The sequence below is a fragment of the Micromesistius poutassou genome (genome assembly GCF_964030765.1).
Source record: "Micromesistius poutassou genome assembly, chromosome: 10".
NCBI lineage: Eukaryota > Metazoa > Chordata > Actinopteri > Gadiformes > Gadidae > Micromesistius > Micromesistius poutassou.
The window spans coordinates 18894962-18951520 of record NC_140280.1 but is presented as its reverse complement, the minus strand read 5'-3'; the positions used below and the strand labels follow the sequence as shown (position 1 = coordinate 18951520).

At 44.0% G+C, this 56559-nt stretch overlaps 3 protein-coding genes across 3 annotated transcripts; 2 read left to right on the top strand and 1 right to left on the bottom strand.

Annotated features, from left to right (window-relative positions):
* Positions 1-2874: 2874 nt before the first annotated feature.
* On the bottom strand, positions 2875-20049 carry hephl1b (hephaestin-like 1b). Its single transcript, XM_084474652.1, has 19 exons — positions 19766-20049; positions 17755-17999; positions 16270-16482; positions 15647-15844; positions 15093-15347; positions 14419-14587; positions 13485-13615; positions 12987-13103; positions 12171-12376; positions 11841-11994; positions 11323-11535; positions 8455-8662; positions 8082-8212; positions 7596-7730; positions 6871-6977; positions 6214-6451; positions 5419-5558; positions 4507-4660; positions 2875-4187 (listed from the first exon to the last, which is right to left on the bottom strand). Exons 1-19 carry the CDS (start codon positions 19933-19935, stop codon positions 4057-4059), a joined length of 3315 nt encoding a protein of 1104 aa, XP_084330778.1. The 5' UTR covers positions 19936-20049; the 3' UTR covers positions 2875-4056.
* A 6514-nt stretch (positions 20050-26563) lies between these two features.
* Positions 26564-40029, top strand: slc43a2b (solute carrier family 43 member 2b). The gene is made up of 14 exons (XM_084474721.1): positions 26564-26778; positions 27577-27954; positions 31226-31517; positions 31724-31779; positions 31913-31989; positions 34157-34249; positions 34586-34719; positions 35099-35295; positions 35677-35820; positions 36391-36523; positions 36655-36787; positions 36980-37053; positions 37441-37564; positions 37975-40029. The coding sequence occupies exons 2-14, from the start codon at positions 27792-27794 to the stop codon at positions 38134-38136; spliced, it is 1782 nt and encodes a 593-aa protein (XP_084330847.1). The 5' UTR covers positions 26564-26778; positions 27577-27791; the 3' UTR covers positions 38137-40029.
* A 1146-nt stretch (positions 40030-41175) lies between these two features.
* On the top strand, positions 41176-52173 carry pitpnab (phosphatidylinositol transfer protein, alpha b). The gene is made up of 12 exons (XM_084474703.1): positions 41176-41504; positions 43665-43695; positions 45303-45448; positions 45918-46009; positions 46903-46910; positions 47729-47803; positions 48320-48403; positions 48554-48631; positions 48909-49019; positions 49283-49405; positions 50125-50207; positions 50991-52173. The coding sequence occupies exons 1-11, from the start codon at positions 41488-41490 to the stop codon at positions 50170-50172; spliced, it is 813 nt and encodes a 270-aa protein (XP_084330829.1). The 5' UTR covers positions 41176-41487; the 3' UTR covers positions 50173-50207; positions 50991-52173.
* Positions 52174-56559: the final 4386 nt, after the last annotated feature.

The following is a 56559-nucleotide window of genomic DNA, read 5'->3' as shown; positions in this document are numbered from 1 at the left end:
TCCTGTCTTCACAGAAAACCATTCAGTTGGAATTACACATATCAGAGAATTCCAGAGCAATAACACAATAACAGCAACACAAGTGTAAATGATGAGATGGAAAATACTTATATGCATTTTATCACTTGCTTTATCCATTAATTGTTCATCATTATCCTCTTAATGTCTTACTGTTACTGACCAATTAGGCCAGATACACCAGAACCACAATCAACGCATTATTCAGTACAACTCAAAAGCACAGCAATATTCTTACATTACACATCGTATTTATTTCCCGCATTCAACAACGACAGTCCTTGGCTGAGCCATAGATTTGGATGTGCAGAAGCCAGATAGCAGAATTGTGCCTGACTCTGATTCTCTATCGGTCAACTGATATCATCGTTGCCGTTGGTTATGTGACCAGTTAAGGACTCAAAGTTCAGCAGGCTGTTACAGGCTGTGTCAATGCTTTGAAGAATATATGCTTTTATGGCACATTCCCTCATACAAATCACACTTCAACCTTATATCTCTCTCTCTCTCTCTCTCTCTCTCTCTCTCTCTCTCTCTCTCTCGCTCTCCATCATTAGAATGCCACACAAGAGCATAGAGTGTAAGAACTTGCAATAGAGCTATCCAACCTATAGGCTTGGATAAATGACATAGCCTCCTTTGTAAAGTGTGATTTTAAACCGTGAGGTCATCTTTTTTAATTTCTTCATTTGTCTTTGAAGGAAGAAAAACAACACATGCAGTGAAATAGTGATGAACATACACTGAATCCCAGGCTGTGTCCAACAAGCGGTCTTTCTTTGTGTGCAGGTACCTTCGAGGTCACGGGACGAAATGTGACCGCAGCGCCTCAGAACGCCACCAGAGAGAGAGAGAGAGAGAGAGAGAGAGAGAGAGAGAGAGAGAGAGAGAGAGAGAGAGAGGAACATAACAACAATTACTCAGCAAGCAATATAATTATATGTTATGCACTTCTCCCTTTGCGGCCGACTCATGTCCACAAATCCAGCTCCAGCAGTCTGCTTGTGACAAGACACCCTACTATAAGAAGGTGGTCTACAGGGAGTTCACAGACGAGACCTTCAACCCGCCACAGAAACATTTGTAGCAATGAATCATGGGTTGAGAGAAACAGAGGAAGATGGAGGGTAAAGAGAGAGACGGATAGAAGATTGTTTTATTGTTTTTATTGTTACGATTTTGTCCCTACAATGTACCCAGACATTTGAGAGAGCGAGCAAGAGAGCGCAGGTCCTCTGATCAAAGCAGAGGGGGATCCTGATCATGTTTAAGAACGAGGGCCAGCCGGCCCTACTCCATGCACAAGGCATCCAGAAGTCCTTTTGCAGGTGGGCGTGTCCACCTAGATGTGTGCTGGACAGATCAGTCTACCAGCCTACCCAGTGGACTGTAGCAAACGTTGCTCATCTATCTGTCATACATCTAGGTCACGCCCACCTGTGATGTCATAAGCGGCACATTTTCAAAACGGCTTGTAATGGCTAATCACACTCACAATCACACTCACACTCACACCTAACCGTCATATTTCAGAGGCCAAGAAAATAAATAAAAGGAGAGCTGTGGTTCTTCAGGATAAAGGACTTCCAGATTTCTAAGACTTGTTTTTATATTCATAATATATCTTGCATATAAAATAATAAAACTCGACTTTCCGCAGAAAACCCGACTTAACGCGGAGGGACAAAGTGGGAAAGGGAAGTCTGGGGCCCCCTGCTTGAGCTGCTGCCCCCGCGACCCGACCCCGGATAAGCGGATGAGGATGAGGATGAGGAGGACAAAGTGTTGTAGTTGTATGAGGGACTGAAACCATTCAAAGACGCTACTAATGATTTGGAGTCAGACAATACTGCCTTATATCCCGGCCAGTCAGTGAGACTATAATAATTGCGAAGCAGCCAAGGCTAACCCTTTGCTCAGTGCATCAATTTCTATGAAATGCCTGGACCACCTCTACAACCAACAAAATACAATATACACTTCATAATGGATCCTTAGTATTTAATAATGTAGTGTCATTTATATTTACGTACCAGACAAGGATTGGACATATTTTAATTGAATAAAGTTGAATGCAAGCACACACACAGAAACTCATACCAATCCAATCATCGTAATGCAACCAGTGTCGGGGATCCTCTGGCCAGCCTGGCCCTCTGTCAGGAGGGGAGAGAGGGAGAAATGGACAGAGGATCCCCCTACACCTCTTGGTTTGACCGCTGCCCAAGGCAGCAAACCAAGCCTAGTCTGACTGCAGGACAATGGGCATCCACCTACACTGCTGCCATTGTCTCTCCTGACTGCAGTGAACCTCACCACCACCTACCAGTAAGTAGCCTTGCGTTCTTATCCCTCATTTGCCAGTTGAGGGTGACATTTTCATTTCATTAGGCATTACAGTGTCCACGGCAAAGTAGACAAAATCTATGCGGCACCCTGTAATACGATAGTATGGTAGGCTGGTCAGCCAACAACGGGTAAGATCCCAGCTGAAACATTGGGACAACCTGAGGCAGGCACAGGTCACGATTACTCAGCCTAGGTCAGTAGAGATGACATAATGGTTGCCAAGTGAAAAATATGGTCTTTTATGATGTGCTTATATCTTATATACATTTATGTACTTCTTAAACTAGCTTTATTAAACCTATTTCCAACCTCACTTAATACTACAGCAGAACATTTTCTGCAGGAAATGCATTTTCTAGTTCTACATGATAATTGTTTATTGTCTGCAATGTCTTTGACCTCACAGGGACCAGCTCTACAATACAGGAGACAAGAGCTGGACGTAAACTACAACCTCGCTCTGCCGAACTCGAGGGTTCCGAAATCAACATTCAACTGAAGGAACACTTTTAGATATTTTACTTTTTATTTATAGGACATATGAGGACACATTATCCACCAATCACTTATTGTATTCCCATTTGCAACCACACAACACTGCCTTTAACTTTCAAATACATTCATTACAAAGCAAAATATTTACTTGAAAACAATATAATTTTTTTCTACAAATATAAAAAAAGTATTGTGCCGTGTATAAAAAACAGTGCTTCCGTATTTAATCGCTATTATTCAAATAAGCAATGCATTCTGAAAAGGCAGTATAGAACCATACAATATAATAACATGTGCAAACAGATTACTAAGCATTCACTTCGATTAAGCTGAACATATTTCTGAAGAATTGTTGCTAACCATATGTAACAATGTCCAATGCTACACACCACCTATGGCTGCCACACTCCACCACGATTACTTTAACTGGCTCCTCCAGACAAGGACATCGGGTGGTGGCGTTTGTTGTTGGTTTATTGTAAGGCTTTTAGATAATGATACATGGCCTGGTGCTCCATGTTGCCATGCAGTCTGGTGATGGCTGGTTTAACCTGTGCCCACTGATTGCTCAACGTGCAAAAGGTGTTCAGCTTCACCCAGCCCCAGAGTCCAATCACTCGGGCCAGGTAAGGCTGCTTAAACCAGCCATCATCCAATCACTCCTACAGCATAATTCTAACACTGCTCCCATGTGTGCTGGCTGATGCCGTCCCTCTTCCCTCTTGCCGCATTTCTTCTCTTCCTGTCCCTTTCCATTTTCCTGTGGCCGTCCCTCTTGTTTTTCGCTGTAGTGGGTCTTGCCCACTGCTATAGGTGGAACTTCCACAACTTTCACAATTGTCCCGTTTTAGCTTCAAATTTATTTTTCAAATTTGGTTGTGTAGACACTTTTATTGAAATCTATTAATTTTAATTCCTCTTCAATTCGATCTCAGTGTTTTTGTCCTTTGTGTTACATCTAGGCCTACAACGTATTTGTACAACTTGACCTAGATTTACTTTCAGAATCCACTAGGTGGCGACAAACAATCCAATGCTACGAAACTTATACAATACTAAACGTTATCTTATCACATAATCAGGTATGAACTCGATGCCATAAATGTTTTTATTTCACATTCTAAAATCGTATTGCACATTTTTGATTCACTAGCTCGTTGTCGGAACAAGGGCCGACCACACAGTGTTAAAGCGTTAAGGGTTTTGTGTCCAGGTTGGAATCCATCGCATTAGAAGAAGACAGAGCGAAACTACAACACCAGAGCCTTTGGTTGGCACCGCCGCAGAGCCCGGAGGCCTTAAGGCATCTGTAGGCCTTAAGACATCTGCATGGGAGACATGTTGGAAACAGACATCTTGGAATCGTGTACCACTACTTTCGTAACGTATTGTGTTATTTTCTAAAATATTGTGAACATTTTAACATAGGAAACTTTTAAAATGTTGAATCCATTCAATGGGCCATCACTGCAAGTCTGGCAAAACTTCAAGTAATTCACACTTCACAACTCGGTCAATCAATAACCTTATTCTTTGTTCAGATTTCTATGTCTTGTTAATATTTGCAGACATAAAACTCACACCACGCACATAAACACGCACGCACACACACACACACACACACACACACACACACACACACACCTCGTATGGTGTAGGTGGTCTCCATGCCCATGCGGATGTGCTCGGCCAGATGACAGTGGAGCAGCCACGTGCCGGGGTTGTCCACCACCATCTCCACAGTCTGGAAGGTCCCAGGGAAGAGGTCGAACACATCGGCGCGGTGCGTGCCGTCCATCTGCAGCCACACACACACACACACACACACACACACACACACACACACACACACACACACACACACACAGTAAGAAAAAGAGGAAGGTAGTAGGAATGAAACCACCTCAGTTAATATTGCTTTAGATCCACTAATAACCCAGTGACCCACTACTGCTGCTATACTACTTATTCCTTTTAACAGTACAGTTATCGCTACTTACTAACTACCACAACAATAACTACCGCAGTAAGAACAAGTGCAACGCCAGTGTTTACAGAGGCACAATAATCTTTTCTTTCAAACAAATGAAAACAAATGCTAAATATAAAAACAACAAGCCTACAATATGTAAATAAAGTAACGGAAAATCCATGTTCAATGTGTAAGGGTGATGGTTGGCAAGTAATCTGGGATCCAGCAGTCATTCTGTGATAGCAGAACTGTGATGAGACGTCGCAAAGGGGCTGAAAGGGGCTTTCATCACAGGGAAATTCTGCAGAGGAACTGAAAGTGGATAAGGCTCTCAGATGGACAGGTCACACAGTGTTGATTTGAAATCTCTGGAGATACTTTGGAAAAGTTTACTTCTGCTGGCCGAACGCGAGTCTGCGCGTGTCAGCCAACGACACACTTACAGATCCCCGCCTCTAGCAACGTGATTGTACGAAACAAATATGAAGCGAGACAAAGTGAAAAACAAGGTTCACCCAGATGTGAGCCTGCTTGCTGATTTGTGGGACTTAAGTCAGGGGGGGGGTGAAGAAGAGGAGGCGTACCCGGTAGGTGAAGGTCTCGGCGTGAAAGTGGACCGTGTGGATGTCCACATCCTTCCCCATGCCCAGGAGGTACCAGTCCACCGTCTCACCCTTTGTCATCACCAGCCCACGCAGGTTCCCATACGTTAGGCCGTTTATAGCTGCCACACACAATTCAATTCAATTCAATTCAATTCAATTCAATTTTATTAGTATAGCCGTTAATCACCATTACAGTATGAAAGGGCTGAACAGGCCAAGTATTTATGACACCCCCCTGACCCAAGCCCCCAAGAGCAGGGGCTCACACACACACACACACACACACACACACACACACACACACACACACATTCCCAGACGTACCAACACGCACAGCATGCACACACACACACACACACACACACACACACACACACACACACACACACACACACACACACACATACAGATGCACAAAATGCATGCCCAGAGACACACAAAAACGCACACACACACACACACACACATACACACACATACACAATGACACAGACACACACATGAGCATGCATACAGTGAGGAAGGGTGAATGTGCTCATGTCTGTCAGTAATTCATAATTGCATGTTTAGATAGTTTGGGAGAAAAGCTTACCGAGGCCTGTTATTACTGTTATTATATTACCCATCTTTACATGAGTATTCAATGCATCGCTGCGGGATCACTTAGTAACCGTTGTTTGTATTTCCAACATGAATGGGCAAAATGCCAGGTATACGACAGGGCCAAATGGTTTAATCCCTTGGTGTGTTAAACACGTGTGTTGTCGTACTTACTATACTTTTGATTGCTATCGTTAAAGTCTTCCCCTTCCTTAATGTCAGAGTCCGCGGCCAGGTTGAGGTACGTTACGATGTTGTCGTCCAAATACCACGACAGGTTCTCGTCAAACACCATGAAGAGCAGAGCAAACTCCTTCTCCACGTCCCTCCTCTCCCTCTGAGGCGCCGTACCCCTGCGCAGAGTCCCCTGCCTGCAGACCACCAGGGGTCCCAGAAGACCACTGTGCATATCCTACACATGGGGTGGAGAGTAATCTTTGTGCTGCATAGTGTAGCACAAAACCAGCTGAATCGGCTGAAAAGGTTATGGTTAGTTTCCCAGAGAGTGAATAATCGACTTGTTACCACGTTCACATCAACACTACCGGTGACCCGTGTATTCAGGTCAAAAAAAAAAAAACAGAACATACTCTTGTTTTTATATTTGGTGAGCCAGCTGTTTCTGGGAGGACCTGTCATGCTAATCTTGCCTCAGGGGCCGGTGCAAAATGAATGAAACCCCCTTGAACCCGGTAAAGGGAGTTTATAAAACAAATTAAATCAGATGTGGATTTGGTTATCAAAATGTTTTGGCTGAGATTTCCCCAAGGCTGTTCACGGAAATGAAAGGTGACTACTGTGTAAACTGTTGAACTGAGATGCAGTGGTTACCTTCACGAAATCCACAGGGGAAAAGTAGGCGTAGGTGACGCAGTTAGGATCTGAAAGCCCTGGACCTGAGCTCTCTGGGAAATCCCACTCGAAGGTGGTGATGAAGCCTACAGGAAAAGCCAGTCAACATTATTATATCATATATATATATCAAGGGAACATCAAGAAATATCAATGTATATATATATACAGGATTATCTACCTGGAATAAAAAAGAAAATATTCCCTCAGTATTATTCTTTTATCATTTTTATCTAGAATATATATAATATGATTTAATATCAATACAAAAACAAGAGAAACAAAGGTTAAAGGTGCTTCTATCCTGAAAAACAGGATAAAAACAGCTCCCTCGTTTACAGGCCAGTCTTGGCCCCTCAAATATGCGGAGTCTATGTATATATATAATGTATATATATATACAGTGACAGACTGGGAGCAAAAAACGGCCCGGGCATTTGCGCATTATAACCGACCGCGGGTGAAACTGTTGGTCGCGGTCGCGAGGTTGGTTGCGCGCGGACACTATTGTTGACGGGTCGCGACGGTGGGGCCGCACGATCCCGACAAGTATGCCGCTCCGTGATTGGCCGGCCCGAACGGCCCACGAGAGGCCAAGTGGCCCACGAGAAGCTGCGGCCCTTCTGGCATCTGCCCAAATGCCAGACCGTCCAGTCCGTCACTGTATATATATATATATATATATACGGTTCTTAAAGCCTCACCAGGTTGGACAGGGTTGACGCTCGGGTAGCGGGAGGACCTCTGGATGCCTTGGGCGTGGATGGAGTAGGGCCGGCTGGCCTTGTTCTTAAACATGATCAGGACCTGCTCGCCCACCTCTGCTTTGATCAGAGGACCTGTGCAACAAACAGCTGTTAGTCAGACGTTGTCCCTCCCTGTCCCTGTCTCTGCCTCTTTCTCTGATTCTCAGAGAGTCCCACTCTCGCTCTCTGTCTCTCTCTCACGCTCTCTATTTGCCTCTTCTTGCTCTCTCCTCTTTCTATCTCTGCATCCCACTCTTTCCCTCCCACTGTCTCTCCCTCTTTCCTTCGATTTAAAACCGCAGGGAGCTTCGTAGGGACAAAATCGTATATTCCTTCAAACAATGTAAAAAAAGGTCTTAAACAACAGTCCACCTGTCTCTCTCTCTCTCTATATATATATATATATATATATATCCCTGTCTCCCTGTCTCTGTCTCTCTCTACCCATGATTCCAAGGTGCTGCGGTTGTTCCCGCGGCGTGCTGAAGGTCTCGTCTGTGTACTCCCTGTAGACCACCTTCTTGAAGCGTGGGCCGATTCGATCTGGAGCTTTTCCCACATGCATATGGCTGGGGCTAGACGCAAACACACACACACACACACACACACACACACACACATTTGTAGACATTAGCAGGCCCCAAAGGGAGAGGAGCAAAACATACAATTATATTCTCGGCTAAACCAGGATGCCTGCTGCGTAATTGTTGTTATGTTCCATGCATGTACACACACACACACACACACACACACACACACACACATAAACACACACATTTACACACAAATATACACACACACACACGCGCACACACACCTGTTCACCGGGTGGTTCTCCAGCTCCCAGGTACTGTCGGGGAAGTAGTCCCACTCGGTCTCCTCAGCGCTGATGAAATACGGGACCACCCTGGTGGAGTTCTGAGGCACTGCGGTCACATTTCGTCCCGGGCATCGGCTCACCTGGTACTGGTGCCTCATCCCGGCACTGTAGTGGGTGGTCACTCTGCAGGTGACCTCGAAGGTACCTGCACACAAAGAAAGACTGCTTGTTGGACACAGCCTGGGATACAGTGTATATGTAAGGGATAATGTATAGAACACCAGTCATCGCCGTTCTATACATTCAGGGTCGAAGCAAGACACTGTTCGCCCTGTCAGGGCAAATTTCCCGATAATGACCGGCGACGTTCTATACATTATCCCGCTTATTACACGGCTACTTGCCAAAATGAAAACAATAACTTCACACGGTGTGTCTTGCGGAGTGAAAAACATCCACTCTCCTTGACAGCGGTCATTATATGCTTAGCAACGGTCATTATTGAAAAATAATTCACCACCGGAAGTCGGGAAGGCCCATGCAAGTGAACGTTTCACAGCATTGAGAAGAGCCCTGTAATAAGCATCCATACGTCACTGCATGTATTGTTTTTCTTCCTTCAAAGACAAATGAAGCACACTTTACAATCACACCTACACACACCAAAAGAAGCTACGTCATTTATCCAAGCCTGGTCTCTATTGCAAGTTCTTAGACTCTATGCTCTAGTATGTCATTCTAATGATGGCGAGTGAGAGAGAGAGAGAGACCTTACAAAGGAAGCATCATTTGTATCACATTACAATTCTTTGTATAGTCCTCAATCACAATGACTGTCTCAAAGGGCTTCACAAGGCTCATAACATATGACACCCCTAACCAAAACCCTTCAAAAAGTGGCTTCAAGGAAAAACTCAAGGGAACAATACAAGGGAAGACTGGAAGATTTTCTGTTTCCCTCCTCCAGAGCCAAGCCCCTTTGTTTGCCAATTCATTTTCCCAATTAGGTCAATCAGTTAAACACTCCCTGCCCTTCCACAGACAATTTAAGCCACGCCCCTTTCCTTTGCTCAGAGACACTGAACACCTTGAGAGCTGTGAGCCTTTGAACTCCTTGTGTGTGTATACTAAGCGATGTGAGTTTGTTTTGTGGTCAATTGTTATGTAATCATATAAGGCTTGGTAAACTATTTATTTAACAGAATTGTGGCAATGAATTGTGGAGCTGATTGTTGTACATTTTGTTTGATTCCTGGAAACCACACACCTACCCACACACTCATCCATAAAGTCCTGCTCGCACCTTTGGAAAATAAAGCCTATAAACTTTGGAACTCTGACTGGACAACCTTGTGTTCTCACCGACACCCCCATTGGTCTCAAGCCAGCACCTAGACATTGCTAACAACCTCCTCTTCAAAGACACCTTAAAGGAGAACTCCGGCGATTTTTAACCCTGTTATTGTTTTCCTGAGGGTCACCCCATGTTGAGGGAAGCTAAAAACCAGACGAAAATTGATTTGACCAAGCCAGAGATGTGCACTCGATGCCGGCGCTACGGAATAGATATAACGCTAACCTATGGGGGCAAGCTCTTTATCCGCTTTTGGGGCTTCTAAACACATTCAGAAAACCATTCCAAGACATGTAACACGAGTTGGTTCCTCAGGAGACACCACCGTGCTCGTTTAACTCAAATAGTGTGGCGAAACAGTATATACTTTGCGTTATTGCATGCATGTAAACACTCACCGCATCCGTTCTGCTATCGGCTAGTAAGGGCTTCCTCGATATGTCCACGGGGTAATCTGCGCTGAGTGTTTGCATGCAATAACGCAAAGTTTAGAAGCCCCAAAAGCGGATAAAGCCCTTGCCCCCATAGGTTAGCGTTATAGCTATTCCATAACGCCGGCAGCCAGGGCAGATCTCTGGCTTGCTCAAATCAATTTTCGTCTGGTTTTTAGCTTCCCTCAACATGGGGTGAGCCTCAGGAAAACAATAATGGCGAAAATTGCTGGAAAACAAAAATTGCTGGAGTTCTCCTTTAAGAAGGAACAGGACTGCAATACATGCCAAACAGGCATATAGTATAAGATATACGTATAATAGTAGCAAAAAGCACAGCAAATACAAAGGTTAAGTAAGAAAGTTACTAGAAGAAAGCGATGTGTAATATGTCTAAAGTTACATTCCAACCACCGCCTGCAGTCGATTATATTGTAGTTAATTATTATATTGTGGTTGATTATTATACTGTGCTAGGTTATTATATTGCAGATTATGTGGTGGCATATGATTATAGTGTGGTTGAGCCTGTGCTTGGATGGGTCGGCCGGTGGGTGGGATGATAGTTGATGTTTCATGTTAGTTGCTGAGAGGGGTTGGAGCAAGTCTGGGATCCAGCAGTCCTATGTTATAGCAGAACTTCTGGTGGGGGGGGGGGGGCACAGAGCCAGGGCCAGAAACATGTGACTGCAAGGGGGTCAGCCTTGTTTCCTGTTTTGTGACTGGGATATTTGAAGTATCCTACCAAAGCGTATCGCATTTGTGCGATTGGAGGAAGCTTCCAGAAGAAGAATTGATGCAGTGTATATCTAGCAACATCCGCTGTTCAGACAGGACGCTTGGCGCTTGTCTCCGTGGAACCACGGAATGTGTTCAAGTGCTTACTGTTTACGACGCACTCACAGATCCCCGCCTCCAACGACGTGATTGATCGAAAAAACAAACGCGAAAGCAACAGACATGCGAACGGCCCGGTTCACCCTGATCTTCAGCTTGTCTGCGGTCAGACTTTTTTTCGATTTTTTCATCTTAAATCTGACGTGAAAAACACAGGCAGGGTCGGAGCGGCTCTCATCTCACCCAGCGACTGCGGCTGCATGGTCAGGGTGGCGGTGGTGTGTGGGAACACGTTGGCCGTGTCCCGGGTCGTGCTCTGCCTCTGGAAGTTGTTGCCCTCGAAATGGACCCCGTGGATGTCCCCCTCGGTGCCCAGGCCAAAGACGTACCACACCACCTGCTCCCCCTGACACAGCTCCAGACCCCCCAGGTTGCCGTACACCAAGCCGTTGACCGCTGACGGGGGAAGGAGAAGGGGGGAGTGACACACTTATTGTATATTGTATATAATTATGTAGATGCTTTTAAACACATTGATGTTGATACAGCGCCTTCAACTAGAGGAACAACACATGCTACACCCCAAATGTTCCATGTAAACTACACACAGATGCACGCATGCAACCACACACATACACTAACACACATACGAACACACACACACACACACACACACACACACACACACACACACACACACACACACACACACACACACACACACAAACACAAACACACACGCACTCACATATACCAATTACCATGCATCCTATTGCTCTCTGTTATTTCCTCCTCGTCTTGTTCTGTCACTGGGTTTTGCAGAGTGGCGAACGTTTGGGTATTTTTATCTATGTACCAGCTTTCGTTCTCATCCATGACGGAATAGAGCAGGAAAAACTCCTTGTCCACGTCTTTCTGTTGGGAAGACATTCAGATCCACGTGATCAGTTGGATTGACTGCCTTGTATTAAAGAGGGGGGCCCCAGCATTTGAGCTACATGACAGGACATGAGCTAGGAGATCACACTCGTGATCACACTCCTAGTGTGAGCACACAAGCTGTGATCACACTAGGAGATCACGGCTTGTACCTGAACTCCACTGCTCCCCAGGGAGCCTTGCTTGCAGACCAGCAGTGGTCCGACCAAGCCCGAGCTGGTGTCTTTGATAGGGTTGGTGCCAGAGTAGTACAGGTATGGGATACAGGCTGGGTCTGATGAAGACGGGCCTTCCAGCAGCTGCCAGGCGTAGACGAAGGTCTCCCCTGGTCCCACCTCGGCTCCAGCTCCGCCCAAACCTGTCACAAGGTCGTGGATAGCTCTAGCAGTTCTTCACTTAGGGTCGATGGTTAAAGACAAGACAGAGGAAGCATCTCTAACGACTAACGGCAGAGTTTATTCCGATGACACAATGTAACGTCAGTCCCGAGAGCGAACGCTTGAGCAAAACGTGTGTGTGCACAGGGTTTGTTTCTCTGGTGTTTGAGCTCCTCCTTAAAGAAGTACGTTCTCCTGATTGGCTCCGGTGGGTTGACACAGTCTGGTGGACAGTGTCTGTCTGACTCCTCCCCGGTTAAATTTGGTTTCTATGGAGGATATCTGCTCGTGCCAGGTACGCTTGGTTGCTTGGTATGTGTATGAGGTATGTATCATTGAGATCAGAACCCTCAGTCGGTTCTCTGTCCATTGGTTTATTAGCCTGCACAACATGTCCATATATGGTTCAGGTCTGGTTCATTATGGAGCAGGCAGGGATTTGGAAACATGCTCATTACAGCCTCACAGGAGGACTATAGACATCGCTGAATCACACCCAGTATCATTTCGGCTGGGATTGAAACCCATTCCCCATTCCACTCGTGCCCCGTGAATAGCCTACTAAACCGTGTTGTTTTAAGGTCTCCGTACCGGCAGAGCCAAGCTTGTCCACATGGAGCCCATGAGGCTGGAGGCTGTAGTTCCTGCTGGCCTGGTTCTTGAACGTCACTCTGATGGTGTCCCCCACCTCCCCCCGCAGTACCGGACCTGGGGGGGGGGGGGGGGGGGGGGGGGGGCTGAGTGTCAGACACTACACACTGAGATAGAGAGTAGGAGAGACGTAAGGAAGAGAGGGGAAGGAAGAGGAGGAGTAGGGGAGGCAGAGAGAGAGAGCTTAAGGGAGAGAGAGACAGTGGGAGAGGGAGGGAGAGAGAGAGAGAGATGGGAGACGCAGAAAGAGGGAAATAGACTGAAGAGAGACAGAAAGAGGGAGAGAAATAGAAAGAGAGAGGGAGGGGAGAAAGATAAAGAGAGAAGTACTAGAGAGAAAGAGTGAAGAGAGAAAAAGATGAGATGAATACAAAAGGCAAGAGAAAGAGAAAGCGTTACAGAGAAACAAAGAGAGAAAGTGTTAATAACAAGCCTCACCCAGAATCCCCATGTGTTTGTCCGAGGGCTTCTTGCTGGTGAAGGTACTGTCAGTGTAGGCCTGGAACACCGCCTTCAAGTACCGCCCCCCTATCCGACCGGCAGTCCGGCCGAAGTAGAGCTCTGATGGACTAGAAATGTGTGTGTGTGTGCATAGATGTGTGTTTGTGGTGTGTGCCAGAAATCAGAACAAAATAGATGTTAGATAGAAGGATTTTTTTTTTTTTTTCATGAATCAAAGAACAAAGCTCTGCTTGTCTGGTCAGGAAGGAACAATAAGGCCTATAACCATCTATCCCTATATCCATTTCCCTCAGTAATGTTGACCGAGCTACATGCAAATGACCCACTTATGTTCCACACTAACACGTGAACAAAACTCACAAGATGCACATTGTTGAAATGTTTTATCTCTAATGTAGCTAACTTACCTTACCTTCTGTTTAGATTCCTATACTCTGAAATGATGTGGTTTGTGTATAGTGTATTAATCAATTATTATAATTACAGTTTATATAAAAAAGCACAATAGATACGATGTAGCCTACACATGAACATGGATATTTACAAATAAACAGCTCTGCTGTGGCGGTTGTTTATCCTCTGTTGAGAGGGGAGTTGTGGCTTGTCTGGGATCGCGAGCAGAAGGCTGGGCTGACTTGGGATGATAAATCACCAGGGTTACCAAGTCTTTAATATACATTACTGAACTGCTAACAAATGAATTGAAGGTGGACTGATTATCTGAGCATCACTTTATATCTCACGTAATAGACTCCCTTAAAATGCAAAAAAATAATAATTTCAGACGAGGTCCTGAAATCCGTTTGCCATGCCCGAAACTATTGCGTGCCACAAGCATCAGATACAAGTAAGAAGGGAACTCCATATGCCTCTCAATGCCCTTAAGCAAGGCTAAGGGAGGCTGATTTACCTCTGGCTGTTTGTAAGGTTTATCATGGTGATGTTATCTAATCCCGATGGACCATAGTCCCATGTGACCTCTTCTGCAGCCACATAGTACTCTCTCACAACCCCAGTCGGCACTGAGGGGTCCCCTGCATCTCCGCACCCCTGCACCGTGTAGGAGGTCTGCATCCCAGCTGTGAATGGGATGTACACACATGTACACACACACACACACACACACACACACACACAACCCCAGACACACACAGACACACACAGACACAGATACAAACACCCACACCCACATACACACAGACACACACACACACACACACACACAGACACAAACACATGACAAATCTTACACATACTCTGCATGGTTTGTTTATGCAAGGTCGGGAAGTGAGAGTTGATGACACAGCCGATTTGCAAACTACTCCTTGTCAGAGTATATGCATTATTTTGTGCAACCCTTTGCTTATATGGATAATTGGACTTTTGACAACCCCTATTTTGACACATTCCTGGATATAAAGAGCATGTTCTGACACGTCAGCAAAGTGACAGCTTCCAGAAGGTCAGAATTCAACTACAGTACAGGGGTAGCACAGGTTTAATAAGGGGGGCCTTGAAACCGCACAGTGTCAGCACCTTCTGTCATCCATCACGTAATAAAGACAAGAGGTCAAGCGCCCCTACCCATGAGGTGGTCGTTGACCTGACAGCTCAGCGGCCATCTTCCCAGAGACAAGGGAACCATCTGTGCCGTGACAAACGTCGCCGCGAACAGGCTGAGGACGTCGGCGCGGTGGCCGCGCTCCAACACCGTGTTGCCGTGGAAATAGGCCGAGTGGAGGTCCGCCTCGCCGCCCATGCCAAAGAGATGCCAGGACACCGGCCGGTGCTGGCACAGCAGCACGTCGGGCATGTTGCCAAACATGTAGCCGTTAATAGCTGTGGAAAAGATAAGAAACCCGGTTGACATTTGAGCTGGGTGAGAGCAGGAGACACAGGGGGGGCGCGCTGGAGGTCGCGCCAACATCCGCCTGGGGTCTTTGACGGCTGGAAAGGCGGCACACACAAAAGAGTTGTGGGCGACGGTGGAAACCCTGACCCTAACTAGAAAGAGTATCGAAGAAAAGTACAAAGCAACATGAGGGGAAAACATTTGGAATGATGTTATACTCGAATTTGAACGATTCAGCATCGGTGATCAAATCCCAATCCGAACCACGGCAAAAAGAAAGTCCCACCATGCATCAGGTTGGACTCCTGAAAGTCTTCGTCCGACTGGTCCACTGTGTCTGGCTCTGAGCAGAAGGTCTTGATGTTGTCCTCAAAGTACCAGCTGGAGGCCTCATCCACCACGTTGAACATCAGAATGACGCTCTGGTCTACATCGTTGCGTCCCAGCTCCATCGACTGTGACTCCACCTGCTCCTTCAGGACACCTGGGGCACGGGGGACACATGACTCTACCGGACCTCCTCCGTTTGATAGATCTGGAGTGGGGCTTGTGTTACTTAAAGATTATTCAAAAATGAATCTAAATTGGTGTGTTTGCACAGACAAAACGCTTCAACCAAAGTTTCGACCAAATGACAACCCTCCAATGGAATTTTATTGCCGCTGTGAGCTTTGATCGCCCACAGTGTGTACAGGGTCAAACGAGTTAAGCTTTTCACACGTTTCCCACCAAATGCAATCCCCCCCCCTGCAGTTGGTCAACAATACAACCTAAACGGGCCCCATCTGCAGCGGCTACATTGTACACTGTCGAAATCTCCCAGCCAAAGGCAGCTCTTCAGGACTTCGACCTCCTATGTGTTAAAAAATACAACTGTAGGTATACCGGGGGCCTCGGGTCTCATCTCACCTCGTTTGCATGTGAGCAGGCCCCCGACCAGGCCCGAGGCTATGTCCTTGGGGGCCTCCACGTGGGAGTGGTACGCCCAGGTCAGGCAGTTGGCGTCGTCCTTCGTGGGGCCGAACTCAGGTCGCACCTCCCAGCGGTAGGTGTAGTCCCCTCCCGGGGGGACGGAGTCGTCCAGCTTCATCCGGCCCGACGTCCCGTCTGGATACAGAGCTCCTGCTCCATGGCAACACGCACAAGAAGGGAAGTGAAACCAAGTTAATGGAAACCATACAGTAGCTGATGAACATTCAATATTTGTACATGCCTAATAAATAATTTGTCAAGTGGACATGCTAATATCCCTTTTAATGTTACGTCAGAGTTTTCGAAATGTTATATTTTTGCTCTTATCTTAAATAAGCTTTGTGAGAGGAAATGTGCTGTAAAAGCAAGCGTACTTCTTCATAGCATGGACACGTCCTGTAACTCTACTGAACTTTGAGACCTTAACTGGTCACATGGCAAAGGGATGATGCTATCAGTTGACCCGTAGAGGATCAGAGTGAGTCATCCTCCGTTGTGGTACGCAAGAGGGGAGTATTGCTGAGTTTGAGTTGTACTGAATAAGGCATTTATTGTGGTTTTGGTTTTTTCTGGCAAAATAAATATTGGTATTTTAATAATAAAGAATAAGATATAGAGTCAGTCAGTAAGACATTTAGAGGATAATGATAAACAATTAATAAATAAAGCAAGTCATAAAACAAATGCATATAATAATAATAATAATAATAATAATAATAATAATAATAATAATAATACATTTTATTTGTAATGCACTTTATATTTCAACAATCTCAAAGTGCTAAAAAAAAAGAAGTAAAAGTAAAAAAGGTATTTTCCATCTCATAATTTGTTATGTTTTCTGCTATTGTATCGTTGCTCAAATATTCTCTGTTATGTGTAATTCTAACTGAATGGTGCCCTGTGAAGACTGGACCATCATCTTGAGGCCCAAGTATGTTTAGTCAAAAATCCTTTCATTGGGAATGTTGTCACTTATGCATTTTTAGACCATTTCAAAACCATATCAGATACCAAGCACATTAAATGGCATATAAACAGGGGGCAACTATGTCCCCTCATAATGCAACAAGCTAAACCTTGTGTCGTTATATCCAATAGAAAATAAGTAACAAAATAAGTACACCACATCATCATCATCATCATGTATGGCTGGTGCATGAATGTGTGCATTTTGTGCATTTTTTTGTGTGTGTATGTGTGTTAGTCTGTCCTTATAAGCATTTGTGTGTGTGTGTGTGTGTGTGTGTGTGTGTGTGTGTGTGTGTGTGTGTGTGTGTGTGTGTCTGTGTGTGTGTGTGTGTGTCTGTGTGTGTGTGTGTGTGTGTGTGTGTGTGTCTGTGTGTGTGTGTGTGTGTGTGTGTGTGTGTGTGTGTGTGTGTGTGTGTGTGTGTGCGTGCGTGTGTTGTGTTGTAGTTGTACCCTCATGTTCCTTCTTGTAGAAGACTCCATGAGGGTGGATGGAGTAATTCCTGGTGGCCATGTTCCGGAGGTGGACCACAATGACTTCGTCCACCTCGGCCGCGATCAGGGGTCCCAGGTAGCCCAGCCACGTGGGCCTTGGGGCCTGCAGGGTGTAGGAGGCGTCGGCGTACTGGCGGAACACGGCCTTCTTATACAACCTGCCGATGCGATTAGGCCCTCGCTCAAGGTATATCGATGAAACTCTGATGAGACACAGACATGGAGAAACACAGATATATTGTGTTATGAAATGCTGTAAATGTGTTTCAAATAATTGATTAAATTATTAACTATCGACACTAATAATGACAAACATTTTGTTTGTTAGGTGCCTTGTTTTATAGAAATGGGGAATTGTTACCTCCAACAATACATTCGTTTTTACTTGACCCGAGTCAGATCATCAGCCAAGAATTTAGTATGATCAACGTGTTGGAAAAGGCTGCTTTGTGTCACAATATAGAAAATTCTATTCATCATCTGGTTACTGAGAAATATTGTAAAGCAAAGCAGATATTGCTACACAGTGTGCAGTCATAATGTAATGGTCATAGTCATCCTCCACTATTTTTCTCTACCTCTAAAACCCCCCAGCCTGCCTTTGGGCTTAGCCACCAATGCTTTTATCTTCCCAAAATGTTGTGATGTAACAAATATGTTCATATTACTTAATACATAATCAATATTAATATGAAAGATAATTATTTCATATTGATACGCCATACACCCTCTAGTTGTGGACAAAATGCATGGTTCAAGGCGGTGACACTACAAAATGTGTTCCTCCACTGCAAAATCCCTGAAAACCCCCAAAACACCACTGCAGTTCTTAGTTTATACGATTATAGACTACTTGTACCCTGGAAATCCTGAGTTCTCGCAAGAGCACAATTTGAATTTGGTGTGGGTTAGGATTTCCTGCTTGACTACTTGCACAATGAAGTTTCCCTTCCCTACTGGCTTGACCTGTGTGCTGATGAAATGATTAGAACACAATAAAGCTTTGATGCCAACATGTTAGCACTGCAAACATTAGGGGGAGTAGGAAGATCTTATTATGTGTGGACATCCTAAACCTTGAAATAAATTAAGGGAGTCAAAACAAGAAGCAGTCTACTGAGGGAATCCAAAAAGGACAGAAATATCTTGGAAGGGGCTTACGTTTGGACTGAAGGAGCAACAATCAAACTATATCAATCAAGTGATCGGCATAAAACCGGCTTGTATGGGCTGGTAACGTTAGCTCTTTCAAAGTAGACCTTATATTTTCTGACATCCACACAGTACAGCAGCTACTACATATAGCCTACGTCACTGATGTACTCAATCATTTCAAAAGTTTCATCAGTTACAACTGCCATGTTACGATGGAAAAATCCCCAATCCACAGTTCTTAACAGGCCGATAGGTTCTCACATGCTACACATGAGATGCGTGAGTGTTTTTAAAACAAGATAGTGAATAGGTTTTCCTATAATGTGAAAACTTTTTTTTTTCTGTTTCTTCAATTATAAAAAGCTATTATACACACAATTAAAATTGGCATTGCTGGCTCCATATTGTTTAAACTCTTCTTTCCTGACCAACACAGGAAGCGGGCGGCCCTTAAATCCGCACAGCGCTGTCTAGAGGTGGATGCAGTGTGCGCACACACACACTGTACACATCAGGTGCTGGACAAATTGGACAAATCTCTACGAGAGAAACAGGCATATTGTCCAGTTCGTGTGTCAAATTCTGTGAGTGTGAATATCATTTTACAAAATATGTATTGAATGATCGGGAAACATTCCTGTGTATATCATTTTACAAATCATAACTACAAATATTTGTGGATCGGGTTACACGCATGTGTGAATTGTCTTTTTATGGGTTGCAAATAATATATTTCAATTAAAAAAACAAAAACGAAAAAAAAATACAAACCAGCATGAGTGCAAACGTGTTTATATGCTGAAACAAAACGTACTCATCGTCCGCAATCTCTTTGCCGTTTATAAGGTTGTTCCCACTTGGCGCGTAGTCCCAGAAGTCCTCAATGATCCCGATGTAGTACACCCTCTCCCTGGGAGCACCTCTCGCACAGGGGGAAAGCAGCAACACCGAAACACAAACGAACAACTCCAATGTCCGTGTCATGTTGAAATGTAAAAAAATATCTTAATTAACAGATAATTTTGATTTAAGATCATAGATGCAGAGAGACGTCCGATACCGGCTAAAACTCCCCCGAGCGAAGGCAAACGCAGCACATCGCCGGCCTGCAGCACTTCTGGACGTTTACACAGTCTCTCTATTGATAGAAAACGGGGCCCGCCCACGGCACCGGCCGCTGCATTGATAGGCTGTGAGTCAAACGGCTGTGTTTGTAACATCTATAAAACAGGCCAATGGCTCTATGCTGTAAGTTTTATTGGAATTGGTGTTTCATTTTAAGACACGCTATAAGTTGTAAAGACAATGAAGGGTTATTTTGTCTATAAGCCCTACAAGTTGGCTAATACAATCGTTTTAGGTCCAACGTGAGAACAGTGGTGATTCTAGCCCATTCTGTCTAGGCCAGGCTTGGGTCAGTGGTTCTATTCAAGGGGCCATGGAACCATGTTCAGCACCATTCAACAACAGTTTCTCTTTTTAGAACTACTGATTTTCTTTCATAAACGACGTGTATGGCAATGTCTGTCCATCTGTTTTTACAGGTCATAATAAAGTTTAACTTACCACTTCAGCCATAGGGTACCCATTTAAGCAAGAATCATTGCAATTAATGACTTTTATTTGTAAAATAAACAAAAAATGTTTGTAAAAAAACTTTCTCAGAGAGCCTCTTCTGCATATTTATGTCATAACCATAACCCTCACAGAACCACCAGCAGGTTATTATAGCCTTAGGCCAAGTCCAAAGTCTGGAAAGGTATAGCTTCTTTATCAATATAGGCTGGCTATATTTTAATGAAGAAGCCTTAACTTTCCATTTCACCTGCAAGTTTTCTTTGGGGAGTCGTGAAAATTGCACCAAGACGATGTTGGGCCTGTAAAAACAGGGCCCCTAACCCCAGGTGAACAGGTGTCAAACTTCATTTCCGATGCATAATTGCTGCTATAATTATAAAAATCAAGAACAAGACGTCAACATGCAGCCTTAACGAGTCACTTACTTTCCTAGAGCTAATTTTGTATTTAAATGCACACTGTGTGGAGTTCAGCATCCCAAGAGGGCAAGGACTCGACTTGGATGCAGCTTATTTCATTGATTTCTTAGGACACATGTTTATTTAATGGTAAACATTATATCCATTTTTTTTGGTTGATGGCTTTTTTATTGTTGACAACTTCAAAATATTGCAATTCAGCTTTTCTGGCAATTTAGCGTAGTGCGGCTGCGTTAATAGTGTTCCACGTGTTCCACCAATATTCATATATTATATATTATTCATATATTATACCATATCTGTCATGGTGATGCACTCACAGGAGTTTTACAACCCATAGGGCCTATCGGTGATAAGGGCCATATTCTTAATCTTTTTCTTTCCGGCTTGAGGATCATGGTATCTCTGCACACAGGGTTAGTGGTGACACATCAGAGGTCGATAAGCAGTGTTCAGTTGTGGTGTTATAGTTGAGTCCCTCCACAATAAGAGCCCAGGCCTAGCCAAGCACAAGCTCACTCTCAATGGTGACAAGTGTTGTCCTTGCCATGCCAGCCATTGAATCTGTTGGTTCCAGCTGTCAGCAGCTCCACTTCAGTCCAACGTTGATGCCATCCCCCGAGCCCAGCTCTGTCCCTTAAGTTACTTCCTTCCTGGGCATGAAGGGCTATTACCAAAAGTTTACGCCTCAGTACTCTGCCACCACAGCCCCACTGTGTCAGCTGCTGCTTAAGGACGAGCCATGGGTGTGTCCTCAGGCACGCACTGAGGCTGTGCATGCTCTCAAAGCCCAGCCACATCACCCCCAGTGTTGGCTCACCTCAACATCTCCGGCCCCACCCTCGTCCCCTGTGACGCGTCCGCCAGCAATAGGAGCTGTGCTGTCGCAGATGCAGAACAGGCATTGAGAAGCCTGTCGCCTTCCGTGGCCTTGACCCGACTGAGCAGTTGTGAGTGAGCGGGAGGAGATAGTGTGCAATCTCTGGGCCTGTAAAAAGTGGCCCCTGTACATGTATGGCCGCTTTCTTCAACCTGAGGACAGACCACCAGGTCCTGAACCGGCCGTAGACTGCTAAGGCTACAGCACCGTTCGGTCTGACCACCTCCGTCAGTACAGCTACAGCTTGCAGTTCACCGCAGGTAGAGGGTTATGGCTGAGCTTCTCTCTCGCTCTGTCCCTGCCCCACATGCAGACTGGGACTGTGTGGGGAGTGGGGAAATTATTCAGATGCTACAGACACCCCTCCAAGCCACTGTGTCTCTGCAGGAGCTCAAGAAGGCCTCTGAACAGGACCCTGGTCTTCACCGACTCTGCACCTACGTCCAGAACGGCTGCCTTCACAAGGGGGCCAGAGGAACTGGTTGCATTTTCCCCCGAGTCAAACAGGAGCTCTCCTGCTGGAACCACACTTGTGTCACACGCGGGATTTGCACTTTGTTCCCTAGTGCTCTCGCTGCACGTGTTTTACCTATGGTGCACCGAGGGTCAGCTGGGCATAGTGAAGCTGAAACAGTATTGCTGAGACCTGGTATGGTGTCCAGGGGTAGACAGAGACATTGAGGCCCTGGTTAAGGACTGCTCTGCCTGCCTTGTGAGTGGCTCTGCTCTGTGACCCCTCCTCCCGTCGTTTATGACTTCCTGGCCTCTCTCTTTTCCCGCTGGGCTCTACTGAAGACCCTCATGACAGGTAATGGTCTCCAACTGCAGAGTTCCCCTCCTACTTGGGGGGCAGGGGCATTCGTCATGTCCACACTGCCGATTATTACCCCCAGGCCAAAGGTGTAGTATAATGCCTTCACCAGTCATTGAGGAATGGCCCAAGGGAGCTCCTTGAAAAAGGCCATCGCCCGCATGCTGCTGCACTACAGAGCCATGCATTCCTTGAGCAGTTTTTAAACTGCGAGCAGTTATATTTTTGACTGAAATACTTAAAAAATCTGATTCCAGACTGATAGCAGATGGCCCCACAATGTATCTACCTTAATGCCTTTAGCTAATATATATATATATATATATATATATATTTATTTTTTTTATTTTTTTTATTTTTTTATTTATTTATTTATTTATTTTTATTTATATAAGTGCATCTGTTAGCTTGTCAGCTGGCAAGTGTTCAAGCAAGCAGACCTAGCCAGTAACATTTGCCGATAATCTCAGAGCTAAACAACATCAGGTTATATACTTTGACACTATTCACACCATGGAACTATAATCAGACTATATCTAAGTCACGGTTAAAATAACATCTGTTAGTGCATTCAGCAATTCTTTGAGCACTTTTTTTAACGGTGCTATGAACTTCACTACCTACTTCTTCTTTACCTTTGGTGTTACTGGCCTACTAACAGTAAAGGTGCATGCATGCATAATGGGCATAAAACGGTTATAAAGCAATTTGAAACGGGTAATTGTTTGAACCCTGTCTTTAACAGGCAGGTTTTTTAAATCAAACTTTTGAGTGTGAAGAAAAAATCAGATAATAATCTTGATATTAAAATTAACATTATCATTAATATAATAACATAATAACACATCAATATACAGTAGTAACATATATATAATTGCTTGAGCACCCCTAAAAAGACACTAAAATCGCCAGTGGCATTGATGTGGTTTGTTATTCATTTCATAGGTGTCTGTTGGGTTCATTCATTCTGTGCCTGTACCAAAGGCCAGATTCAGGTGACTACACAGCTGGTTCACCAAACATAAAAGCAAGAGTATGTGACCATGTAATGTGACCAATAAATGTAGGTTATTCATTCGCTTAATGGGAAATTAACCATAACCTTTTCAGCCGATTCAGCTGGTTTTGTGCTACACTATGCAGCACAAAGATTACTCTCCACCCCATGTGTAGGATATGCACAGTGGTCTTCTGGGACCCCTGGTGGTCTGCAGGCAGGGGACTCTACGCAGAGGGAGAGGAGGGACGTGGAGAAGGAGTTGGCTCTGCTCTTCATGGTGTTTGACGAGAACCTGTCGTTTTTTGTGAATGACAAAAACATAAATGAACTCTGTCTAACTTGACAGAGATCATAAGGGGGCCAACAGGAAGTATGGGAAGTAGGACAACACACATGTTTAACACAATGAGAGATAAGAATATTTTGCTCCATCATATACCTGGTCTTTTGCCCATTCCTTTTGGCAATACAACTTTGTTTCCAACAATCATATTCAATGGAATGGCAATGAATGGAATGTGTGGAGGCTTCCATGTGATCTTCCATGTGATAAATCATGAGTGTAGATAGCATGACGAGAAAAAAATATATTTTTTTAAGTGGCATTAGCAGACAACCAGCCATGTAAGAATAACCTAGCCTCAAACCATCAAATTATTCTCAAAAATATAACTCGGACTACTATAAATTGGACATGGACATTCAGTAGAAGTAGACCAACACATGGATGTCCCAACATCTGTTGCTTCAAGTATGTGAGCTGAAAGCGAGTTAAAAAAGAATGTGTTGAGACGAGACTGTTGTGTGAAGAAAGGCGGGTCTCCATGGGGCTCATCGTAATACACACAGGGGGCCTCCCACATAAACGCCCGATGCTTGTATTTCAAATAGCAGAGTCATTTAAACGCCTGTGAAACAACAACCACCTTAACAGTGGGAGCTCTAAATTGTGTTTCTATATTAAATATTTACGTTGTTTGGCGATGTCTAAAATTTTTAGCTTTTGTTAAAGCTAGCTTATGCTAGGGCTTTCATATATTTAAAAAAAGCAATGTTATACAATATGTTGTTAGAAAGGTGGAGCAGTGGATTCCCAGATGTCCAACATATTCAAGTCTCATAAAGTATAACTGCCAAAGTTTATGTTGAATAATAAAGAAAGAAGAAGGGTTAGGGTTACAACTAAGTAACTAAGAACTAAACTAAGAATAAAAAAATGTTGAGCGCTGCCTGCAGCACTCAACATAAATAAGATTAAACATTATCTTATTAATAATTTTATAATAAGATTATTTAATTATTAATAATTTTCTCCCAGCTCCAAACTCTAACGGTAAGAAACCTGTCCCTTCAATTCTCAACTAATTATTGATTTACCCTTTTCATTATAAGACTGCACTTATTGTTTTGTTTGTTACACTAGTTTATATGTAGGCCTACTCTGTTTCCAACATGTCTCCCATGCAGATGTCCTAAAGCCTGCGGACTCGCGGCGGTGCACACTAGTGGCTCAATGGTTTGTAGTTTCTCTGTCTTCTTCTAGTGTGCCTGAAACTGACCAAGATACAAAACTCTTAACTCTTTAAACCGGTATGGTCTGCCTTCATGTTGTGACCACGACGTTATTGCACAAAAATGTGCAATAACATTTTGGAATGTGAGGATAAGATAAGGTTCAGTAACGGCGTTGTTTCAGTTTCGTAGAATTTCGTTTGATGGTGTTTGTCGCCCCCTAGTGGATGCTTGGAGTCATCCAGGTCACGTTGTACAAATATATTCTACAGGTAGGCCTCGCTGTAACAGAGAATTAAAATAAATATAAATTATATAAACTATGGAAGGGTATTGTGAAAAGGAATTATTAACTAACTTAATGTGGTACACTAATGTGTAATTATAACTGAAACTGTTGTTCCACACGCCCCCTCTTAAAAACAGGGGAAGAGCTGATCTAAGCATCTATTTCTTATCTGAATAAAGAATGCTACTACTCCTACTTTTTGAATAAGCCTAGCTTGTCGTTCTGCGAAAGCACCATGTAGCGCAGAAACCTCTGCATTTTCTATCCCTAATGCCAAACTGGGGAACTTTGTATGAATCACTCTTGATAAGATGCCGATCGGGTTAAAAACAAGATAAGCGTGGGGCGAAGGCCTACCGCCATTTTCACTCAATTGAAAAACTGCAAAAGTAGTTTGTAGGCTAGGCTACCAAGTCTCCAGCATCTGCCAGTATCAATAGGCTATTTGACATTAATTTTGAGACGAGGAGGAAAACAAGAGAACCAGTAGCCCCGTTTGGCCCCTCGGTGGACATTAATGGGCGAATTACGTCATTGATCAGTGATCTTGTAACCTAATCAATGTTAATAATCGACTCCTCCGTCTGCTTTTGTATTAGAATACAAATTGTTTTCAATTAGAATTAAATTGTATTCAATTGTGTTCAAACAGGACCAACATTGTAGGCTATTAGCTATCTGTCTGTCTTCATCGTTTCTAATAGCGCCCCCCCCCCCCCCCCCTTTCCAAATAGGCATACAAACCAAACTGTTGTTGTAGACCGTGGTTATCAGAAGTTGAACAACAACCCACAGCACAGTATTCTGGTCCACACTGTTCTTTGTATCAGCCCAATACGATCGTCACTTATCGATCGTCTCCGCCGTCTACCTCAGATAACATCCATTCATTATCTACACTTTAAATAGGACTCTATTGATTGACTAATCGTTCTATTATTGTCTCAATTAATACGTTTAGTTTTTCTCAAGTCACTTCCCGTTTCGTAACGTGTGCCACGAGGTCCAACATAACGATAGGGGAAGTATACGCTGTTTTACCAATCTCCACGACAAAGTGAGATCGAAACCCTTGTTGTGGTTTTATCGGAGCTGCTCCTTTGGAAGGCGAGGCGGCGTCTCTGAGCTCCGGGTTGGATTGGAATGTCGATTGGCCAATGGTGCGCAATACACAATCAGGACCCTGGACAGCCAATAGACAGCCTAGAAACGCCAGCTGGTGGAAAGCCTCTGTATAAAGTTGTCACTTTATCAGTCAAACCGCGGTGGACCAGTTGAACCTGAGCTATCTCCCAAGGCAGGCCGGTGGAGCTGCTATGAAGAGTGGACTACTCAGCGGTATGTATGCCACAGACTATTACTACTGTGTTATTAATTAATTTCTGGGCTGTAGACATAGTGTGATTGCGGTGGTCTTTCTGGGGTAAACAAGAGAAACGTGGTTGGAACGGGAGGGCGAACGAGAGCAGGACGGAACACGTGCGCCGCTCGAGTGTATTGTCCCCCCCCTCTCTCTTTTATGATTACGGATGCCCCCGGACTAATTGCCGAGGAGAGTGCACACTGTTCGGTGGGCTTATGTGAGGACATTAGGCAGGAGGGGCCATCACGGCCTAGGCTTGTTATGGGGCCGGGGACGACCTCAAAACAACCATCCCCTTCAACCTCCAGTTTTTACCGGTTTACGCAAATCTGCCCTCGGGTGACTAATGGTGACTGTGATTCATGGGGCTGATGTGACTAATGCGGTCCTGGTCTGTCTGTTAAATTTGCGATTATTCATAGTTTACATGTTCCTTCTGGAACACCAAACTGGGTGGTTACGTTACGACATATCGTCTATGTTCTACAGCCAATTCTTTCGTTTGTTTGCAACAACACATCCTTTACTGTTATATGCGGCCTATACAACGGAGAGAGAAACCGGTTGGTTGAAAATATTGATGACAAAGGACATAATATGCCAGATGTTCTACCGCTTATTTAATCAGTCAGCCATCTCAAGTTTTAGGAGCAAAGTTCGCTTACATTATCTTGTGATGGTATACCGTTGGACGGCCCCTGCCCTGCCTTCCACAAGGTCAACAATAACGGGACTCCCTCCCTCCACCTCTCCCCTCGCTCTCCTTCCTACAGACTAGAAGGGCAGAACCACTTCCACTCTTCTCTGTCTCAGCTACCTGTCTGTACTCGCTCTCCCTCTCTCCCTCCAAGCCCTTCTCGCGCTCTCTCTCTCTCTCTCTCTCTCTCTCTCTCTCTCTCTCTCTCTCTCTCTCTCTCTCTCTCTCTCTCTCTCTCTCTCTCTCTCTCTCTCTCTCTCTCTCTCTCTGCCGTCGGTGAAGGGGGGAAGCATGGCTCCAACCTTGACCACGGCGTTCGCGCGCCGCTGGTGGATGGCGGTGACGGCGGTGGTGGAGAACCTGCTGTTCTCCGCCGTGCTGCTGGGCTGGGGCTCGCTGCTCATCATGCTGAAGTCTGAGGGTTTCTACTCCTACATGTGCAACGAGGAAGCGGGTGAGTGGGGACTCGGGATTGAGCTGTGGCCGCACTGAACTATTCCCCTGCTAGACAGGACGTGATAGAGAATGAGGAAGTGTTTCTCTTACTTTCTTGCACGTATTGTCCATTTTGAAGTATAGAGACTCTGACGTGTTTGTTTCCATTTGTCTCGACCCCGCTCGGTTGCTTTAGAAAAAAAAAAAAAAAGTTAGCAGAAAGTCAGTCAAACACGTCAGTTTGAGCGAGAGAGAGAGAAGTTTTTTGGGGGTGTAGCCTAATTATAACTGCTTGAGGCTGGGGGGGCATAACGTTACGTGGATAAGAATTTATAAGAGTACACATATGAGTTAAAAAAAAAATATATATATATATATATATATTGGATAGCAATGTCTCCTATCAAACAACGGCCCCCTTTTAAAAGTCTTTGTCTGATCGGTGCGACAGTATGACAGCAGCATGTTCCATTTAACCTCATTATCTTATCAAATCTTATCATAACGTTAACTACTCTTAGCGCAGAGCAAAGTTCTGATGTGCAGTGGGCACATGGAGCTGGAGCTGATGTGGCGTGTCAGATCCATGGAACAGAAACTGGTTTTGTCATTCACTCCTCACTCGTGAAGATTAACGGCTAATCTGATCAGAAGTATCTCTAAATGCACAGTGGGTCGCAGTTCCTCCAGATCTGGTATCACTTGCATCACACAAACTAGTTTTTCACCATTCACCGAACACGTGAGTGGAAGATACCTAAGAAGATATCATTTGCTGCTTGCTATAATCCAAAGTAGTCTGGGAGGGTAAACTACTCACCGCTTTGGCGATTGTACACATGCGCCGCTTCTATTCAAGCTTATTTTGCACTTCACAATTCACATTCGGTCAAGCAATATCTGGTTTTGTGGTCACGTCTGAATGGTAATATTCTGAAGGACGCAGAGCACTATTGAGATGGAGCCTTTGTGCGCTCTGTTTATAGCGTATGTTGGGATGGTAAGTTAGTTAAAATCGCCCTGATATTGCCATAGGAAAAACAAATGGTCGATCATCACTTCAATTGCCAATGTTCGCAAATTGGCACCCAGTCTAGGGTGCTAAATGACCGTTAGTCGGCTGTCTTCTGAAGTAGACCATATTCCACCCTCCCCACAACCCCCCCACCACACACACACACAGACCCGAGGCATATAAAGCGTTTATACATCACTACCCCAAGAGTGCGTAGCTCTTTTCATTAAGGGGTAACCAGATATGAATCTGTGTGGTCCCCTCTCCTTTCTGTAACCAATGAAAAGGAGGAGTGTTCGGTCTCCCTGAGAACCAAGGTGAGATCTAATCACACATTTTGTCCAATCGGGACGTGGCTCCAGAAAGAGAGAAAGATAAAGAGAATGTAGACAGGGAGAGAATGGAGAGGCTTTCAATGAGAGAAAGGGAGGGCATCACCTGATGTTTGTGGCTATCGTTTTGCATTTCATTGACGATTCGTCTAGAGCTGTGGCCCACAATCTAAAAATATAATATTAAGCACAGTACTCAGTTTCTGGCCTAACTCAGCATTTATTTTGCTGTCCACAGTCTTTTAATTACTGTGATAGGGAAGTCTAAAGTCTGTTGGTGTAGATAAAGAGGAAGAGAAAGGAGATAGATAGTGACAGAGAGAAAAATAGGCAGTAAAAAGGGAAAGACAGTCGTTTTTTGGAGGAACCTCTACAATGTTTTCCATTCCAACGATTCTGCATTTTCCCAGCATGGTTTAAGCAGGGGCAATGTTCACTGTAAAGTAAAGCACTTCTAAGACAATGATCAATATGTTAAACATAGTTGGCCCACAGCCCCAGACCCTGCTGCCTCACAGTAGGGGGGCTGAAGTCTCATCATGGGGGGCATCGACAACATTGTTAGTCAAAGCATCGTGGCCAAAGACGCTGGAATAGCACCCATAATCACCTCCAAAGGGCTTTGATGGACGGGTCGGGGGTAGAAACCTTCCACATCAATGTGGACTACAGCCCGACCGATATAACGGTTGTTATATACTGAAAATTGACCTAGCTCTAATATATTTGTATCAGGGTAAAAAATCTCCACCATGAAATATTTAGAAATGGTGTCGATATAGATATGTAATTACCTCTTTATAAATCCTCTACTCCCTCCTGGTGCTCGAACCTGTAAATGCTTTGACTGAGCACATCCACATTAACACTCTCAACACATATCATGTTCTATGTGAAGGTCAGGCCAATAAGCTTAAGCTCATGATTTTAAAGAGATGTTGCTGTGGCCCGAAGCCTTGCTGGAGGGTGAACAGCCAATTCCAAAGAGAGGCTCCAACCTCAGGATACCACGATACATATATCAAATAACGGCCGATATATCTTTATTATGAATATCTGTCGATGTATCTGTATCTGTGATTGTTTATACCCTAATATCGGAATCGGCCCCTGAAATCCAGTACGGGTCAGGCTCTAATGTGGACGACTAGGAGAACAAAGATGGGAAACAGACAGACACTGTGATTAAAACTGCCCTAGTTCAGCCCTGAGACCGCAAACTGGCCGCAGCTGGTGAACTGTGATGAGCAATGCCATGGCAGCACTTTTAATCAGATGACACGTTTCTGCCTCACCAGTTTTATTGGTCATTCATTTAATGCAACCAACTTCTGGTAATGTATTACAGCAGCCGTGCGCTAATGGTGTGTGTGTTTGTGCCCACATTTGTGTGTGTGTGTGTGTGTGTGTGTGTGTGTGTGTGTGTGTGTGCATGTGTGGATACTCTAGGTAGAGCACAGCTACACAAGGCTAGACACATGATCATGTGCACATGTGACCGCCGGCTGTGTCGTCATAGGTCGTTGACCGGGCCATGTGATCAGGACCTTGAGTTGCATCACTACCTGCATCAGCTGTTATCCTCAGTTTAGTATTTACAAGAATGTAGGCTTATTAATGAGTAGGCATGAAATTGAAACAATATTTGACAAGACAGACTTTAGACGGTTTCTGACGTACCATTTTACCTCAAGGCATCTCAGTTTCCTCTTAGGTCCTCTCAGTTATTCTTTTCTGGAGGCTTTTATTTGCACTTTATTTGTGTGGCCCTATGTCACAATAACAAAGGTTCCTAGATCCACATTAGAGACACCCCCTGGTTCCTCTATTCGTTCGGGCGTTCAAAAGGTTGCTGATTTACAAAGGAACAATGTCAGTCCCTTGCACAACATGGAGCCGATGTTAAAACACACCACCCTCGGTCTGTCGCCCCCCCTGCTCAGGAAACAGCTCCGCCGCCTACAACCTGACGTTGCCCGCGGCGATTCCCACACCCGACAACGAGTTCGGCGACTTCTTCAGCGAGACGGAGGGCCAGGGTGACAGTGTGGAGATCAAGGCCCTGGCACCCCAGGACGGGCCCCAGCAGATGAACGGCTGGTTGATCTGCAAGGAGCAGGACGAGATGCTAAACATGGCCTTCACCATGGGCTCCTTCCTGCTGTCCGCCATCACGCTGCCCCTGGGCATCGTGATGGACAAGTACGGCCCCCGCAAGCTCCGCCTCCTGGGCAGGTAGGCAGCGAATTTCGCTCAATCAAAACGCTCCCTGGTCTCTCCACTACTAGAGACTTAAGTTGTAGTAGTAGGCTCATATGTTCCCTTTTGCATGTTTATGATAAAAAATAATTTGAAAAATAATAGTTGTTTTGGTTGATGTTGTTGTTTGTTTCTTTGTTTCGGTCCTTCTTTCTCTCTTTTACCTTTCCGTCTTGTTTCAGTACCTGTTTCGGCTTTTCCTGCCTGCTCATCGCCTATGGAGCCTACAACCCAAATGGTGAGTCTTATTTCCCCTCACCAGAGAGAAACCCAGAGGGGGTTTCTTAGCGTTTGGTTGTTATCACGTCTGTTAAGGGTCTTATGAAGCTCATCATCATTATCATCATCCTCATCATTTTCCTCTCTTCCAGAACTTTCTGTGCTTATCTTTATCGCCTTGACGTTCAACGGTTTCGGGGGCATGTGTTTGACCTTCACCTCTCTCACGGTAAGGGTGTGCGTGTGTATCTGTGTGTGTGTGTGTGTGTGTGTTTGTGTGTGTGTGTGTGTGTGTGTGGGTGGGTGTTTTTGTGCACAAATCCACATTTGCTGATGCCTGTTAATCTGTGATCCTGTACATTTTGGTGCAAATCTTGGCCTTTTTGTGTTGTGTTTCTGAAGGTTTGTGTATGTACAGTTTGTGTCACTATGACTGATACAAAAACTTTTGCATGATCAAAATCCTTTAGACTTTTTTTTTTTTCGTTCACTCAAAACTTTAGACTCAACACATAGGAAGAGTCCCTCCTTCCAGGAACAGCTGAGAGTGCAAAATATTATGCAGACAATCTTAAAAAATCCAAATCAATCAATTTAAAGTCAACTAATTAACTAAAGGCAAATCAGGGAAAAAGCCAAATTGTAAGCAGTAGATTTCCAGAAGCTATATTTTCAATTCTTCTAAATTCAACTTAAGTTTTGAAATAATAATTGATAATATTCACTTGTACATAACTTATATTGATTGTTTGATAGTATGTTATAGTTGTTATTGTTATGTTGTTGTGTTGCTTTGTGGTTGTGTTTCTGTGTCATTATGTTTTTGGCTGCACTGTACAGGATGGCCCAGAAGAGAGAGAGAGTTAGAGAAAAGCTTATGGGAGAGAGAAAGAGAGAGAGAGGGGGGTGATTAGGGACGTTGTGTAACAGATAGCTCATTATAACTTTCAAGCATCCCCATCCCGCCCCCTGATTCAGACTTTTTTAAGCTTGCTTTAACAACAACAATCCTCTCTCTCTCTCTCTCTCTCTCTCTCTCTCTCTCTCTCTCTCTCTCTCTCTCTCTCTCTCTCTCTACCGCTCTCTCTCACTTTCTCTCGCTCTCTCTCTCTGTGTTGATTGGTATCAACATATTTCATGTGTTCATGTTTTGTCAAAATCAAATGTCCTTTTTTCTGTTTTTCATTACTCAGTACACATATCTCTCTTTTACACACACACACACACACACACACACCTCACATGCATAGCAAGGTACAGATCTATGCCATGGTGATGCAGGTTTCTTGAGAGAGGCCCGGGGTGGTTAATCTCCACATGCCCCCCCGCCCCATCTGCATGTAAACGCATCACTCTGCTGTGTTAATGTCGTCGTTACTCTGTGGAAAAGAATTAGGTGTGTCCACACAATGACAGGCTCAACAAATAGCACTTTCCTTCCAAAAGTCTCATGAAGATAAACAGGTTCCAGTCTGTAAAAACTTTAGCCTTCCTTTGATTACTCAAGCCTAACCCTGCTGAATGTGAGTTTGTAGCATAGTCTTATGTAAAGCTTCTTACCAATTTGTGTTTAACACACACAATTTAATGTAATCCAATGGTGATTTTGCACATATACCCAGTCTACTTTATGTATAGTCAAATGTGTATATATGTTATATGCACAGTGTAACACAGGGTCATTGTAAACAGTGAAATTCCTTGGGGCATGGCAATCGACAAAGACGTAGATGGCATTACAAAGAACATACAAAACTATTAAGAGTCACAAATAAGGTAAAAAATTGCAAGACTAGCATGAAATATACCAAATAAAAATGAACAATAAAACAGCACCTTGACCCCTTGGCCTTTCCATAAACCGAGTCACCCTATGTGTGGGCTTAATGTCCTGTACTTTACGAGGGGAGAGGAGGTTAATCATTACACTCTATTGTACTCCTTGACACCCAGCCATGCAGAGCTGTAATAATGCTGCTGGTTAATCATTGGCAAGCCCAAGTTCACTGCCAATGACAGTTGTCAAAGGTCACCTTCCCACTTACCTCTCTCTCACTCTCTACCTCACCCCACCCTTTATTTTTGTCTTTCTGGCTCTCTCTCCCACCCTCTCTGGCCGTCGCTCTCTCTTTAATAATATGTCATTTGTTTTGCTGTAGTTGTTGTTGTTGAAAGCAGGTCAGCTTGTTGTGTGTGTATGTTGTTGCTTCAGTCCAGGGCATTCTTCCTCCCCCTGCAGTAGAACACGTAGCAGTTTGAACCAGTGTGTAATTCTCTCTCTCTCTCCCCTCTCTCTCTCTCCCCTCTCTCACTCTCTCTCTCCCCCCTCTCTCTCTCTCTCTCTCTCTCTCTCTCTCTCTCTCTCTCTCTCTCTCTCTCTCTCTCTCTCTCCCCAGCTGCCCAACATGTTTGGGGACCTGCGCTCCACATTCATTGCTCTGATGATTGGTTCCTACGCCTCGTCTGCTGTCACCTTTCCTGGACTCAAGGTAACTAGACCTACGCACGAAAGCACACACGCACGCACACACACACACACACACGCACACACACACACGCACAGGATGGAGGCGGTTTTACTGCTTTCCTTCGTGATCAAGACACTAAACACACGTGCACACATGCACGTGTACAGGCACACGCACATGAACACAGATCATTTATTTATTTATTTATATTTATTTATCTATGAATTTCCCCTCACGTGATTCAGTTTTAACCACAGAAGTCAGTCAAATCAATGAAGAACCAGAATAGTAACCGGGTCTCCATTACAACAGGGGATCCATGACTATGACCAATTCCTGTTCTGCATGTGCTCGCAGGTGATCTACGACCTCGGGGTGCCCTTCATCACCATCCTGGTGGTGTGGGCCGCGTGCGCCGGCATCGTCTTCCTCAACTGCCTCTTGAACTGGCCTCTGGAGCCCTTCCCCGGGCCCGAGGACATGGACTACACGTAAGAACCACACCCGGCCAAGAGACCGTTCTACCAATTTAAGAACCACACACAGGCCAAGAGACCGTTCTACCAATTTAAGAACCACACACAGGCCAAGAGACCTTTCTGCCAATTTAAGAACCACACACAGGCCAAGAGACATTTAAACTAATTTTCCATTTACTAGTTGTATCAAAAGCGATAAAGGGTAATGCATCTAGACGGCTAGACAAGGGTTACATATCTTGGCTCTTGGATGCCTACAGGTATACTATAGATGTTTCTCTGAACCTAGAACATTTTGGCTAACAGTAAAACATTGTAATATTCCTCCTCCTCATCATCATCATCATCATCATCATCATCATCATCCTCCTCCTCCTCCTCCTCCTCCCAGTGTGAAGATCAAGTTCAGCTGGCTGGGCTTCGACCACAAGATCACAGGGAAGCAGTTCTACCAGCAGGTGACCACGGTGGGCCGGCGCCTGAGCGTGGGCAGCAGCCTGAAGCAGAGGGAGCTGTCCACCAAGGACGGTCACAAGCTCTGCCTCTCCACCATGGACCTCGAGGTGGACAGCAAGCCCAAGGAGGAGGGTGAGGACGCAGAGTGTTGGCTCTTTCATTGAAATCAATAGACAATATTGAAGGTACCACTTTTAACTCTCATTCCCACGTCTCCCACATCAATTGTGTAACTACCATGGGGCTTGTTCAAGTCCCAATAGCATGCATCGTTCACCCACACATGAAGGTAAAATTAGTCACTTTATAGAAAATAGGAAAACCTGTGCTTCACTGCTTTACTGCTTCCCTGACAGTTGTAAATCTATATTCAAAGAATCCATTTTGATTGAAATGTTATGATTAATAAGGAGTGTAGAGGTGATCTACTACTTCTTGCACACTCTTAAGAAAAGTGCAGCGCTTTAAACCAACCCCCCCCTGGTGTGTGTGTGTGTGTGTGTGTGTGTGCAGCCCAGTCGTTCTTGAAGAGCATCACGAGCCCAATGTTCGTCCTGACCCTGGTCACCATGTCCATCACCCAGCTGCGCCTCATCTTCTACATGGGGGCCATGAACAACATCCTGGAGTCCCTCAGCGATGGAGACCTCAACACCGGTACGTTCCGGTTAGCTGCCTGTTTTTCTTGATGTTATTATGGTCATCTTTTCCCGAATAAATGCCTAAATGTCCTTTTTTTTTAATATACGTTTTCACTGTATGATAGTTTGTAGGACGTCTCTTTTTTAAATGCAGTGGTGCTAAGGTACATTGACTCGTGTTTTCGGTTGTATTTTCAGTGGAGAAAAGGGAAGTCGGTAAGCCCCAAACAGTAGTTTAGTTTTAGCTCTTAGAGAGGATGATAACATTTAACCTAGCCCTGGCTGTTAACATGAACGAAAATACCACTTCATGTACTAATGTCCTGTTATTTTACCTTCCACACTTACTTCTCTTTTATATCATTGATCGTAAATACTAACCCTTTCTCCTGCAGTTCCCAAATAATTGTATTGTCCCATCCCTGAACTTTAACTTTATAATTCAAAACAAACATCATCATCCCCCCATATATTGATGTTTGACCTGGTTTTTCTCTGCATGTTCTTTTTGTTGTGATACCCACATTTCCCATAAGTGTCCTCTCATGCCTGACGTATCCTGTGCTCTCCTTCCTGGCGTTCCCAGTGAGTCTATACTCGTCAATCTTCGGCATTATGCAGCTGCTGTGTCTGATGACCACACCTGTCATCGGTCAGATCATGGACTGGAAGTTGAAGGAATGCGATGATGGGGACAGTGAAAAGGACAACTGCAGCAAGTGAGTCGCTTTGTCCGTAATATCTAGGATCACAAGCAGGGGTTAGATGGTTAATACAGTCCGATAGAGGTTAGATTGTACATGATTCGGTATCCATCTGTCTTTTTAACTGAACCTATGTTCAACCCTAGGAACGAGATCAAGAAAAAAAGCAGAGATAAAAAAATCCAGAAGGTGACCAATGCCATGCGAGCGTTCATTCTCACAAACCTCCTATTGGTTGGCTTCGGGGTCACCTCTCTAGTGCCCAATCTACAAATCCAGGTGAGTTGTGCATTTCCCCCTTATTGTTAATGAAAGAACCAGCCAACTGTAAACAACTAGTAACATTGTACAATGCCATGTAGGACGATTTAATTTATTTTCTGACAGCACATTCTACAACTGGCAGATCCTGACTGACTGGCTGAGTGATTCGAGATCTGTGTAAAACCCTTTCTGTCCATCCTTCTTTAGATTGTGTCCTTTGTCCTGCACACGGTCGTCAGAGGATTCATCCACTCTGCTGTCGGTGGCCTGTATGCAGCTGTGTAAGTACCGAGGCCCAGAATATTGAGCCAGTCATCTTACCAGATGAGCAATTCTTGCCAGCTAGATACAAATAAAGTTTCCCAGAGTGTTCATGTGCGTGTATCTGCTGTATCCTGGTGTATTTGTTTTTGTGTGTGTGTGTGTATGTGTTTATCTGTGAGTGTGATATCCATTACACATGCACTCTTGGGCAGTTGCCTCGAGTTCTCAGGCCTCAAAGCGCATGGACACAACAGCTCTGTTGAGGTAGCCAACAGTCTGCTGGTTATGTGAAGAGTAGTCATGAATGAACCTCTCTCTCTCTCTCTCTCTCTCTCTCTCTCTCTCTCTCTCTCTCTCTCTCTCTCTCTCTCTCTCTCTCTCGCTCTCGCTCGCTCTCTCTCCAGGTACCCCTCGTCCCAGTTCGGCAGTCTGACGGGCATGCAGTCCCTGGTCAGCGCAGTGTTCGCTCTGCTGCAGCAGCCGCTTTTCATGGCAATGATGGGACCACTGGAGGGAGACCCACTCTGGGTACGAGTCTGCACACACACATACACATACACACACTCATACAGAACCTAACACACACACACACACAAACCTATACAGAACCAAAGACATACACATGTACGTCTACAGATTCACAGAACCAAACATACAGAACCTTACACATAAATACATGAACACGTACAAAAATAAGCACAAACAAAATCAAACACACACACAAAGACAATGGCCAAACCCCCATATACAGTATATACAGGAAGGTACTGGCACCAAAATATGTATGTGTGTGTGTGTGTGTGTGTGTGTGTGTTTGTGTCGGTTTGTGTTTGTGTGTGTGTGTGTGTGTGCGTGTGTGCGTGTGTGTGTGCGTGTGAATGACCTAGTGAGACATGATCCTTAAGCCCTGACCCTGATTGCTGCTTGGTGGTTTCTAGGTGAACGTGGGTCTGCTGGGGGTGAGCATGCTGGGTTTCCTGCTGCCCCTCTACCTCGTCTTCTACAGACACAGCCTCCACAAGGAGCGCAAGGAGAAGCAGAACTACGCCAAGATCTACACCAAACTCAACGGCTCCGACCAACCAGAGGCCTTCGTTTAGCCACAGCGAGATTCGCTGGTTGTTTTCCAACGACACACACGCACATAATGATACACAGTACATCGACACATACATGTTCACAATGGAAGGGGGGCGGCTGGGAACTGCCGCCAAGAAGCCACCTCTGCTCTTTTAAACTAGATATCCGAGCCACCTAGGTGTCGCACACACACACACACACACACAAACACACAGATCAACATGAACAACCCTGAAACTGACGTTGGCATGGAACATGTAGGTACGACCACTGGGAGTATTAAAGAAACAAAATAGACATTGAAAGGTGGAGAGCGAGAGGGAGAGAAAAGAAGTAGAGGAGTGACTGTGAAAGGAAAGAGACCTTCTTGTCTCCGTGCTCCCCCCCCGAATCCTCGCTCTTTTCTCCCGCTCCTCCGCTGCCACCCTCTGTTTACAACTGTCCCGGGAACAACTCCATGATGACATCACTTCCTTTTACGAGAACAGACACAGGAAACGCCAAGGAAAGCCAAGGTAGTAGTATCCTGTTGTTGCTCCGTTAGTTATTTTTTGTTTTGTGTGTGTTTTTTTTAATGATATACTGTACTCCCAACACAAACTCCACAAACAGAACACATTGTTATTACATCATGTCATATGAAATATTGAAAAGCATTGATTGGGAATCATCTGAAATTGTAATATGATGCTAATGGACCAATATGTATTTTAGAGAATGCCTGACATATGTAAATGCCTGAAAATATGTGCAAACAAGTTTTTCATAAGCTGGTTTGGTAAAGTGCCTGGTAAGCAGTTGTTTAATTATAACCCTTCTTTTCAAGTGGCCTTTTACCGTCCTCTATTTGAAACACTGCCATGGGATTATAAGAAGATTATTTAAACTTAATGTTTATTTTTAAATAGTTTCTTAGTGTACACCATTATTTATTCAACCCTTATTTGTCATATTCTTTTTGTAACCTTACATGTGCCTTGTGTGCCTTCTGGATAACTTGAAAACAAAAAAATGATTATTTTTGTAACTTTATTCACAATAAGTAAACCACACTGACAGTTTTTAACCTATATTCAAGGTAAAAAAAACGTTGACTCTAATTCATAAGGTGTATATGCAGCACTTTAAACCTGCCTACCCTTTTATAAAAGTCACATTAACAACATCATCGATTTAGTTCAGCACTTTATCACTCGTCATGCTACTGTAAACTCCCTCTCCCATAACATCACCCCTTAAACGTACATTATATTATACGTCTATTAGGGGTGGGAAAAATTATAGATTCTTTGATGCATCGCGATTCTCTCTAGAATGATTCCGTCTCGATGCATAAAAATTAATAATCTGAAACAAATTTAATAAAATAAATAAATATATATATATTTTTTTTTATTATTATTATTAAATTTGTTCGCCTGCTGTAGAGTGCTAAAGAAAACTCCTTTCTGCCTGCATGTTCTCTGTGCAGAGAACCGACTTTATCTAATATAAAATACTAGATAAGGTAATTCATCTGTTGATTGTCTTTAATGATCATCACACAAGTAGGAAGTGACTAGTAGCAAACTCGTATGTATATTTTTTTGAAAATCCTGCATGGAAATGTACATAAAAAAAATTGTTGCATCGAGATGCATCAATAATCGTTTTAGAATTGAATCGTTGACCTCTGAATCAGAACCAAATCTTATCATGAGATGCCAAGAGATTCCCACCCCTAACGCCTGTATATTTAATCTTAGAACTATTTTCCATTTTATTTTATTTTCCCTTTCCATCTTTTGAGTTAGCTGTAGGTAGATTGCTGTATCGCTGTAGATTGCTGTATTACCTACTGCTGTAGGTAGATTGGCTGTATTTTAATAAACTCGTCAGTGTTAACACAACCCTTCAACATTCAATAAAGTTGTACTGATTTAATTGAAGAGCTGATTTTGTCATGAGCATGTCCTCTGGTGCCTAATTAATTATGGAAAGTACTAAGAACAAAGCATATGCATCAATAAATAGGTTTAATAGTTTCAAAAGGAATTTGCATCTAACTGTATGACGATGGTTTGTGTACGCCCTACAGCGACACTGTAGGTGTTGGTTCTATCCCCTAGATGTCACTGTATTCAGACCCATTGTAAAATATTCCCGCTGCGTTCATGATGTTCAGTTTCACCTGTTCCTATTAAACACCAGTTTTAACCGGGCTCATGGAACGCAAACATATCGCAGATTGCGTATTGCGTATAGATTAGGCCAGACTAGTCACTATGACCACTAGACTTGTCTAGTCACCAGACTAGACTTGGCTTGATCCGACCCCTAGACTTTACCCTAGAGTTCCACTACACTAGTCTACACTAGACTAAACATTGACTAAACACAAGGATGGACTGACTTGACTAGTCTAAATGATAGACAGTAGGCTGGATTTAACTAGACCAAACTTGACGCGACACCAGACATAGACGAGAAAACATTATACCAGACTTGACAAGACTACTAGGCGAGATATGTAGCTTGTGGGAAGCAGTTGCCACCAATACGAACGTACTTGGAGGATTCGAGCGGTTTACTCCGATTCCACACGTATAATTGCATACGGCTATTTTTGGATCCAAAGGTGTCATATGGGTTCACCCTCCCATTTTTAATAGAAGCATGCCCACTGATTAAGTGGACTGTCGGTAAAAATCAATTTAGTGGCTGCTAAGAGATGAGACAGAGGAATGAATGATAAGCGGATGCTGATCGACGGATACAGACGCGCTATAAATACGCCACCAGTGCAACGTTACATAATTTTGGGAAGAGAGCGCGCGCGCACACACACACACACACACACACACACACACACACACACACACACACACACACACACACACACACACACACACACACACACACACACACACACACACACACACACACACACACACACACACACACACACACACACACACACACAGCCGGAGATAGATTACAGCCGAGAAGACCTCTCGATGCATTGTCATTGCGTCACGTGGAGCGCCATCCTATAGGCTGTGGCAGCGGTGGTCCCCGTGCCTCCTCTCCTCCGTCAGAGGATTCACGAGTCGTCGCTCCGACCTATTGCGATGAACCACTTCCAACGTCACGTTCAGAGCGATGACACACTAAGTGTAGCGGGCCACGGTACTGTGTATTGCGCTCTACGGCAACGCCGCGGCGCGGCTCGGATCAGGAAGTGAATTTCAAGAAAACAGAAAATCAAGAGGTAGAATGACATAGTGGAGAGGTGGAATAGATCAAGCTAGAAGGCACAAACCAACAGACGGAGGGATCGACCCAATCCTGGATCCTCTTTTCGGCTATTCGGGGACGTATTGGACGGCAACATGCTTATAAAGGAATTGTAAGTAGCCGTTTGTGTGGGGTTATCTCTCGGGTTTCGCATTGATGTACAGGCAGCGCATCTCGCGCCACCACTGACATTGTGGCCAGTCGCCCGATGTAGGAATAACAGTCGTGCAGATGGGGTTATCTCGCCATCGCTTTAGCTATTAATCTGTGCGGCTTTTACGCCACACATCCTGTACACGCGTAATTCACACAAATATCAGCGTTGAAAATATATTAATTTGCATGTGCCAGGCAGCAACCTTCCTTATGGGTGCTGTGCCCTTCACATTTGCATCTCAAGTCTCGGATCAGGCTGCAACGTGGCCTTTCCAATCAACAAACCATCAAATATGATTTCAAATTCGAGCTTTGCCGATAACAAAATGCTTTGTGATCGATTGAGTGTCATGTGCGTGTGATAGGCAGGGGGAGCAATAAGGCGACGCGGCGCGTGCCCACATCCTTCCCGCCATGTTATTGATGGGCGCTGAAGGTGAAACCACCGAAGTAGCATTCCTACCTTTCTCCGGAGGAATGGATGCTAAACGATGTGTGCTATCTCGTTGACGGGTGGGCCACGGAGAGTGCCCCCCCCCCGGGAGGAAAGGGAATGTTGTGGGTTCTCCATAAGCCGGGCTTGTTGGACGGACGAAGCGACGGCTTTGAGCTAGCACGGAGTGCTGGTAGCAAGGAGAGACATCTGGGCATTTCGGTTCGATGCCATTGCTATTTCAGGCCTCGTTGTGTGACAGCATTATTTAGCGCTGAATATCGTTTTAAATCAGCTCATTTGGTTGATCATTTTAAAACATCGCCTCCGGTATCAATTCTGCCAAATGGGCATGGTTTCAATCCATATATATGTTTGGCTTTATCTAAATTGATGTGTGGGGGGGGGGGGGGGGGGGGGGGGGGGAGAGACACTAGCCTCGCTAGGCATGTAGAAATGAATGAAAAAGTCATGATTAAACTCGGAGTTCACTCTCTGTCATACCGCAAAGACGTGCGATGTTCCAACGCAGTCAAGTCACACACTGAGTGACACGAACGGGCGCGCGCACACCACACACACACACACACACACACACACACACACACACACACACACACACAAACGTCACGTTCTATGACACAGACGGGGACAAGTGGCACCAGCGACCCTTGAATACAGAGTAATTAAAGTATAAATGTCAAGTAAATTATGGACCCAATATTGGATTGCACTTGACTTTCAAGAGCTACACCTGCCAGGGAATTAGGCTGACACAGACAGCCTACCTGTAGATAATGTAATGTTTTAAAGTATTTAGCTGGCTAATTAATCACGTAAATAAACACTTTAATACATTTAATTAAGCATATAAAGAAGACACATTTTGAATTTGTTGCAATATAAATATTTGAATGGGCTTAATTTTTTCTTCAACTAGTTGACTTAAAATGCAACAGAAGCGGGTAGAATTGCAGAATGAATTCTGTTTTAATTGTTGTTTTCAAGTCCTATAAATAATAAAGTGACAGCTGGTTGAAGGACATTGTAATCAATACTAAGTACTGGAGGATGGACCCCATTCTCTGAAGACCTGGTCCATCTCTTGTCTGTCATCCCGAACTTACTGCAGAATCATCTCCTGCCCAAGCATGAAGTCAGTGACTCACCTAGCCACAACGTTTTCATTATTAAAATGAAAATCATTTGGCATTTGACAATTAAATATTTCCCCAATGATACTGCATAATATTGAAGAGCAACAGTATAAGGGTTTATTAGACTAGCACTTTGTGTTTGACGAGAACCTTTTTTAGTGCTTGTTCATTATAAATTAAATTATAAGTAGACCTTCCAGAGAAGGTGTGAAATCACACCTTGTAATGCCACTCTTCCCTTCCGACATGTGCTTGGTTTTTCTCCCTCTCTCTGTTTTGTTCTGCTGCCCTTGTTGGCACAAATGCATGAATCACAGACAGAAAATTATGTTTAATTAATTAAATTTATGTTGCTTGGGTTGAAACTGTCTTTGAATGATGTTTCATTGCGTTGTGAGGGACTCAGGCCCATCTGACACATCCATCCCTACGATCCTCCGTTTCGCTCAGCAACAGCAGGAGAGATTGTTCTTTTTGGACGAGCAAGACAAGGGTTTGAAACTAACTCTTGTCTCTCCTTCCACAGCCGAGTAATCCTGCCTATCTCTGTCGAGGAGGTAAGTCACTTCATGTGCATATTTACAGGTTGCATGTTGCATGCATATGTGAGTATGTGTCTATGGTGTATGTGTGTGTGTGTGTGTGTGTGTGTGTGTGTGTGTGTGTGTGTGTGTAGGTGGTACTGGACGGTCACCTCCATTCTCAAGAAATCTCCGTGGAACATCTCTGCATTTCACATCTTATACACTGAATATCTAACAAGCTCACTTTAATCCAAGACTTGTAGAATGCTGTTAAAGACGTGTGTGTCTTTCAAACCTCATACCCAACATAAATGTTGTCAAAGGGATAAACATAAAAGCTTCAGTAATGTAATGACAAACGACAAGAAGCACATTGTGCATTAAAGCCTCTCTGGAATTAAAAGGTTCTGACACGAAGCACCTCAAGGCTGGTTTAGAGCTAGTCAGTGCTGCTCCACGTAACCCTAAGTCCTCACGTCAATGGAAGCCTTGTTGTGTCGGTATGCCTCTGTTGCACTGATGTGCTTTTGAGCAGGAAAAGCCATGGGAACATGAGGTCGACCCACAACCTACTTCCACCCCCATCCTTTCTCTGCAGGGATTTATCATAATAAGTGTGTGCGTTCGTTTGTGTTTAATTATAGTGCAAAGTTGGCATTAAAAGTGATTAGGAAATGAAAAGGAGCCTTTGTCCTGGCTCTACACCTCAGTGTGCCCGCAGAGAAGAACAATCCAGAGTTAGTTGCGGGGCGTAGGGAGTGTGCAGCACAAGTGACCCTGCAAAATAAGTACGCAAAATAATAATATTATTATAAACAAAGTACTTTTCACAAGGAGAGTGAAGTGCACAGTATTCAAAAAACGTAAGAAATAAATAGAGATAGGGTTAGAAATAGAGCGAGAGCAAGAGTAAGAAAGTAAGAGATTAACCCGAAGATAACGGGCCAGTAGAAGAAGAGCGTGAGCCAGGATCAGCGTGTTTAATCCATTCTTCTGTAGCTGCATGAATCACAGGAAGCACGTGTTACATGCTCATGTGAAAAGAATGCATGGGGAATTGTTGACAGGGGGATTAACCCGCGTGTGTTGCGTGGTTCCTTAAAATAATGACATCAAAAACACAAAAATTGAAGAAAAGACTTAAGAAATTAGACCATTTTTTATTTTATTTTACGTATAGTCATTTATTTACAACTATGTTATGCACTGCTTTTGTATACTGTAGACTGTGTGCACAACAAACAACTAGCAGAGCATAATCAAACAAATGGGAGTTATGGGCACAGTGTCCTGGTTGAGATTCATAGAGGGCTTTCGCAGTACTGGGAAACAGACAGCATAGTTATTACAGTCAACTTTATGTATAGTATATCAAAAATGTATTCTATTATGAGACTGATTCATGCAGAATTGTTTCATAGGCCACATAGTTTAAAAGCCCCTATGAACATAAAACACGTTGGGTTTCCCATTGTTTACTTCCTCTTTAGGCTATATTTTTTCACAAGGACATGAAGGTTAGACAATGTGTTGGAGTCATTAAGGGTCACTAAAATGTTCAAACCCATTCCCTCTTGTTCTAACTCTCTCTCTCTCTCTCTCTCTCTCTCTCCTGTTGTACCTCTCTCTCTGGGCTCCAGTACCAGGTGGGCCAGCTCTACTCGGTAGCTGAGGCCAGTAAGAATGAGACGGGTGGAGGGGAGGGGGTGGAGGTCCTGAAGAATGAACCCTACGAGAAGGACGGAGAGAAGGGGCAGTACACACACAAAATCTATCACTTGCAGAGGTAACCAAGCCATCACCACACACGTCCATATCTCCATAGGTGTCTACATCCCAAGTGCCGCACACATGCATACCTCTACCTGTAGGTATTAACATCCTAAGTACCGAACACATCCATATCTCTACCTGTAGGTATCAACATCTTTAGTACTGCACACATCCATATCTCAACCTGTAGGTATCAACATCTTTAGTACTGCACACATCCATATCTCTCGCTGTATCCACCAGACTTGACCTTGCGGTTTCTGAGTAGTCAGCCAGCAAGTTATTCAGCCGGTCAAACGGTCAAATGGTCCCCCATCAATTTAGTTAGACAGTCAGTTAGTTGATTTCTCAAGGGGCGTAATCTGAAACTGGATGATAATTCCTTCTTTTTTTTTTACCTCACAATGCAATTTTACTACACAATACAGTATGTTTAAAGGTATCTCTCTCTCTCTTTCTCTCTCTCTCTCTCTCTCCCACAGTAAAGTGCCCTCGTTCGTCCGAATGCTGGCCCCAGCATCAGCTCTGAATATCCATGAGAAAGCCTGGAATGCCTACCCATACTGCCGTACAGGTATAACTACTACTTATAATAATACTTCTACTACCAATACTTATACTACTTATACAACTACAACATATTATGCCTCCCCATACTGTCAAACAGGTACTTTGTAAGTATTATACTTTATAATACTGCTTCTTTACTTATTCCAGACATACCAAAACAATTATAACAACGACTGCTCATAATAATCACACTAATAATAAACTGTATAGAAGGGATTTAAGTGACCTGCTACCTTGACACTAGAAGCTGTAATAGTTAAAGCTAAGATGCTACCGTAGAATTACCACAGCATCTCACACAGGTGACAAAGGTTAACCTTTGTCCCTTTAAATTGGAAATGGTTCTAAAAGGAGCTCTAAGGAGTTCTAAAAATACTGTAACTACAGACCGAATATTAGAGGTCACTTCCATAGTCTCTCTCTCTCTCTCTCTTTATTTTTTTCTCTCTTTCTCTCTCTCTCTCCCTCTCTTTCTCTCTCTTTATTTCTCTCTCTCTCTCTCTCTTCTCTCTCTGTCTCTCTCTTTCTCTCTCTTTATTTATTTCTCTCTCTCTCTCTCTCCCTCGCTCCCTGCCTCCCTCCCTCCCTCCCTCTCTCTTTCTGTCTCTCTCTCCCTCACCTTGAGGGAGAGTTGAATAATTTACAGTGCCCTGGGAGAGAGGATGGCTGCAGTTACAAGAGCTTCACGTACTGAGATTAAACACACACCAACAGTTACGCACACACACAAGCATACCCACATCAAACGGACACAGGGACAGGCACATTCTGTTTCAACACTTCTCTCCTCAGAGTGCCGTTTTACCCCTTGAGCTGATATCAATATTATCACTAATCTTTTGTTTTGTTCCCCCTGGTGCCACTTCATGCTTCCCCTTCGTGTCCTGGACACAACAGTTATCACTGTAAGTACCTGGCCTGCTTGGCACACATAGTGTTCTGACTGCAGACATGTAGTAAGGTATACTTCCCCAGAAAGAGGAGAACGTAATCTAATCCATGGCAGGGAAATAGAGGAGGGCACAGTCAGACAGACACCAGTGTGTGTTTGCGTGTGTGTGTGTGTGTGTGTGTGTGTGTGTGTGTGTGTGTGTGTGTGTGTGTGTGTGTGTGTGTGTGTGTGTGTGTGTGTCTGCGTGCGCGTGTACGTGCGTGCGTGAGTGTGTGTGTGCGTTAGTGCGTGCCTGCGTGTATGTGTGTGCGTGTGTGTGTGTGTGTGTGTGTGTGTGTGTGTGTGTGTGTGTGCGTGCTTGAGTGCATGTGTGCGTGCGTGTGTGTATGTGCCTGCATGTGTGTGTGTGTGTGTGTGTGTGTGTGTGTGTGTGTGTGAGTGAGTGGGAAACCACCATGCCTATGGACTATCCAATGTGGAAGGGCAGTACAATATTGTCGAACCAAAAGTTTAACAAATACTGTTATCTAGCTTTGTAATGTACAAACACTGCCTGTACATGGCGAGGTGGTTGAATAACCCCCTGCATGTGTTTTATGGTACTCTCAAACACACATGACATTGCTTTATAGAAAAAGACAGTAAACACATAGTAAACACATGACCAGTTAACAAGGCTGACAAAGTACCAGCCTCTAGCCATTACCAAGGCTACCAGGTGTAACAGGTGTTACCTAGGTAACAGGTATGACCCAGGTTCAACCAAACGTATATATTTGTGATTAACTGCAGAAATGGACTGACTCTATGACCATTTCCGTTCCCCCCCAGAACGAGTACATGAAAGATAACTTCCTGATCAAGATCGAGACGTGGCACAAACCGGACATGGGCCATCAGGAAAATGTGAGTGACAGTTACGGGTGTGAGGGGGGCAGGATGGTGGAGTAGCGGCCAGGGTGTTCGACTCCAAGCAGAATGGATCCTGGGTCCTTACCAGGTACCCCTGAGCATGACGTCTAACCACTACCTGCTCCTCAATGGAATGCAGCTGTGGTCACCCTAGGTCGCTTTGGATATAAGGGTACTGAATAAGAACATTAGAAGAGATAAACACATGGAGGTTGTCAGTGTTGTATCATGATGTTCTCATTAATGTTCTGTGGCCATTCACAGATGTTCTCGGGTGACGTTCTGTGTTCCATCATGGTGTTCTAGGAGTGACGTTCTGTGTTCCATCATGGTGTTCTAGGAGTGACGTTCTGTGTTCCATCATGGTGTTCTAGGAGTGACGTTCTGTGTTCCATCATGGTGTTCTAGGAGTGACGTTCTGTGTTCCATCATGGTGTTCTAGGAGTGACGTTCTGTGTTCCGTCATGGTGTTCTAGGAGTGACGTTCTGTGTTCCATCATGGTGTTCTAGGTGCACGCTCTTGATGCTGATACCTGGAAAAAGGTGGATGTTGTGTACATCGACATCGGAGACAGGACCCAAGTAGAGCCCAAGGTGAACCTGGTTCAGCTTATCCAAGTTGTCCCTAATGATTAAACTGAAGCATAGTTACAGCAGACTTCTGTGGATGTCTAATGTGAGTCTCTCTGTGTGTCTCTCTCTCTCTCTCTCTCTCTCTCTCTCTCTCTCTCTCTCTCTCTACAGGACTACAAGCCAGAGGAGGACCCCTCCAAGTACAAATCAGTCAAGACCAGCAGGGGGCCCCTGGGGCCCGACTGGAAGGTTCAGTCTACTTAATCAAATATCGATCAATCTTTCGCCACGTTATCTATCTATCTATCTATCGATCTATCTTTCTTTATATCCATCCATCTATCCATCTGTCTGTCCACCCATCTTTCCACCAATCCATATCCAGTATCTAGCAGAAAGCTGAGTGAGCTGAATGTATCCAAGTGGATTCCCGTGTAGATGTATTTAGCTCACCTACCTACCCACGGAACGAAACTGTTCAATGTCAAACTGCGTCTGACGTTTCCGACGCACGTTTCCCTTGCAGAAGGAGCTTCCCAATAAGAAAGACTGCCCACACATGTGTGCCTATAAGCTGGTCACAGTCAAGTTCAAGTGGTGGGGTCTGCAGAATAAGGTGGAGAACTTCATCCAGAAGGTATGTAAGCTGTGTGGGAATGTAATTGTGCCGTCACTTTGTCGTGAAGCTTGTGGCCTTCAGTGTGCACATGTATTACTGCAGACAACAAAATGCAAATATTGCCACCTGATTTCCTAGTTAAATCGATGCTCATTAATAACTTTAATAACTCATTAATTAACGAAATACATCTTTGTGCTCTGTGTGCTACATCAGCATGTCTGGATGTATTTCACAGTGTGTTGATCAGTTGTTTTTCCTATTTCTCTTTTTCTGAACAGCAAGAGAAGCGTTTGTTCACTAATTTCCACCGCCAGCTGTTCTGCTGGATCGACCGGTGGATTGAACTCAATATGGAGGACATCCGTCGCATGGAGGAGGAGACACGCAAAGAACTAGACGAGGTCAGATCCCTCAAAACCAGAAGTTAGCAACCTTAACAACAAAAGTTAGCCAAGTTAGCAACCGTAGCACCAGAAGTTAGCAACCGTAGAACCAAAAAACACCAGAAGTCAAGCGAGTAGGCACGGTGAGAATCCTTTAAACCAGATGTTAGTAACCTTAAAACCAGAGGTTAGCAGCCTTAACTAGAAATCAAGAGAGTCAACTGTCAGGGTGGCAACTGATTAATGTTGTGTTGGGAACGTATGAAGGAAATCAACGTGAAGACTATATTAATGTTGTGTGGCTTAAAATGACATCTAGACAAATTGATGTAGCGTAACGTGAACACACAAAATACATAATTTGACACAGATGCAGCACAAGGGGAACACACCACGGGACAAAATCGAAATAAAGCTAAATATTTAAGCACCTGCATGTTGCTCTTGAAAACAATACGTTAGCACACTTAAAACCAGAAGTTAGAAACCTCAAAGCCAGAAGTTAGCAACAATAAAAAACAGTAAATAATTACAACATTGAATTGAACTCCAAACCAGAATTCAACATGTTTGCTTAAGCAAACGCTTACAAGCATCTTGAATTCTCCACTTTGGGACGATACTTGTCTTGTCTTACCTTCCCTTACCATACCTTATCCTGTCTCAGCTTGTCTTGAATGTATTCAGTTTGTTATAGATGAGAGCGGGAGATATCAATGGTGTGTGTTGTGTTGTAGATGAGAGTGAAGGATCCAGTGAAGGGCATGGTGGCTCTAGAAGACTGAGCGTGTGAAGGACTGTGACTGCTGTGCTTTCTCAGGTAGGAACGCTCTGTCTTTGCCTTTCAGCATTCAATCCATTATCAATGACCTGCTTTTTGGTCGTGTATAACCTAAAACCTGTCTTCCTCGTCTGTCTGTGTCTATCCATCTCCCTCTCTCTTTCTCTCTCTCTCTCTCTCTCTCTCTCTCTCTCTCTCATGCTCGCTCACTCGCTCTCACTCTGTCTCTCTCTCTCTCGCTCTCTCTTTCTGTTCTTCTCTGTTTCTTTCCACCCTCTCTCTTTCTCTCTCCCTCTCTCTGTTTTCTTTGTATGTATATCCCTCTATATGTGCCCCCCATTCACTGTTTTTTCTCTCTCACTGTATCTCCCTCTTTCTCTCTCCTGCTCTCTCTCTCTCTCTCTCTCTCTCTCTCTCTATCTCTCTCTCTGTCTCACTCTCTATACCTCTGTCTCTCTTTCTCTGTCTCACTCTATACCTCTCTGTCTCTCTCTCTCTCTCTCTCTCTCTCTCTCTCTCTCTCTCTCTCTCTCTCTCTCTCTCTCTCTCTCTCTATGTCTCACTCTCTGTCTCTCTCTCTCTGTCTCTGTCTCTCTCTCTGTCTCTTTCTCTCTCTCTCTCTCTCTCTCTCTCTCTCTCTCTCTCTCCCTCTCTCTCTCTATGTCTCACTCTCTGTCTCTCTCTCTCTGTCTCTGTCTCTCTCTCTGTGTCTTTCTCTCTCTCTCTCTCTCTCTCTCTCTCTCTCTCTCTCTCTCTCTCTCTCTCTCTCTCTCTCTCTATGTCTCACTCTCTGTACCTCTCTGTCTCCCTTCCTCTCTCTAGAACAGACCGGTAATCCCAGACACCAGTGGATTCACATTCTCCTCCCGCTCCAACTTACCCCAGATCTGACCAATGAGATGACCCCAGATCAGTCACGACCAATCAGATGACCCCAGATCTGTCTCAATTTGTCCTGACCAATAAGCTGCCCCCAGATCTCTCTAGACGAATCCACCGCTCCGATCCAATCGTACAGTATGGATGTTCAGAGACCCGGGTCAAACCGGAATATACCTGCTCCCCACTGCCCCCCTTCACACCCGCACACACATACACACACACATTAACCCACACTCTTACACACACACATACACACCTTATCATACACACAATATTGCACACAAACACGCACACACACACACACATCCTTTGCCAGCCCTGCCATCCAGGATAATTCAGTAGCAACACAGTAATAGTCCCTGTAAGATGTCAATCATCCCCCTCTCTCTCTGTGTTTCTCTTTAGTCCTCTCTCCAACCCCACCCCTCCAGCCCTCTATCCAAACCATTCTTAAGAACAGAGAATAGTAGAAAGTGTCTCTGAAATCTGGGATTAGTTTCTATCTAAAATATTTCAATATCCCACAGGTGTGTGTGTATATACTAGTGGGAAACTGAGTCATTGTGTTGAGATACACAAACAGGGTTTTTAAAAGATGATTTTGTCTGTACGTTTTTCTGTGGACGTTTGATTTGGTTCAAAGCTGTTTCAGCCTTCCTTTGTGTTCTGACTTGTTTTGTTTATTTGTTTGTTTCTTGATTTTTCATGACTCCTGTTACAATTCCTGTTGTCCTCAACTTGCTTTGTGTGGGATTTCATTTTTTTTTTTTTTTTGCTCAAATGAAGATTTACTTTTACAAATGAAGATTGTACAGTTGAGATAGATTTATCGATTGATTGATTGATTGATTGATTGGTTGGTTGATTGATTGATTGATTGATTGACCAATCAGAGAATATCCTAGTTTGACGAGTACATTTTCATTGGTTAAGAATTCTTGCCGGGTCATGGTGCAGATGCTTTGTGAACACACTGTATGGACTACCTGGTGCAGTGTTCTTCGTGGTACGTATTATAGGTAACAGCAGACACTCAACATTACAACTGAACCTGGATTCCCCTCTAGTAACCATTAAATGTCAAAGTGAATTGTCATTGTTTGCAGGTGGTGTATTTGTATTATTATAATAAGAAACGTATGTGTTTATTTATAGCTTGTGTGTGTGTGTGTGTGTGTGTGTGTGTGTGTGTGTGTGTGTGTGTGTGTGTGTGTGTGTGTGTGTGCATGTATGTGCGCGTGTCTGCGTGTGTGTACGTCTGAGTGTGTATGCATCTGTGTGTGTGTGTGGTGGAATAGAGATTGTTATTTTTGTTTGTTAAACAATAGACCATTTGAAATTAACTAAGTGTGCAGGAAAAAAATCCAAATCCATAAAAAAAACGATGGTACCCACAATTTATTGTGACTAGATTATCATATTTACAATTAAAATGTAAATTACAAATTACAAAATTGCTTTTTCTTTTATGAAAACACACGGAGCATAACGGACTCACTTATCACTCAGATTGAGATAAAAGGTGTCGACCATCTTGCATTGTGGTATATGGGGGCATAACGACGCTCTTTAAATTACATGCCCTCCCTCCACCCACTCACCATCACTGGACGGACATTCTCGTCCAACTATAGCAATAATCAGCACGTCCTTTCCGTTATTTCTGTAAATACGCTGAGCTTCTTCACTCTTCTTCCTCCTTGATTCAATTTGTAAAGTAAAAAATACATTATCTATAGGTTCCGGAGATGATTTCAAGTATCAATAATCAGCTACGGCTCTGTGATCAATACGCGGCTCTGTGATCGAGGCAGGGTGGCGGGTATCTCCTGTCCAGAGATGGACTGAGCTGTTTGTCATGCTGGTGTGTGGTGTGTCGGCTTATGCATGAACGTACAGGTGTGTGGTAGTACCGTGTTGAGGATGTGATGATCAGACGATGCCTAACTGTTGTGAAGGGAACCACAGGTGTTTGAACACTGTGGTCGTTAGCTCACACAAATGATCACTCTCCCCGTGTTATGTTAACAAATTGGTTACCTTTAGAGAGGGAGAGTGTCACGTTTTATTGATAAGGTTTGGTGATCAGGTGTTGGTGGGGCTGAGGTCATCGGGGAGAGCAATGCATCATGGGCGATATCCCAGGTCCCTTCAGACGCCTCTGTGTGGGGGAGTGTGTTGTTCTGGTGACCATGAGCTCCACTATTCCAGCCTTCTTACTATTTAACTATTTGAACACCTTTTATCTAATAGTCTAGGTAGGCTGACTTACTATCACTCACTTTTTCTATCATTCTTATTTTTTTATCCAACCAATCACGTTGGAGACCAGTATGATGATGTGTATAACCCTCCAGCCATTGTCCCGAACAACCCCCAAAACCCAACAACCCACCATCTGATCTTCACCTCTTTATCCACCCCCCCCCCTCTCTCTCTCTCTCTCTCTCTCTCTCTCTCTCTCTCTCTCTCTCTCTCTCCATCCCTCTCTTCTCCATCTCTTCATCATTCAAACATGTTGATTAGTGTCCGTAATGGCCTACCAATTGAAATTGAGATTTGTGGATGTATTGTATGTATCGATATTGTATATAATATATAAATTATTGTAGGTGAACACACATTATAAATATAAATATATAGATAAGTCCTGACTGTCCTGCCAACAGTACGGCACACTCTTACAGCTCAATGACCTGGTAACATGAAGACATGGTCACCAGCGCCATGGCAACAGACGGTTTTAGGCGCGGGGATGGGTCCAGTGAACACTGAGTTCTATGGATATGTTCACTGTACATTTCTGTGAGTGGGGTGGCACATAAGACCACCTGGGGTCCCACGACGGCTGTGGATATCCTGTTTCTGTGTAATGTATGGACTTCCTGTTGACCTCCTGGTTGGTGTGAAGAAGACAATAAAAGGATAGGGCAAATAAACAAGACGGTGACGTGTCCTTCTCGTCCCCTGTAGCTGTGTGTTGTTGGCAGGATAGTGTGTCGTACCTCGGTTTTTTTTTTCATCGGTCGCCTGAGCGCTAAACGACGTCGCTCTCTTAACTCAAGGGGACAAAATGGCAGCTCATATCATCGGTCCGTTGATCCTTGTCGTTAGGAAGTGGTGTCGGACCTTGAGTGGAAGCTCATTTCATGGTGGAGTTCCTCCTCCACTAGCTAACTTCCAGGATTGGTTGCTTTGGGAAACTGATTCTGCATCTTTCCAGACCCTCTTTGCTAGTTTGTCAAACTCTCTCTCTCTCTCTCTCTCTCTCTCTCTCCCTCTCTCTCTCTATCTGCCCTAAAGACTTGCTTCCTCTATTAATTTTCTGTTATTGTGAATTTGTGCCTTTTTGTTATCTTCCAATAACACGAATGTGAGTTGGAGAAGTGAAAATGAATTAAAGAAATACAATCAAACTTCAAAGTTCCTCGTCATTACCCACTGCGTGCTTTATCAGAATATAATGTTGTGACTTTTGTAAATCATTTTTGTCACACACCTATTCCCACCTGCAGTCAGTTAGGTGTACCATCCTACCAAACACATAAGCCTACTTTACATATTTACATTACACAACATAGCTTAGGCCTAATGCAGGCCTACAATTAAACAAAAAGTGCGTTCCATAATATTGAGAAAGTGCGGGATTATTGGTGAACATAGGTTACCAAAGAGGCTTTAACACCAAAAATAGCATGCGTCATAGTTCTGTTAAAAAGCAGCTGTCCAACACACAGGTCCATTCATGAATGAGATAATACCTTGTCCTTTGCTGGTTACCAAACGTGGGATCATAGATTTGATCCGGTGCTGTGTGCTTTGTCGCAAGCAGCGGCTATTTGGCACTGTGCATTTGGCCTAAGGGAGTACAGGTTCCAGTTTCCAAAAAAAAGTTGTTTATTTCACTACAACGGGACTCAAAATAGGCAAGCAGTCGGATCTCTCTGACTCCTCTCCGGAGACCGCTGTCATCTGCGACCAAGGAGTCTGCCGCTTCCACAGCGCACCCAGGCAGAGAGCTGCAGAGACAGGTAGGGTGTGCCGTCAGCTGGTGTGCGTCCCTTGATGTTTGGACCGTCTTTCTCTTTCTCCCTCTCGGTTGTAAAAATGATCACTGGGTTCAGTTTTTTTTGTCTACAATGTAAACATTTTATACTCATGCAACATGCAGGTTTGATGTTCTAGTCCTATTGCACTTTCTGTCTTTAAGAAAGTTATGTTCATTTCAGACAGGCACTGGTTGACCTTTGTCCTATAATATTAGTTGGAATTGTTGCTAGAGAAATGTTGGAACACAAACACACACCTGTATTTCTTAATGAGTAGGCTAGGCAAAACATCTTGATCATTATAGATCCTTGGGGATAGCAAGGTGATATTTACAGATATGACAGGTGCTTTAGCATCCTATATCAGGTCTGTATGGACCCGGTTCTCTATCATCTCAGGATTAAGTCCAGTCATTTTAAGCCAAAATGGGGGTCAACCTAGAACAAATGGCAACAGAAGCAAACTTAACTGATTTTGTATCCTCAATATGAGTAAGGAAAAAGCCCAGAAGAATCCCATTAGGGGAAAGTTTTAAAAAAGACCCAAATATATCCTATTCATACGCCTATTCATTATTTTTCTCACGTCAATAGGGTGAACAATTTAACATTTAGATACCACCATTGAAATTAATGAGTTGATTACTTACATCAAGACAAACAAAAAATTGGAAATTGTTTGTTAACATGGGCATATGGTGCATAATCTAATTACGTATGTGCTGATTTGAATAAATACCACAACAGATCTAAACATTGGGTATAGCTGGGTGAAAATGTCTTGTAGAATCTTGTTGACGTCTTACAGTAAAAGACTATAGAGGCAAACAGTCAAATCAGTCATTCATTCAAAGTCCACTCAACTGTCAATAAATTGTCACTAAGCTGTCAGATAAAAAAGATTGTTTGATCCAGAAACTTTTTATTTTACCTAGCTTTTGTCTTCGGCATTCTCCTTACGATTGTCTCCCTCAGAAACAGCCCCACGTACCTAGCCCCAAACCCCATCTCTGCATAATAATTAATAAAGGCTGGGTTAAAGTACTTCTTCCTGCCTCTATGTATTAATGCTCACGGGTAGCCTGAATGGTTTCCATTCAGACCTTAACATTAAGTATTTTACTGTTATATGTCATCAAGATTCTACAAGACATTTTCACCCGGTTACCCAATGTTTAGATCTGTTGTGGTATTTATGCAAATTAGCACATTAGTAATTAGATTATGCACCGTTTGCCCGCATGGTAACAAACAATTTCACAAACTTGGAATGCATTTTTTATTTGTCTTGATGTAAGTAATCAACTCAGTACTTTTCATGGTGATATCTAAAGGTTAAAAATTTTACCCTATTGACGTGAGAAAAATAATGAATAGGTGTATGAATAAGCTATATTTGGGCCTTTTTCTAAACTTTCCCCTGATGGGATTCTTCTGGGCTTTTTTTTCCATACGCAGGA

What these genes read in the sequence shown, in the direction of transcription:
- hephl1b (XM_084474652.1), bottom strand. Translation starts at nt 19,935, where the DNA reads ATGACACGGACATTGGAGTTGTTCGTTTGTGTTTCGGTGTTGCTGCTT. An exon ending in AACCTTACAAACAGCCAGAG is followed by an intron (nt 13,616 to 14,418) that starts GTAAATCAGCCT and finishes ACACATTTCTAG; the next exon opens with TCCATCAGAGCTCTACTTCG. An exon ending in CGTCAACCCTGTCCAACCTG is followed by an intron (nt 6,978 to 7,595) that starts GTGAGGCTTTAA and finishes CTTTTCCTGTAG; the next exon opens with GCTTCATCACCACCTTCGAG.
- slc43a2b (XM_084474721.1), top strand. Translation starts at nt 27,792, where the DNA reads ATGGCTCCAACCTTGACCACGGCGTTCGCGCGCCGCTGGTGGATGGCG. An exon ending in TGACCTTCACCTCTCTCACG is followed by an intron (nt 31,990 to 34,156) that starts GTAAGGGTGTGC and finishes CTCTCTCCCCAG; the next exon opens with CTGCCCAACATGTTTGGGGA. An exon ending in TGGAGGGAGACCCACTCTGG is followed by an intron (nt 37,565 to 37,974) that starts GTACGAGTCTGC and finishes GGTGGTTTCTAG; the next exon opens with GTGAACGTGGGTCTGCTGGG.
- pitpnab (XM_084474703.1), top strand. An exon ending in TGGAGAACTTCATCCAGAAG is followed by an intron (nt 49,020 to 49,282) that starts GTATGTAAGCTG and finishes TTTTCTGAACAG; the next exon opens with CAAGAGAAGCGTTTGTTCAC. An exon ending in CACGCAAAGAACTAGACGAG is followed by an intron (nt 49,406 to 50,124) that starts GTCAGATCCCTC and finishes GTTGTGTTGTAG; the next exon opens with ATGAGAGTGAAGGATCCAGT.